The 72,089-nt window shown below is 41.5% G+C and overlaps 2 protein-coding genes, 1 long non-coding RNA gene and 1 pseudogene across 5 annotated transcripts; 2 read left to right on the plus strand and 2 right to left on the minus strand.

Annotated features, from left to right (window-relative positions):
* LOC148920729 (uncharacterized) overlaps nt 1-1,392 on the minus strand; it is a 4,539-nt pseudogene extending 3,147 nt beyond the window's left edge.
* A 19,628-nt stretch (nt 1,393-21,020) lies between these two features.
* LOC148920730 (uncharacterized) lies at nt 21,021-22,655 on the minus strand. Its single transcript, XR_016128514.1, has 2 exons — nt 22,096-22,655; nt 21,021-21,739 (listed from the first exon to the last, which is right to left on the minus strand). It is a non-coding gene; the product is annotated as an uncharacterized LOC148920730 (long non-coding RNA).
* A 1,112-nt stretch (nt 22,656-23,767) lies between these two features.
* On the plus strand, nt 23,768-32,975 carry LOC103330955 (Splicing factor, CC1-like protein). The gene is made up of 13 exons (XM_089044400.1): nt 23,768-24,668; nt 25,518-25,596; nt 27,147-27,203; nt 27,692-27,747; nt 28,577-28,805; nt 29,307-29,393; nt 29,474-29,548; nt 29,731-29,814; nt 30,370-30,434; nt 30,511-30,709; nt 30,790-30,878; nt 32,324-32,438; nt 32,694-32,975. Exons 1-13 carry the CDS (start codon nt 23,917-23,919, stop codon nt 32,727-32,729), a joined length of 1,923 nt encoding a protein of 640 aa, XP_088900526.1. The 5' UTR covers nt 23,768-23,916; the 3' UTR covers nt 32,730-32,975.
* A 3,476-nt stretch (nt 32,976-36,451) lies between these two features.
* Nucleotides 36,452-40,131, plus strand: LOC103330965 (uncharacterized). Of its 3 annotated transcripts, none has more exons than XM_008233580.3 (9): nt 36,452-36,629; nt 36,734-36,859; nt 37,742-37,822; nt 37,920-38,008; nt 38,109-38,183; nt 38,610-38,671; nt 38,785-38,844; nt 39,040-39,213; nt 39,754-40,131. In XM_008233580.3, exons 2-9 carry the CDS (start codon nt 36,734-36,736, stop codon nt 39,837-39,839), a joined length of 753 nt encoding a protein of 250 aa, XP_008231802.2. In that variant the 5' UTR covers nt 36,452-36,629; the 3' UTR covers nt 39,840-40,131. The 3 variants fall into 3 exon arrangements, with proteins under 3 accessions (XP_008231802.2, XP_008231795.2, XP_008231808.2); XM_008233573.3 differs by having other exon boundaries at nt 36,474-36,629; nt 36,729-36,859; XM_008233586.3 differs by having other exon boundaries at nt 36,475-36,629; nt 36,729-36,859; nt 39,763-39,981.
* Nucleotides 40,132-72,089: the final 31,958 nt, after the last annotated feature.

Consider the following 72,089-nt stretch of genomic DNA (forward strand, 5'->3'; position numbering starts at 1 on the left):
AGCTCAAAAAACATAGGCTTGTGCGTCCAATTCATATGTGTAGTAGGTCTGGTCCGACTAACTATTTTCCTGAATGGGTAAAATCCAAACGGTTAAGCTGTTCCAAGATCTAATCACTATACCATTCTCTAGGTCTGAGGCGATGCTCTGTGTTTCCGTTGAACTTTTTATCTTTTTCCCGCCACTTGTGGTCCTATGACAACCATCTTCGATGACCAAGGTAACAAACTTTTCTAGCGTGCCATCCAAAAGTTACATCTTCCTTGCATATAGGACATGCCATATAACCCTTTCTGCTCCACTCAGAAACCATTGCATATGCAGGAAAATCATTCACAGTCCACGTAACTATTACACACAAAGTGAACATCTTCCTACTGAATTTATCGTATGTGCGCACACCGTTTGTCCATAAATCCTTAAGCTTATCAACCAACGGCCTTAAGTAAACATGGATTGACCTGCCAGGATCCTTAGTTATCAAAACAGTCATCATCATGTATTCTTTTTTCATGCATTTCCAAGGCGGCAAATTATATAGGAATACGAAAATCGGCCAAGTATTGTGGTGTTGGTTCAGAATCCCGTACGGATTGAATCTGTTAGTGGCAAGTTCCAATCTAACATTTCAGGGATCAGCAGCAAACTCGGGGAACGTTCGATCGAACTCTTTCCATGCTTCTCCATTTGTAGGATGCCGCATCACATCGTCGTCTACTCGTTTTTCCTTATGTCATCTCATATCTGTGGCAGTATGCGTCGACATATACAATCGCTACAACCTAGGTTTCAGGAGCAGATAATGCAAGACTTTTTGTGGGATCTTAGTCATTCTATTCTGAGATGTCATTTTGAACCTCGACTCATTGCATATAGGGCATGTATCCAATGTTTCATACTCTTTGTAGAATAAAATACAATTGTTTTTGTAAGCGTAAATTTTTTTATCAATCCAAGACCATTCAACATCTTTTGCACGTGTCTATGGTCTTTCGGCAAACAATTATCCGTCGGAAGCATTCTCTTGAAAACCCCCAAAAAGTAATCGAAACACAGGTTCGACATGCGATACTTTATTTTTCCATGCATTAGCTCCACAATGGCCGTGAGAATGGAAAAGCACTCGCACCTTGGATATAACTCTTGGTTGGCATTTTTTAATAGTTTTTCATATTGTTCAAACTTTGCACTATCCATTGGTGTAGGCATGTCATCTTCCCCTTCCTGATTGATGTTTGTTAATGCAAATAGAAAAGCATCATTTATAATATCCATGACTTGTTCATTAGGATCCACAATAGGTTCAACATTGCCCACTCTTGTGGCCTTTGAAGACGAAGCATTGTCTAATTGTTCCTCATGATGATTCCAAGTGCTATATGTCTCAATCATTTAATTCCTTACTAAATGAAATCGAACATTTTCAATTGTGTCCCACAACGTGTTGTTACAGCTCTTACAAGGACACCGGGTTCTAGTTGCACCCGGGTTGCGTGTACGTGCAAAGTCAATAAAATCCTCGATTCCATCTAAGTATTCCTCTACGCATATATTCAGGTTTCGTATCCACCTCTTGCTCATAATTCTTGGAACCACAATCACAATACAACAATCACAACAACTTCATACAAAATCATAATGTCACCTTATGCCTCCGGTAAGGGTCCTATCCCATTCGGGAATGCATAGTCATGTCACGTAATTTACGGCTACATAAGATTAGATTTCGACATGGATGAATTTCGGTAGCATCTCGATACAGTTCTTGAGGTGTACCGTAGGTATAAAATACCTATGTACCACCCGAAAAGCGTACATAGATGACACGAAATCTCCTAGCTGAAACCTAATCCTGTAGCCGTAAACTACGTGGCATGACTATACATTCCAAAACTGTCCAAATAATGGGACAATTCAAGAATTAATTGGACCGCAGTCATGCTTTCACATACATGCACGAAATCCAATTAATCCTAGAATGGGAAACTAAGTTTTACTAAAAATAAAAATAAAAAGTATGAAATTAATTTCAATTACCTTCGTACATCACAACACATTGTTCTACGTCACGTAGAATTTAACAACATAATATAAATATAATTTCACAAAACAATATAAACATAACAAACTATATTTAACATAATGTAAATAATTTTATATTTGTAAAATAAAAAACGAAGAAAATACATTCTCAATCGTTCTCCACCAATCGTTAATCACACATAATATCCCTATAGCCAACGAAATTAATGGCGTTAGTATGAATTTACATTAATACTTTTACACTAACGACAAAAAATACTTACCCAATGAACGTAGCGAATTCCCAGCAGAGGCAAAGGCAAAGGCAGAGGCAATTTGCATTTTTTTTTTTGTAGTTTGCCTCTACAATGGCTGAATCAAGATTATATTTTCACGAAAGATTTTGCGCGACGAAAAGTGATTCGTCGCTCAAATTTTCTAGTGCAAAAGATAACTTTCGTCACGCCAAAACTCATTTTCGTTGCACAAGCGGTCATTTTCGTCTCGCAAAATACCATTTTCGCCGCGCAGGAATGTGTCGACATCCAACTTTACATGATGAGAAAGCGTTTTCGCCCATTTTTGTCCCACAGTGTACGTGTCGACATCCAACTTTACGCGATGAGAAAGCGTTTTCATCTCTAAACATTTCATCGCGCCAATGCTCATTGTTGTCGCGCAAAATACCATTTTCGTCATGCAGGTACTATCGACATCCAACTTTACGTGACGAGAAAGCATTTTCGTCGCTAAACATTTCGTCGCACTAATGCTCATTGTCGTCGCACAAAAGACCATTTTCGTCTCGACATCCAACTTTACATGACGGCATAGACTGTTCGTCGCGCAATGATTTGGCGCCAAATAAAATTGCCCTGCTTATTTCTTCCTAACTTTTACACGACAAACACTTATATGGTCACACTAAATTTTCTTGTGCAATGAAAATTGTCGTCGCACAAGTATTTGGCGCCAAATAAAATAACCCAACTTTTTTTTTTTTTGCTAACTTTACACGACGATAACGTGTATTATCGCGCTAAGTGTTCTTTCGGGACGACAATTTTCATCGCGCAAGGTTAAAAAAATATAAAATAATTATCCGTGCTTGTATGAGCTACGAATGAGTTTTTGCGTTGCGCAAGTGGTTCTTGTGCAATGAATTTTTGTTTGTCAAGCAAATATAGTAGCACAAATCGTAAAACGTAGTAGTGGTTTGTGACTCACCTTTTGATGACGATGAAAGATGAACGCTCGTTACTCGGAAGAAGTCTCATATAAAGCGCACTCCTCAACGACAAAACGCTCAATCAAAGAAGGAGCAGCAAAAGAGAAGCTTGCACCAACACTGTAAGAGCAAAACCAAAATAATGGTGAGAAGAGAGCCAAGAAAGTGGATCACTAATCCAAAAGCCACATATTCCAATTATGCTAGGAGAATACTTTCCCAAAGTGTTATTCGTAAGAAAGCTGATGGAGACAGTTGATATGAAAACTTACTACCAAGTGGATGACATGGATGCCTTGGAAGAAAAATATGAGACTGATGAAGAATAAAAGGTCCCAGTATAAGCAAGAGATTCACCATCGCACTTCAATATTGAGGAAACGATGCAACTTCTTGAAGAAATACGTATAGCATTGGTAACGGCCCTGACGAAACTCAACATTCATCCAAATAAAATAAGGAGGACTGAAAGATTGGAGTCTAAATCTCAAGACTATGTTATTTGTTGCACGACATGTGCTTCCATCACATTCACCGATGATGATCTCTTGTTAGGATCCAAATCACACAACCATTCTCTCTTTGTGTTAGGGTACGTGCGAGAACAAAAACTTAGTCGCATGCTCGTGGATAAAGGTTCAACGGTAAACATCATGCCTAAGTCAACAATGATGAAGTAGGCATCAATATAGATGAATTGTCTCGAAGTTGTCTCATGATTCAAGCCTTCAACCAAGAAGGGAAAGAGCCATGGGCAGGATCAGAATTGAGCTCGTGATAGGTGACTTAAAGTCAGACACCCTATTTCATGTGACTGATGCAAAGACTTCCTACAATCTTCTCTTAGGAAGGTCGTGGGTACACGAAAATAGAATAGTGCCTTCAATTTTACATTAGTGTTTCAAATTTTACAGAGGTGGAGTGAAGAAAATCTTGGGTGACGTCAAACCATTTACTAAAGCTGAGTCTTATTTCGTCGATGCCAAATTCTACATGGATGAAGACATGGTATCTGAAGTTATTCCCATTGAGGTTTACTCAACAAGCAAGGCCATACCAAGAAGAGATGAGCATTCAAAGTGTCTTCCTATTGAAGAGAATGGCAATAAGCAATCAAAAAGCACTTTGTCTGGACAAATGAGATCATCACTAATAGTCACGAAATGTGTTCATCCCTGATCTTCGTTATGTCTCATTATCCCGACGAAAGGAAGGACAATTCCCATTAGAAAAAGAAGTAAAACCAAGAAAGTTAGGGGAAAGTCATATGAAGTTCTTGAAGGAGTCAACAACCATGCCTTTGCCCAAGTTGAGCAATTCAAACATTTCAAAACCTTTGGTACCAGGGTTCGTCATACCATCACAAGATGCAATAAGACATGTATATCTTCAAGTCAAAAGAACTAAAGAAGGTTTTGATTCTAACACTTATAAGCTCATGTCGAAGTCAAGTTAAGATTTCAGCTTGTCTCCTTCGCTGGGAGAGCTTAATCTAGATATCATCGGAGAAAGGACACATGGCCTTAACGAAACCCAAAGAAGTTGAAGCACCAGGGTTACACAATCGACTCAGCTAAAGCATGCCTTGGTTTTACTCCTATAGCACCAATTAAGATCTCTACTAGGAGGAAAGAAAAGAAGGCAGATGTTCAACACATTAGTGTCGAAGTGGTTGAGTAGGAAGAATGACCAAAGTTTATTAAGCGAGCCTCAGTATTTGCCAAGCCTACTCAACGAACCTCGATTTTCAAAAGATATTTTGACATAATAGTCAAAGAGGAATTCGATAAACTCTTGAAAGACTTAGAGGTCCAGGCAAGCTGTCTGAAGAGAAAGACCAACTAAAGTTAAAAGGTGGAGTTCATGTTGAATCGACAGAAGATAATAAAATTCGGAGCTTAATCCCGTCCCATATGAAACGTCACTCAACATTAGACGTAACTTCAGGTGACCAACTCAAAATGAAATGACGAACAATCATACATAGTTGGAAAACTTTGAGTCAGCAAAATAAGGGTGATGATGAAGAAGCAGATGTCCTAGATGTTCATCACGTTACAATTAAAGAGCTCGATGAGGAAGAACCTTTCGAGGATGAGGTTCAAGAAGCCCATCCTACACTAGAAGATGAGGGGCAAGCTACTGTAGCTGAATTAAAAGAACTCAACTTGGGCACAAATGAAGACCCAAGATCTATCTTAGTTAGTGCACTTTTGAAACTTAGCGAAGAGAAATCATATCATCAACTGCTACTTGAGTATAAAGATGTCTTTGCTTAGAAGTACAAGAAGATGCTAGGCCTCGATCCAAAAGTTGTTATCCATCACCTTGCAGTCAAGCCTAAAATGAGTCCAATCAAACAAACTCAACATCACTTCAGCCCAGAGCTTCTAGGTCAGATCGAAGCTGAAGTCGACAAGTTGATCACCACCGGATTTATTTGAGAGGTGAAATACCCAACGTGGATCGCGAACATTATTCCAGTGAAGAAAAATATCACTAGACAAATTCATATTTTTGTTTACTTCCAAGATTTAAACGAGGCTTTCCCGAAGGAATTTATTGTTGCAAGGTAATGCCGAGCTCACAGCTTTATTTATCCGGTGAAGAGCTCACAGCTTTCCGCACTCCGAAAGGAATTTGTTGTTACAAGGTAATGACATTTGGTCTTAAGAATGCATGTGCAACCTATCAGCATGCAATGCAAACGATCTTTGGTGACATGCTTCACAAGAATTTGGAGTGCTACGTTGATGACCTGGTGGTCAAGTCACAAAGAAGAGAAGATCACTTGAAAGACCTAAAAACGGTGTTCAACAGAATGCGAAAGTAACAACTCAAGACAAACCTTTTGAAGTGTGCTTTTGGCATCACGTTAGGAAGCATCGATCCGTCGAAGTAGATCAGTCTAAGATTAAAGCTATTTGAGATATGCTCAAGTCAAGAAATTTACTTGAGTTGAAAAGTTACAAGGACGTCTTGCTTTTATTTGACGATTCATCTCAAACTTAGCAAGGCGGTGTCAATAATTCAGTCGTCTTACGAAAAAGGAGGTCTAGTTCGTTTGGGATGAGGCTTGTCACAATGCCTTTGAAAGCATAAAGAAATACTTATCGAGTTCACCACTGTTATGAGCTCATATTCCCGGCAGGCCACTCAAAAGGTTAAACTGTTGTAGACTTCCTAGCAGATCATCCAATTCCAGCAGACTAGGAGATTTCAAATGATTTACCTAACGAACAAGTCTTCTTCGCTAATGTTTTTCCTGCTTGTATGATGTTCTTTGATGAATCGGCTCATATAGGTAGGGCAAGGGATGGCATAGTCTTCATATCACCCGAGAGGCACGTACTACCCTATTCATTTTGCTTAAGTGAGCTTTGCTTAAACAATGTTGTAGAATACCAAGCTTTGATCATGGGCTTGCAAATGGTCGCAAAGATGAAGATATCAAGCTTAAAAGTGTATGGTGACTCTATATTAGTGATCAACTAGTTATTGACCCATTACGAGGTTAGGAAGGATGATTTAATTCCATACAACCAAATGGCCATGCAATTACTTCAAAATTTGAACTTTGTCCATGTGCCAAGAAAGGATAACCAAATTGCAGATGCCTTAGCCAATATTGCTGCTACATTTGTGTTAACAAAAGATGAAGTAGTGAATCTTCCAGTTTGCCATCTTTAGGTAGTGCCATTTGCACTTAGAGCATCGCAAGAAGGAGTCAACATTATCTCAATGTTGTCCATTGATGTTGATGATTGGAGACAACCTCCAATTTATTATCTTGAGCATGGGAAACTGCCAGACGATTCGAGACATCGATTAGAGGTACGACGTTGAGCACCTCGATTCATTTATTACAAAGAAATTCTCTAACGTCCCTCATTCGAAGGCGTGTTTCTAAGATGCTTAGGAGAAGAAGATGCATCCAAAGCAATTGAGGAGGCTCACTCAAGTATTTGTGGAGCTCATCAATCAGGGACAAAGCTACATTTCCAAATAAATCGGATGGGCTGCTATTGACCGACTATGGTCAAGGATTGCATGGATTATGTGAAGAAATGTCAGGCATGCCAATTCCATGTGAACTTTATACACTAGCTGTCGAAGCCGCTGCATTCCACAATTACTTCTTGGCCAGTTGATGCGTGAGGTCTTTATGTGCTAGGACCAATAGCACCTAAATCTTCTGACGGTCATTCTTACATCCTTGCAGCCATTAACTACTTTTCAAAATGGGCATAAGCTATACCTCTAAAGGAAGTGAAGAAAGAAAACGTAGTGAGCTTTGTTAAAGTAAATATTATTCATCGGTATGGTGTGCAGTGTTACATCATCACAGACAATGGAAAGCGATTATCGAACCTCTTAATGGATAAACTTTGTGAAGATTTTGGTTTCAACCAACACAACTTTTCAATGTACAATGCCCTAGCCAACGGTCTTGCAAAAGCATGCAACAAACTCTTTGCAACCTATTGAAGAAAGTTGTCGGGAGAACCAAGAAAGACTAGCATGAAAGGATAAATGAAGCATTATGGGCTTATTGGATGACATATCGGATGCCTACTCACTTAGGCTACACCATACTCACTTGTGTATGGCGTGGAAGTAGTCTTGCCTCTAGAAAGTCAAATTCCATCATTAAGGATACCCATACAAGAGGGATTACTAATGAAGAAAACGGAAAGTTGCGTTTGCAAGAAGCATTAGATGAAAAGAGACTTGAAGCATAATAACGCTTAGAGTGTTATCAAGCTCGGCTTTTAAATGCTTTGATAAGAAAGTCCGCCCTAGATCTTTTCAGGTAGGAGATCTCGTCCTTCATTACGTAGACATATCATCACAACACACAAAATAGGAAGTAAGTTTACTTCGAAATGGGATGGGGCCTATGCAGTATAAGAAGTATACATAAGTGGCGCTTACAAGATCGTGGCTGAGGACGCTTAAGAGTCGGCCACATCAATGAAAAGTTCTTGAAACAATATTATGCATGAAGTGAATACAAGCTCTTGGCCCGCATGAGCCTAAACTGTGTATGGCACCAACATCAACAACAACAACAAAAACAAAAAGGGAGGCTCGTTGGATTGAAAACCCGAAAGGGGAATCCAAGCAAAATTTAGAGCACAAGAAAGTAAGTTGAGATGAAGACCCGAAAGGGTGGCTCAAGCAAAAGTTAGGACCAAAAGGCCCATTGAAAGGGCAGCTCAAGCAAAAGTTAGGGCACACTAAAAGTAAAAATTAAAAAAAATTCCCTTTGAACTACGTGATGACTTGATCCTTTTTCATCCAGGGTACGTAGACAGCTTGGACAAATAATTCCAAGTTCAGTCACATCAAAATAAAAACAAGGGTTTATCCATCAGTTCGAACAATTTGAAAGAAATAATGAAATAAAAAAAATACTTTCATTTCATTACGAAAGTTAACTAGTAAACATCAATATTTTGACAAGTTCGAAAGGAAATATGAACAAAGCAAAGAAAGTTTACAATAACAAAATTTGCTATTCCCAAGACAACTCTCTAAAGCTGTTACGCAATCTCTCAAAAGAAACTCGCAATGCATCTAAAGCCTCAGCATCGACAATTGATAATGAAGGAGCTCATTTGACTGCAATCTTATCATCTCTCAAGCGAGTAACCTTACCATGATGATGTGAAAGTTGCGCATCACTCTCCGAAAGTGATTCGTTTAGTTGACGTAGTCTTAACTCCAATTGTTCTTGTTCTCTTTTCAACTCCTCCATACGCATGTTGGTAGACTTAATAGACTCAAGTATGAAAAACTAATGAACCTCTTTAGCTTATTGCAGAGCCAAAGCAATAGAAAGTGAACAGTCAACAGCAGCTAAACGATCGCTCTGAACCTTGGGAGATAACTTTTGGGAGTAAGTAGAGTGTGCAAAATAATAGTCAATTGCGGTCACCATAAGTGTGTCGACCATAGCTCATAAAGATGAGACGTCCGCCCCCACATTGTCAAAGGTAGTCAACAACTTGCCAAGCTTATCTTTGAATGAAAGAAGACGCTTTAATGAACCCTTCAAGATTATGGTTTTTATTTGGTTTCCTATAAAGAAAACTACTCTGCGAAGGGTTTGGTCTGCAACACCTAATTTGGGTACTCCACATGAGATTTCAGAGGTAGATACTTGATTAGCCCACTTTGATAAATGTTGTTGCGCAAGCGAGCCTACATTAGTCGATGAATAATGGTTAAGCAAGTAGACTACAAGATTTCTAAACATAGATTGTCACACAGATTTGAATAATACCTCTTAGGTTAACACTTGAACCACTTATCGGGTGCAAAGTATCGTTTACCCTTTCGATAGGCAAAGGATTAAATGGCACAAGCTCGGATACAATAGGAACATCATGTACAACTTCTCCATATTTAAAAAATAAAAAAAAATAAAAAAAATAAAAAGGCTCAAAGTGAAATAAATTGCATATCTTGTCTATTAGAACTAGTTGCTATACAACAGACACATCACAAAAAAATGTGTCATCGAGCGAGTATGCTGTGTCCAAGTCGCAATAAAGAGATCTGACACTTGTCTTCTTATGCCTGAAGTTGACTTCACCATCTTCATTGCTACTTATAAGTCCTTGCTCCAAATTGCGAATTTGTCAACCGAGGGGAATGAAATCTTTATGTGAATTTGCTACACTTTCAGTTTCTCCATTATCATTAGGGACTCGAGTTGGAGGAACATCAACTGGAGGTGGGTGTTGAACTCGAGGCGTGAGAGTAGTAAAACTACCTTCAACTTCTGGATGAGCTCTATGCACTTTACCACGTATGGGTTTGCTATGAACTAAAGTTTCGTTATTGCCTTAAGACTTAAAAGATTTTGGCTAAGATAACAACAACGACTTGCCTACGATTGAGACTATCTTTGACTTTGTTGATTCAAAGTGATACACCTCTGACCACTAAACAACATAATCACAGGCGACTTCAAATTCCCAAATATTGTCCTTAGCAGGTAGGGTTATTGTAGATGCACTGCCAACATTTAAGCATGACTTCCAACGTGAATACATTGATAGCACAGTCCCATTCTGATGTCATTTTTAAGTTCTCCCGACACATGTTATACATAGCAGAACTGTCTATTGAACCGGTGCGTGATATAAGGTTGGATGGCTTGATAGTTTTCCTATCGTAGAGAAAAGTATCTTGAACAAAGGCATATCAAATACGCAAAGTCTTCTTTGGGAATATGATCTTCATCAGTCAGTTGTTTGCACTCTAAAAACCTTGCTAGGCCAAATGATACACCTTGCGCCATTTGACAGGCAACTTTGAAAACCCCTGGTCTGATCAAAGAAACATTGTCCTTAGGAAATACAAATTTGCATAACCAGCAAGCAAGGAAAGTAGCCAAGTATGATCTTTTCATACCTTCATCAATTATACCCAAATCTTCAAAAATCCATTCCTCCTCCTTAGTACATTGCGGTGCCACCACAATGATACCAGACAGATCAAAGTCTTCCTTTGGCTTTTATGACTTGTTCTGTATAGTTTTCCTGGAAGGCTTTTTTGTATTTGAATGGCCCCCAATACCAGTATTTTATCCAAGCAGTCATTCTTACTCTAGATTTTCCTTTAGCATCCCGTAAAATTTTGTGGTATGCTAAGAATAAGTAATAACAAATGTGTGGGAAATAAGGCACGATTTTCTAGTCTTTCTTGTTGAGACTCTCAGTGCTTGGAATAAACTCATCATAAAATCGAAGGAAGACTGCCAATTTCATGAAGATCCCAAAAAGAAATAGACATTTTGTAGACTTGGATTTTTTGAAGTTGCTTAGTTGACAAAACACCTCTTGAGACCAAGACGGGATATGGAGAGAATTGTCCACCTCGGATACCTCGGAAGCTAAGATGGGCACACCTACAAGCAATATGGTTCCTTCGTCCTGGGTATCACTTTCATCCTCAAGGTGAATGACATGAAACAATATTCAGTATCACGTTAATGACTTCATACTTGGAGAATGGAAAAGAAACTAGAACAACCAAGGGGAAGTGCTTACTTGTACAAACTTGGGGATCTTGATAAAGATGGAATGCCACAAGAAGCAATCTTCAGTCATCGTCCACTACGTAAAGCCTAAGCGCTTGAGCAGGTTATCATCAAGTCGGAGAGATGGATCAAACCCAAGGGTATAGGACGTCTACGTTCTTCGAGCATCTTCCCCTCCGTAAGCTACAGCTACTGCTTACACTACAATATCATGATTGGGGCATCTACTTAAGCAAAGGATGGATACTATCTTGGTATGATACAAGGATGAATGGTATCTTAATATGTAACATGGACTCCTTCATTTGTCCCACCATGATCGCCAAAATAAAAATAAATAAATAAATAAATAAATAAAGTAATTTTCAAAGCATTGGAAGCAATCCAAACTATTGAAAATAAATAAATAAATAAATAAAGGAGTAACACTTCAAGCTACACCTCCCACACGTGACAAGCACATATCTACAGTGCACCGTGAAGTGGGGCAATTTGTAGATAAAGAAATTTTGGCAAATTAAATTCCGCTAAATAAGAAAATAATTAAGGTTTGCTGGATTAAATTGCGGGCCCCATGATTCACCCACGTGGTATACGACTTGTCAAAATTGAATTAGTTGTCAAAGGTGACACATTTTGACATCCGACAGAGTGCATCAAACGATTCAAATTAAAGACAAAATTAAAGGGCAGAATCTTGTGTGATTAACTTTACTTTAAATCAAATATTTAATCAAGTCAATTAATTGAAGATAATTTGGTTAAATTGCCAAATTATCATAATTGATTTTAAATCAAATCAAAATCCCACAAATAAAGGTCCTAAAGAAGGAAAGCCATTTAAGTCAAGAATCCTGCAGTAGCCTATAAATAGGAGGCCTCAAATAAGAGGATTTCATACAAAGATTGTAACCCTAAATTTCATTAATGCAAATATTATTTTGCACATGTGTTCTTGTCTCATTTGTCGCAGGATTTTCGTGTTTACATTGACATCAAGGATCATCATTAGACTTTTCTAAAGATTTTGTTATGCAAAATACATAATATTTTAAATTAATATATCTCTACAAGCAAGTTGTTAAATGGGCAATTTATTAAATGGGCCGACTCTAGACGGGCTAGGCTAACACAACTCTTTTAACACTCTAGTTGTGACACTTTTGAGTTGCAACTTTTGAGTGTTTTTTTTCTCTTTCATATTAAATGATTACATCAAGGATCATAATTAGGCTTTTCTTAAGATTTTGTTTTTGCAAAATACATAATATATTAAATTCATCTAATTAGAGTGTAAAGATTTTGAAGTAATGAAACAAAATGTTAAAAAATTAATATATCTCTACAAGGAAGTTTGCTCCACAAATCTCTAATTCGGCCCTTATTTAATTATGTAACCGAGTAAATAATTAAACGTCGCCGAATGGGAATGGCAATACAATCATCCTTCTTGGAGTGTATTCATGCGGCATGCCAACTCTCACTATTTTTGATGACCGTGAAAACAAAGAGAGTGATGTTGTGGTCCTTCTTGGAGTGTATTCATGCGGAATGCCAACTCTTACTATTGTTGATGACCGTGAAAACAAAGAGAGTGATGTTGTGGGCCTTGGTCTGGACTTTGTCAAACAATTCGAGTCGTGTTTACCTTGAAATTATCCAAGCATTAGAAATAGGCTCTAGATGATGTAAGTGGCAAACGTGCCACTACTAGCAATGTAAAAAAATATAATAGACTTGAAAATAAATAAATAGCTAAATAACTTGCACACCAAATAAAAGGGTTAATTGTCGCAAGGAGATAGAGTAGGATGTTGCTGAAATGTCGAATATGAGATAAGACTTCAGGAAGTTGAGGCTAAATTTCTCCATTAAAAAAAGAATTGGATTCAATACGCAACAAAGTTATGATGAATAATATTTTGGCTGAGGCTTTCAGGTCTACATACATGGATCTTATTATTGAATAAGATGTGACTAGAGGTTCCCGAGCACGACTGGATTAAGTAATGTTTGACATGACACATTCAGTATCTTTGGACGGGCCATGACATGGTAATTCGGCCAAATGGTTTGAGGTGCCCTTAATTTTATTCAAAATGCCCTGAGTCAAGGTACTGGTTTATGTCACCCTTAATACTTCATTGGATTGTTGATGTTTCGTACAAGTGGGTGGAAATAACAGCACCAAAAAAGAAAGAGTGCTGTTATTTCCACCCCTCTGTCATATTTCCTCACCTACCTTATCTTCAAAATTTTAAAGACAAATTTACCCTGTTGTAAAATGACTTCTAAGGACTAGTTTTAAAATTTGCCATGTATTCAAGTTTTTTGCAGCTGGATTTAACCATACTTTTTATGTTTGAAAATAAAATTAAAAACTTGAAAAAATAAAGCCCATCAACTTCCCTTCCTCAACAACAAAGCCCATTAGCCAAACTCCCTGTCATCGAAATGTATCAAAAGGTTTTAGACTTCTTGAGCTTTAAACCTATATGTTCTTGGCCTTGCAAGACAAACGGATTCAATCGATCCCTAAAGACCATCAACCCAACTTTTTTAGATACTTCATCTATTTCGTTAAACCCTAGATTGAAAGATAGATGCAGTGTTGACTATGAAAATCATTAGGCATGCTATATGATGATTCTCAAGCCTCCTTTTAATGTTTAAGGTTGTGTTGAGAAATTGTGAGGTGAAGAGATATGAAAGATGAGCACAAAAAAAAATATTAGGTGACTACCATGGCAGGCAATGGGCATCTTCGGATTGCTATAGCCTCATTGATATCCCACCAAGAACTAAAATAACCTTGCAGGTTTTGAAGCAAAACTTAAGGTGCTACGTTTTTGGGACCCCATTTTTATTTTTCGTTTCTGTTTTTCACTGAAAATGCTTTCGGTGCTATGTTTTTGCAAAACGTAGAAATTGACTTCTAAAAATGAATCCAAACTTATGCACAAAAGTTGAGAACAACTTGTTTTCTATGAAAACAAAAACATGAATTCAAGTCGATGGGTCATACTTTGGCTTTGGGGACTTTGGGTGCTAAGAAATGAAGGTGGAGTTTTAGGCGGTGGGTGGGTGGGGGACGGCTGTGGGGTTGTAAGAGCACTTCCAGCAGCCCCTAGGGCTCGGGCTCGGGAGAGCCCAAAACAAGCTTCCAAAGAACAAAGGCTAGCCCGGGCAGGTGTGGGTCCACTTACAGGCTGGCCCAAGGCACGCCAACGGTAAAAATTCAAAATCGTGCGTCGACTTTCGCCAACGGATATGTGCGACGTGGCCTCCTCTCGTCCTTCCGATTACGCCTTGTCATCCAATCCAACGGCCTAGAATTTTTCAAGGCAAAAAATGATGAAAAAAAAATCGTAAATTTTTTTAAAAAAATCCTAAAAAATACAGACTTTTTTTCTATAAATACCAACACCTACTCTTCAGTTTTAACAACAAATTCTCATACATCTTCTCCTTCTCCAACTATTATTCACTTTCTATTCAATATTTTCTTCACTTTTTACTTTAAATTGTTTTCATTTTCAAGTTTAATTTTTCTCTATCATTATGGCTTTTTCTCAAGAAACTGGAGGGGCATGGAGCATCATGGAAGATGTCTTGTTGTGTAAGTGTTAGGTCCAAATTAGTCATGATCCCATATCGGGTAATGAGATGAAATTCAGTCAAATGTGGAAAAAAATTGTTCACGAATTTGTTGAAAGATCGGGTTCCACCCGTACGGAAAGCGTATTGTCAAGTCGGTGGAAACTTTTCAACAAAGAGTTGGGGAAATGGAGAGATGCCCTCACAAAAGCGATGAATAACCATGCAAGTGGGGAAAATCTAAGCGATGAGGTAAATTATTTGTAATTTTCATTTTATTAATTTTAATGTCCTATTAATTTTAATTTTAATGTTTCTTGCAATTGGTATATTTTGTTAATATTTCTTGTATTTCCATATGTATTTAAATGTTTCTTGCAATTTTTATATTTTGTTATTATTTCTTGTATTTTTAATATTTATTTAAATGGTTGTTGCATTCTCTATATTTTGTTAATATTTCTTGTATTTCCATATTTATTTGAATGTTTCTTGCAATTTTTATATATATTTTTTATTTCTTGTATTTCTAATATTTATTTGAATGTTTCTTGCATTCTCTACATTTTGTTAATATTTCTTGGATTTTCATTGATATGTTTATCTTTTTTGCATTACCAATATTTTTTTTAAGTTCCTTGCTTATTCAATTTTTTTTATATAGATTGTGCAAGCTCAAATGTGGTATGGTGCCACTGGACAAGGGAAAAAAAAAATTTCAACCATACCCAATGTTGGGAGGTGGTGAAGCATTATAAGAGATTTAGCATTATTCCAACGGCTCCAACGGTGTTGTTAAACGAGACGTCACTCCATGATTCACAAGCTTCGGATTCGCCTATGGAATCCCCTATGAGTGAAGACTCACCCATTGAAAAGGAGTCGAGGCCTACTGGGAGGAAGGCGGTGAAGGCAAAGCGAGGAATTAATTCTATGAGTAATACCTCTAAATTTTTGGAGGAAATTGCAACGCAAAGCGCCTTGAGAATTGAAATAGACAAGAAAGTCCAAGAAGATGATATGGTAATGGCAATAGAATTTGCTAAAGAAAGGGAGTATATACGCAAAGAAAGGGAGTATCAACGCAAAGAAAACGAAGAAAAGAAGGATCGGGAAACCATGGCCATGGATACAAGCCACATGTCTCCTGAAACAAAACAATATTGGAAGCTAGAGCGAAAGGCTATTATGAGACGAAGACTTTTTCGTGATGATGGACCTAGCAATAAGGATTGGTTAAATGATGAAAATCATTAAGTTAGTTTGCTTGCCTTTTCATTTCATTGTATTTTAATGTTTTGTTTTCAAAATTAGTTGGAATTCATGTATTTTATTTTATTAGTAGTATTGGTTTTCTTTGAGTTACCAAAGAAACTATTAAATAAAATTCTTTTTTATTCAAAACATTCAATGCATAAAAAAACTAACCACAACCAAAGCATTAAAAATATAAAAACAAACAAACCACAACCAAAGCATAAAAAAACCAAACATAACTAAACATAAAACATAAACATTAAATATTAAAAATGTTCTTCAATTCACTTCATTCACCGTCATTGCCTTTCATCGCCCATAAATGCTCCATTAAGTCAACTTGACGGCGTTCATGAATATACGAAGATTGCATCTCTGTATATCGATCAATCATACGGTTCATGAAAAGATCATCTCTAACTAACGGTTCATGCTCTACTGGTCCTCCATTTGGCCCTACTGGTTTTTCATAAATTCGAGTCAAGGCCGTGTTCATAGGATCGGGTTCGTACACCTCTTCAGCTTCATAATCATACTCATCCTCCACAATCATGTTATGAAGGATGATGCATGTCATCATTATGCTCCTCAACACCTCCTCATCATACATACGCGCCGCACCCCTAATGATAGCCCACCGAGCTTGGAGGATACCAAAGCACATCTCCACATCCTTTCTGTAACCTTCTTGATATGTAGCAAATAATTTTTGCTTCTGGGTTTGGGGATGCGGAAGTGATTTCACAAATGTTGTCCACCTCGGGTAGATCCTGTCAGCTAGATAATACCCAGTTTGGTAGACGGTATTATTGACTTCATATGTGATTTTTGGGGCTTCTCCTCTCAAAACATCATTGAACACCGGGGATTGAACCAGGACGTTCAAGTCATTTTGAGATCCAGCAACTCCGAAAAAGGCGTGCCAAACCCATGTATCGAAACCTGCAACGGCTTCAAGGATGATGCTTTTTTGGCCTTTCCGATTTCCGTACTCACCCTGTGATGCAGTGAGTTTAGCAAATACATACATGGACCATTGGGATCACGTTCGTGTATGAGGAAAGTCTTAATAACCTATATCAAATAAATGTCTCTTCGTATGTGGGAGTTATCTAGGTTCATGAATAAAGTTATGGAGAGTCTTTTCATCTTTGTGAGTTATGAGGAGTTATCTCATCTTGATTGAGAGGCATCTATAAATAATGCATGAAATTGTAAGAAAGGGAATTGATGTTTGTTATTAAATGAAGATTGAGATTTTTCTCTCATCTCTTTACTCTTTTCCTGGGTATTCTCAGAATTAACATATTAGAGTTTAGTTCCGGGCATTCTTAGAATCAACGGAGTTAAATTTGCTTGAAATTATATATTTTGTTATTGTTCATGCATCACCCTGCCAAGCAGTTAGGCAATTCTTCCATTGTTAGTGCATGCGATCGATGCTACCAATCATTCTGAAATCCTCTCCGTTCGGCTTTCTGCGAAGTCGTTGCGAGTCCACAGGCGTGGGTCGTGCGCAGGTAGTCCACAGTGTCTGAGTTTATTGCATCACAAAATCTAACCAAACTCTCCAAGGCAGTGAACTTTCTCATCCGGGCAATCTCATGCACTTGATCAACAGATGCACCATACGCCAACATTCGTATAACAGCTGTGAACTTTTGTTCGGGAAGCAGTCCCAAAACACCAGCACAATTTCTCTTTTGAACAAATTATTCATCATAATTGCAAATATCATGCATGATTTTATTGAACAAATGTTGTTGCATTCTATACCTCCCTCGAAAATGAACATCAGAGTACAGAGATGTTGGGATAAAATAATCTTCCATAAGATTCTTATCCCGAGAATGCCTATGTCTGTCAACATTTGGGGTACGGCCTTCATGTGAACCACGACTGCTCTGGTTTTCTTCATCAAGCATGGCCACAGCCATGACAAGTTGCTGATCTAGATCTCTCTGTGCTCTTTTGCTTGCAGCTCGTCTACGCCTTCTTTCTCTTATTTCTCGCTCTTGACTCTCCAAAACCTCCTCCATGTCTGACATTGTGAATGGAAGATGAAATATGAAATCTAAAATCTAAGAAATGAAATTTTTGAGAAGATGTAGTGTGAGAGGTTTGTGAGCTGAGCCTTTGTTTTATAGAAAAATTTAGGTCGATAGACATGACACGTGGCGCAAATTGATAGGGTGAAAATCTTATCCGAAATTTGAAATTCAAATGAAATGTATCTGAAATGTGAAATTCAAATGAAATTTATCTGAAATTTGAAATTCAGGATGACACGTGGCGCAATTTTATAGGGTGAAAATCTTATCCGAAATTTGAAACTCGGATGAAATTTATCTGAAATTGAAATTCAGATGAAATTTATTTGAAATTTAAATTCAAATGAAAAGTTGAAATTCAAATGAAATTTATCTGAAATTTGAAAAAAAAAATTATCTGAAATTTGAAACCAAAAATCTTATCTGAAAATCTTATTCGAATATTTTATCAGAAAATCTCATCCGAAAATATTGTCCAAATTAATTGTTTAGGTAAACAAATTTGTGAAAAAAAACAAAAAATTGAATAGTACCCTCTTGCCATGGCAATTGCTGGAAGTGCAACTTACTTTTTGCAGGGCAGACACTATTCTCGTGAATAGTGTCACCCTAGCCCCTTGCCATGGCAACATTCTCACTACTGGAAGTGCTCTAAGAGCAACTCCACCCATATTGCCCTTAGCCATGGCAGGGGGGAGCTAGGGCAGCCACTATTCACGTGAATAGTGGTTGCCCTTGCAAAATCAGAATTTTGTGTTTCCACCCATTGCCCTAGCTAAGGGCAATTACTATTCATTTTTTTGTTTTATTCACAATTTTATTTACCTTAATAATTAATGTGGATAATATTTTCGGATAAGATTTACGGGTTCCTACGTGTCAAGACTATTCATAATCGGATAAAATTTCGGGATAAGATTTTTTGGTTCAAATTTCGGATGAATTTCAAAATTCAAATTTCAGATAAATTTTTGGGTTCAAATTTCGAATGAATTTCAAAATTCAAATTTCGGATGAATTTCAAAAATCAAATTTCAGATACATTTGGGTTCAAATTTCGGATGAATTTCAAAATTCAAATTTCAGATAAAATTGGGTTCAAATTTCGGATGAATTTCAAATTTCAGATAAGATTTTCATCCAATGAAATCAAGCCACGTGGCATCTTTATCTTGCCAAATTTTTCTATAAAACCAAAGGCTCACCTCATACCTCTCACACCACATCTTTCAATATTTTCATTTCTTAGAGTTTAGCATTCATACTCCATTCATTCTCAATGGAAGAATATAGGAGATGCTTGGAGAGGCATGAGAGAGAAAGAAAGGAGAGAAACCGTAGAGCCGATGAAATGAATGAGTTGCAGAGGCAAGTTGATGAACAAGTTCTCATAGCAGTGGCAATGGAAGAGGAAGAGAACCAAGGTCGCCGCCGTGGTTCACAAGTCGGCCGTCGCCGGAATGTGGACAGACATAGGCATTCTCGGGGTAAGAATCTTTTGGAAGATTATTTTATCCCAACTGCTTTGTACAATGATGTTGATTTTCGAAGGCGATTTAGAATGCAACCCCACTTGTTCAATAAAATCATGCATGATATTTGCAATTATGATGCATATTTTGTTCAAAAGTGTGATGCTACTGGGGTTTTGGGCCTTCTGCCGGAGCAAAAGCTTACAGCTGTTATACGCATGTTGGCGTATGGAGCATCTGCTGATCAGGTGGATGAGGTTGCCCGAATGGGGAAGTCCACTACGTTGGAGGCTTTGGTAAGATTTTGTGATGCGTTGAAAACTCACACTAGGGACTACCTGCGTAGACCTAATCCTGGACCTCCAACGGCTTCTACAAAAAGCCGAAGCTCGAGGATTTCGGGAATGATTGGTAGCATCGACTGCATGCATTGGCAATGGAAGAATTGCCCAACTGCCTGGCAAGGTGATTACGGAAATAGGAAAGGCACAAAAGTATCATCACTGAAGCCGTTCTGGCTTCGACACATGGGTTTGGCATGCTTTCTTTGGAGTTGCCGGAAACCAAAATGACCTCAACGTCCTGGGTCAATCTCCGGTCTTCAACGATGTTTTGAGCGGCCAAGGCCCCAATATTACCTATGAAGTCAACAATACAGTCTACCAGACGGGGTATTATCTAGCTGACGGTATCTACCCAAGGTGGACCACATTTGTCAAATCCATTTCGAATCCCCGATCCCATAAGCAAAAATTATTTGCTACTTATCAAGAAGGATACAGGAAAGATGTCGAAAGGTGTTTTGGCATCCTTCAAGCTCGATGGTTGATTATTCGAGGTGCGGCTCGTTTGTTTGATCAGGAGATCCTCCGGAGCATTATGATGACTTGCATCATCCTCCATAATATGATTGTGGAGGATGAGTACGATTATGATGCTGGAGAGGTCTATGAACCGGATCCAATAAACACGGCCTTGACCCGGATTTATGAAAGGCCCATGGGGCCAAATGGAGAACCGTTTGAGCTGGAACCGTTGGTGAGAGACGATCGTATGATGACCCGGATGATAGATCGATATACAGAGATGCAATCTTCCTATATTCATGAAAGCCGTCAACTTGACTTGATAGAGCATTTATGGACGGTGAAAGGGAATGAAGATGAATGATGGAGCATAGATGCTTTGGTTATGTTTTAGGCCTTATGTTTTGGTTGTGTTGTTTAGTATTGCTTATGGTTTGGTTGTGTTGTTTTTTTATTTATTATTGTGCCTTGTTTCTAGTTTTTGTTTTGATTTGAATTATGTTGTGTTTGATGTATGGAATATGTTGAATAAAATTGTCTTTTATTAAAAGCTTTGTTTATTAAATAAAGAAATCCAATACAAGTCATTAAGAATTACTACTACTAAAATAAAAAACATGAAGTACACCAACTTTAATAGAAAACAAGAAAATTAAAAATACATAAAAGGTATGCCAACTAATTTAATGGTTTTGATCATTTAACCAATCCGTGTTGCTAGGCCCATCATCCTGGAAAAGTCTTCTTCTCATAACATCCCTTCGTTCTAGCTTCCAATATTGTTTTGTATCAGGGGACATATGGCTTGTATCCATCGCCATAGTTTCCCGATCCGTCTTCTCCATATCTTTTTTGCGCAAATACTCCTTTTCTCGTGCACACTCGGCTTGAATTGCCACCTCCATTTCTTGGCGTTTTTGCTCCAATTCAAGTCTTATGCCGTTTTGCCTTGCAATTTCCTCCAAAAACTTTGAATTATGATTGCTTGAATTACCCGTTTTCTTTGCCTTCGCACCCTTTCGGCCAATGGGCCTCGGTTCCTTTTGGATGGGTGAGTCTTCACTCATAGGGGAATCGAGAGGTGAATCCGATGTCGTTGCATCACGGAGAGGCGTCTCGTTTAACACAACGTCGGGACCCGTTGGAATAATATTGAAGCGTTTACAGTGTTTCACCACCTCCCAACATTCATGATGGGTGAATTTTTTTTTGCCACCCCCGGTTGCACCGAACCACATCTGTGCTTGAATGAGCTATTTAACAAAAAAATGGAAATGCAATAACTATTTAAGATATATTGGATATGCAAGTAACAAAATAAAAATAATGGAAATGCAATTAACCTTACAAATAAATTGGAAGTGCAAGAAATATGAAGAAACAATTGGAAATGCAATAAATATTAACAACATATTGAAAATGCAAGAAATATTAACAAAATATTTCAAATGCAATAAATATTAACAACATATTGAAAATGCAAGAAATATTAACAAAATATTTGAAATGCAAGAAATATTAACAAAATATTGACAATGCAATAAATATTAACAACATATATATATAAGGACATTAAACTTAATGATTACGAAAATTACAAAATACTTACTTCGTTAGTACGATTTTCCCCACTTCTATACAAATTCATCGCTTTTGCCAAGGCATCTCTCCATTTTGCCATCTCTTTGTTGAGAAGTTTCCACCTACTCGACAATGCCATTTCCGTACGAGTGGAGTCCGGAATTTTTTCGCAAAAATCGGCATGAATTTTTTTCCACATATGGAAAAATTTCATCTCATTGCCTGACAAGGGACAATGACAAACTCGGAGCCAAACCTCACACAAAGAAACATCTTCCATGGTGCTCCACGCCCCTCCGGTTTCAATAGAAGAAGCCATAAAAATAATAACTAAAATTACAAGGTGAAAGAGATGAAAATGTTGAGTGAAGAGTGAAGAAAATGTTGAGTGAAGAGTGAAAAATATGTTGAGTAATTGTAGAAGTAGAATAAAATGTATGAGAATTGGTGTTGAAAGTGAAGGGTATTTATAGGTATTTATAGGAAAAAAAATCAGAATTTTTTAGGATTTTTTAGTATTTTTTTAAAAAAAATTTGATTTTTTTTCATAATTTTATTGTCCAAAAATCGCCAGCCGTTGGATTAAAATTTGGAATCAAATCGGAGAGGGACTGCCACGTGGCTTCCACCGTTGTGGTGACGTCGACGTCGGCGCGGTTCAAATTTTTACCGTTGGCGCATGCATTGCGCACCAACGTTAAAAAAATTGAATAACGCGCGGACGACGGACGTCGTCATGACGCGTCACCTCCACCGAGTTTTGGACCAGGGCGAAGTTGCCTTGGGCCCGCCGGGTTGGTGGGTCCCACACTTCCCCGGGCACTGGAACCATTTTTTGGCTTTTTCCCCCTCCTCGGGTGGGCTGCATGGTTGGACTTGCTATAAGGGAGGGAGTGTTAGAGAGTGTGGGTTGAGGAGGCGGGTGAGGATGTGATTTAGAGAATGGGGTTTTTGGTTGGTGAGAGAGAGGGGGTTTTAAATATAAAGCCTTTGTTTTTTTATTTGAATTTTTAACGTTTAACCTTTTTAATTAATTAGAATGTTCATGAAAGATTTATCTGTATTTTTGTTTTTTTTCCCTATTCCATAATTCCATGACAAACAACTCACATAGATTATATGATGCATTTTTATTAAAGTTATACATTCTTTGTCTAGGGTTTTTTTATAACATATATTAGCAAAAATACACTTGAAAAATAGCTCACATATTATTATTCTAAAATCGTACTACTAGATATCTTTCACTTTTTTTATTTTTTTATTTTTTTCAATTAATTTACCAGATGCATTCTCGAATTCTGAAAATGCAAATTCGTTTTCATTCTCTAAAAATATTCTTAGAAAATATCATCCAAAAACATTACCAGACGGGCTCTAAAATTTTTTCCAGGAAAATCAGGACTGCTTTAATTAATAATTAAATGGTATTTTATGAATAATGGTGGTTGGAAAGATAAGATAGTGTTTTTTTAAATTTACATGGTAAATGAGAAAATAAAGTGAGTGAGGAAATGGGAGGGGAAAGAAGTAGCCGCACTCAAAGAAATAGATAAATAGAATTTTAACCTCGTCTTTTGCGCTTTTCTTATTATTTTTCTTGATGGATTTTCTCCCACGGGCTTTTGGCCTTCGTATATGCGCAAATTACATCCGGCCCTACATCCCAGCTTAGTAGAGAAACACAGGAAACAACCAAAGTTCTTTCCCATTTGCTGAAACTCTTCAAAACCCTAGAACTATAAAATTTCCGAATACACAGCGTTTTATTGCTCCCTCTTTCTGGTAAACCTAGGGTTTCGACAAACCCTAGCTCAGAGAACCTTGGCAAGCAATTCTGAAGCCAGCGATGGACTTCGACGAGTACGATTATCTGGAGAAGACTGTACAGGAGAACGACGAGCGGGACTCGAAGAAGAAAACGAAGAAGGACGGAACCGAGAAGAGTTACAGAAAAAGAGAGGTTGACGACGACGTTTCGGTCGGTGCCGAAGATGAGGATAGGAAGAGCAGTAAGAGGTCGAAGGGCGAGTACGAGAATGGCCGCGATAAGGATAGGCACCACAGAAGTGGTAGAGAGAGGGAGAGAGAGGGCGAAAGGGACAAGGACCGAGATCGTGATCGCGAGCGGGAAAGAGACAGAGACAGGAGTAGTAGAGACAAGGACAAGGACAAGGACAAGGAGAGAGAAAGAGAGAGGAGGGAGAGAGATAAGGAGAGGGAAAGAGAGAGGAGAGATAGAAGAGAAAGGGAGGAGAGAGAGAGGAGAGAGAAGGAGGAGAAAGAGAGGTCTAGGAGGAGTGTGAGTCGATCCGAACGTGAAGAGAAAGATAGGCCTCGCAGAAGTAGTGACCGTGAAGAGAAAGAGAGGCCTCGCAGAAGTAGTGACCGCGAAGAGAAAGAAAGGCCTCCCAGAAGTAGCGACCGCGAAGAGAAAGAGAGGCCTCGCAGAAGTATCGACCGCGAAGAGAAGGAGAGGTCTCGCAGAAGTATCGACCGCGAAGAGAAGGAGAGGTCTCGCAGAAGTAGGAGCCGCTCTGATCGTGATAGGGAGAGGGAAATTAGAGAAAGGGAACGAGAAATTGAGTTGAGAGAGAGCAGGTAATATTAGTATTGATAATATGATTGTTTGCTTCAATTGGGTTGTTTTGTGATGTTAGGTTCTCATACTTTATCTGGTTTGCTCTTCTTAATGCCCGTGTTGGTACTTGCATAAGTATTTTGTATGGTAATGTGGATAGTTTTGTGGGAACTACACGCATTATTTGTCTCGCACCTTCAAACATTTTTTACTTAAGCAACCGCTGTTCACTCGGAGTAGTTACAATGATGTTTTTTTTTTCAATTTTACTTTTAGATTAGGAAATTAATAGTTAAGAATGAATCGAGCTTTGGCCCCAGGATTGTTTGCCAGAACTTTTCTTTACCAGGGCATTATAGTTTTTGGCTGGTTACTCTCTGTTTTAAAAGGAATTTATGATTAGATTTGACATATATCATGTTTTGCTGTGTTAGGTATTGCAACTCTCTCTTGTAGACCAAGATTTTGTCCTTCTCTTCTTCAACTGTTAATTATTACTTGCTGCGAGGAGTATTGAATTTTTTTTTTGTTTTGGAGAACGTATTGAACTGTTAAAATTTGGAGAAAGTATTAAATTTCAACTGATATACAGATATTCCGTCATCTTAGTAGCTGTGATTTCCTGTCAAGGTTCTTGCTAATAGTTAGAGACGTATTACAGTTAACAATATAATAATATGTTCATTACAGAAAGGGGTTCTTTTGCATGCCAACAAGTACATGGATTATATTAAGGAAGGGTTCTTGCCCTTTTTAATGCACCATAATGCCTAGGTTATGAAAAGTAATCCTTAAACATTTCATTTGAAAATGATAATTATGTTATAGTTTCAAATTATTAACTGTGTCAAATGACATTCAAATGCCAGGAGGTTTAAAGACAAAAAAGAAGCGGTGGAGCCTGAAGCTGATCCAGAAAGGGATCAGAGAACTGTTTTTGCTTACCAGGTATGTGGCTTGTGCCTTTGCTCTTCAAGAAATTTATTTTAATTTTATTTGCAATCAAGTCTTAATCCTGATTCTTTTTTAAGGGGTTCTTGGTTTTCTTAGAAATTTTAGGGCCCGTCTGGTAACGTTTTCGGAGAATGTTTTCTGAGAATATTTTCAGAGAATGAAAACAAGAAAACAAATTTGCATTTTTAGGAAATAAAAATGCGTCTGGTAGATAATTAGAAAACATGTTTAGAAAACAAAAACAATGAAAACGTGTCTGGTAGTACAATTGTTTTTCATGTGTATTTTTACTAATTTCAGTTCTACTTTTTTTAAAATTCTGATATTTTTAGAGGCCAAAATTATTATAAACAATGAAAATATGTCTGGTAGTACAAATTGAGAATAATATTATGTGAATTATTTTTCAAGGGTATTTTTGCTAATTTCTGTTTTGAAAAAATATTTTTAAAAATGTATAATTTAACAAATGAAAAATTCTATTGTTTTTTAAAAGATAAAACTATCTTTTTTCTGCTTTCTTTTTTCTTTTTTCTTTTCTCCTTTTTCTCCTTTTCCTTCTTTCTTTCTTCCTCTATTCTTCCTCTTTCCTTCCCAGACCCGTTCCTTTTTGTTTCCTTCTTCCTCTTCTCTACTTTCTCTCTTCTTCTTCCTTCCCTCTTTTTCACTCACTCCTCCTTCCTTCCATTACATGAATCCCATCAACCCATCTCTCCGGTTCCACTAATTAATGGTTGTGGTGGTTAGATTGGGTGGTGATGGTGGTTGAGCTGGGTATGTGGTGGCTGGTTTCTCTCATCTCTCCCTCTGCAACTCTCTCTCTCTCTTTTTTCCCTTTCCCTTCTTCTCCCTCTTTCTGATTCTTTCTCTTCTTCTTCTTCTTCTTCTTCTTCCCCTTTTTTTTTTCTTTTCTTCTTCCTCTCTGTCTTTTTTTTCTTAGTTGCAGATTTGTGTGATTATGAGTTTTTTTTTTCTAGAAGTTTTGGGGCTGATTATGGTTGGAAGGAGGAGATTTGATTGTTTTGGATATAATTTGATTGGATTGTTTGCTCAAGTGACGGAGGAGAGTTGGCTTTGATTTGGAGAGACTGAAAACAAAAACGCCGAAAACGAAAACGACTTTCTGGCGTTTTCAACATTTACTCATACTTTCATTTTCATTCTCAGAAAACAATTTCAGCTTGTTTCTCAAAACAACCCACCGAACACGTTTTCACGTGAAAACAGAAAACAAAAACAGAAAATGGCCCTTGAAAATGATACCGAACGGGCCCTTAGTTTTGATTACAGATTAATGCTATTTAGTAAATGTTGTTAAGGGATCAGTCAGACTCACAATAAAATAGTCAGAATGATATGAGAAAATTGAGAGTTTATTTCAAATGTTAGGATTTTTAAAGTCAAGTTGATGTTTACAGATATAAAATTTGAGCTGATAAATGCAGAATGATTGTTGATATGGGAACGCAATGAACCTAACCAAATTCTTTCCCTTTTGCAATTTCTCTGACTATTCTTTGGTTGGTTTAATCTGGTGATGACAGATGCCACTGAAGGCAACCGAGAGAGATGTTTATGAATTTTTCTCAAAAGCGGGCAAGGTTGGTTGAAATTCATTCATTCTTTTAGATTATTAGATAATTTTTTTCCCTTTTGACGAAGGTTATGTTATATTATATATAACCAGGTTTGCTACCTTTATTTTCTCATTTTGTGATATCTGAATTAGGATTCTAATCTTTTAATCCTAATACCTGATAATAATTACAATGTTGTTGCATGAGACACTCCTTCACACATTATGGTTGCATGTTATTGAGATTCATTTGCTTCCTGTTGCAGTACATGCTCCTCTGCCTTCAGTTACGAGTAATATAATGACTTTCTATTGTCTCAACATTCTGTATATGTGGGGTGAGTGAAAATATGCAAATGAGTTATGCGGTCACGTTGTGAACACCCCAAACTAGGTGCTTTATCACGTAGTGTCAATATCTAAAATATCTCTCTATAAGCCACTTTTCTTTCAATACATGAATTTCTATTTGGTCTTACATTTTTGTTATTGTTTCTTTCTTCCCACTTTCAGGTGAGGGATGTACGACTGATCATGGACAGGAATTCTAGACGGTCAAAAGGAGTTGGGTATGTGCATTTATATGAAACTATATTATAGTCATGTGTGTGTACTTTGTAGGATAGTTTGCATATCATCCTTTTAGAATCAAGTTTAACAGTATTCTTAAATGGACTAGCAATGCGATAATGATGAGGGATGGTGGGAATACCTTGCAATCATGTTTAATCAATTCATGCTGCGTACTCAAGGTAGACGACAAAAACCTAATTTTTATCGTTTCCCGCTTTCTTCCTCTTCGTGTTTCCTGCTATAAGGGCACCGTTCTGCATCCCAGTGCACCTTTTCAAATTCTTCATTTAATGGTCCTCCCATTCTGTTGTGGAAATTGGTAATGACTTAGTGGAGTTTATTTATGATAGCAGATTTTCTGAATGGTAAAATTTTAAGTGGGTGGCGCGAGTGGACAGTTTTATCTCGATTTCCTTTGGTTCTGGTATTTCATAAGTTCAAAGTGTGGTTGACATCTTAGTGCTCTTTCCAGTCCTAGTTAAGGCTTATTTGGAAGTTCACTGTTAATTTTCATGATTTGGTTTTCATTATCAAACTTTAGCTCATATGACTGCTTTTTTATTTTCCCATGTGCCCTATCCTATTAGTGTTTTCTTGTAGATCTGTTTTTAATGTAGTACTCATGTTTTTGTTTTATTGTGATGAGCTAACATTATCTTTTATATGAGTCATCAGATTCATCAAAAGAAATTCAGCTTGAGCTCTCTGCCCTAGAGTTTTTGTTTCCCTACATCTCTTTGATATATGCTTTGTAAGTTTTTATTGCAATACTTAAGGTCTTGTATGTTCCATCAAACTTACTGTGTAGGGCCGTTGATACTGCAGGTATATTGAGTTTTATGATGCAATGTCTGTGCCAATGGCTATAGCTCTCTCTGGCCAACTACTTCTAGGACAACCTGTAATGGTAAAACCTTCAGAGGCTGAAAAGAATCTTGTTCAGTCCAACACATCTGGTGGGGCCGTAGGTGTTGCAGGACCATATGGTGCAGTTGATAGGAAACTGTATGTAGGGAACTTACATTTTAACATGACTGAGACTCACCTTAGAGAGGTATTGCTACTTGGTTTGTCATCTATGTTTAGTTTTCTAAATATATGTTTACTTTTATGTGTAAACAACATAAGCAACTGTCTGGCAAGAGGACATTTCCCTATATGGACACTTATATATGCATGTGCTCTCTGTGTAGGATGTCCTGTCTTTCTTAAAGGCAGGATGTGTTGAGAAAACCTCACATCTTTTCAATTTTCTTCAACTTTGGTCCCATTTATTATCGACAGTGTTGATTATTTAGGGCATATAATGGTCCCTTAGAGTTTCAATTTTAGGTTTTAAATTGAAGCTAAAATTGAAGCGACTAATCGATCCGAGACTAGAAACCTTAAGTTTATGCTCTAAGTAATGAATCTACACTATGAAACAATCAACCATGTCAATAAATGGGACTACTATAAACTAGGAGTTGTTAACGGTATTTTTTATCTTCAACTCTCTAATAAAATTAGGAGTTCTTTCCTGACAATATTTTTTTTATTTATGTTGAATGCTCAGATTTTTGAACCATTTGGTCCAGTGGAACTCGTGCAACTTCCCCTTGATCTTGAGACAGGACAGTGCAAGGGGTTTGGCTTTGTTCAAGTCAGTGATTACTTCCCATTTTCTGTTTAGAAGATTTTTATGTTGGTTGGTACTTATTTATTTGTTCATTATGTTTATAGTTTGCTCATCTAGAACATGCAAAGGCAGCTCAAAGTTTGAATGGAAAGTTGGAGATTGCTGGTCGAACCATCAAGGTTGGTTTGCATTTTTTATTGTAGATTTGTAGGGAAGTTGGATATTACAAGTTTCTAGAGGGAAATGATAGCTTTAATATTTGTGATTTCTTGTCAGTATATCTGGTTATACCTTCATAACGACTTTTTTTTTTCTTTTGTGGAGATCCCATGTTAACACAGTTATTGGACACTGTATGTAGGTTTCATCTGTTACGGATCATGTTGGATCACAAGAGACTGGAGCAAAATCTGCAGACTTTGATGATGATGATGGGGGTGGTTTGGTGGGTTTCAATCTTTTCATTATGTTATTGAATGTTAGTACTTTCATGTATATTTTAAGCACTAATATTGATGTTAATGGAATAACCGAAGGTTGACAAATATAAGTATCAACAAAATATCAGTTTTCAGACTAAATGATGGAAATTTTAAATGAAGTATTCTGAAAGAGCATAAAATACTTCCAGTAATTGTTAAAAATAAGGGAACGTCAAAAAATATTGATATTTAATACTAAGCATGTGTATATATTATATATCAAGGGATTGACCTATGCAGTTTAGTAAATCATACTTTTGGATGCTCGGCTTCCCTTAAAGCAGATTAAAGGAACTTATAAATGACATGGAAAGGGGAAAAGGAAAGGCTTTTTCCATCCTCCTGGATTGCAGAATTACAACAAAACAGATGTTATCATGGAAGGATGGAGAATCCTGGAACAGTGAATTTCAATTGTGGGAGCCATAAGTTGCCTGTTCTTGAAGTGTATAATATGAATGAATAATTCAATTTCTACAAATGTGACTTCCTCTGATGTGAAGCGTCTTTCTTTGCAGTCTTTAAATGCCCAATCGAGAGCATTGCTAATGCAGAAGCTGGATCGCACTGGTATTGCCACAAGGTTTGTCTTCATTATTCTTCACTGATTTCAGATAATTATGTCATGATCTTGTTTCTGATTGTTTCTCTTTTGGCAGTATTGCGGGGTCTCTTGGAGTTCCAGTGCTGAATGGGTCAGCACCAAATCAACGAGCTGGTACTTTGCCGATCAATGGCCAAGCGGCAGTCTCTGCTCCAATTCTTCCGGCTACAGTTATGCCGTTTGCAGTCACCGAACCCATTGGAAACCCCAGTGAATGTCTACTATTAAAGAATATGTTTGATCCAGCCACTGAGGTCTGTGCTCTTTAGTAAAGATTGTTCTGCTTTCCTTCGAAGAAAAAAAATTTGTTTTGAAATTTAATATTATATTGCAGAGGGAGCCAGATTTTGATATAGACATTAAAGATGATGTTGAAGAAGAATGCTCGAAATGTGGCCGGGTGAAGCATATATACGTGGACAAGTAAGTGCATAAATATATATACATACTGGTTATGAAAATATATTATAAATATCTTGTTTGTGTGACAGTATTGGAAGATGTCGTTTGTATTAATGAAAATATCTTACAAATTTGGGCATGGCACAGATTGGTTTTGGAGGTAGGTTGAGGCCCAAGCTTCCAACCAACCAGACCTTACCGGTTTGGGAAAATTGGAAACTGAAACTGACTGAAGAAGTTTCAACCAAGCTACCCCAACCCGATTCAATAAGGGTTGGGTTGTTCAGTTTCTGGGTTGTGCTTGAGCGTGGAAGCATTGAAAAAACAACATAACCCACAAGAAGACTACAGCACTTGAAATAGAGAGAAACCAGAAACAACTTGTTTTGATTTAAAGCAGGGAAAAAAAGAGAGGCTGTTAGAGAGAGGGAGAGAGACCATAAGACGGGGTGTGCAAAGGAAAAATAAGAAGCATGAAAGCACATACTGAACAAAAACAATCTCCCATTGGACATAAAATCAAGCATGCAGTGCATATAGAGTTTGTTATTCTCAACAGTAAAAATTAAAAAAAAATCCTAAATCACCTCAATAGATAAAGCACAGCAGATAATGAAAATCAATAGGGGTCTTTGAATGACTGGTGAGACTTGATGGGATGGAAGACTTAGAGAAGAGAAACTAGTAGGGATGGGCAATGGGGTACCTACTAGGGGGTGGTGGTGGTGGTTGGTACCCATTGCCCATCCCTAGAAATCAGAGGGGTTGGCAGCTGGGGATGGGAAATAAGGATTAGGGTCAACAATAAGAGCATGTATTGGGTGTTAGATGTGCTGGCTGGGTTGGTTTAAAACACTTGTGACCTGGCCACTACACCAAAGTAATCTGGGGAGATTGAAAATATTTTAAACATTTAAGGGTGGTTCAAGGACCAACCTGTATCTCCTGCTTCGGTTGGACAGGTGTGTCTGGTTCATTAGAAATTCACCTGCCTCAATACAAATTGATAAGATGAGCTTACATATTGCACTAGTCAAAACCTTTAGTTGGCACGTTTGCATGTTGCATCTGATAATGTAATTGTTACTTTTGTCACTTTATTAGCCTTGAGGGAGGCCCCTTTTAAAATCCTTTGGTGTGTTTATAGTACTTTCTAAGCATAAACCATAGAGCGAAAGGAGGATTGGATAGCTCCTCAAAACCCTTATGACAGAGAACTCGAACATAAGTTTAGTTACGTTGAGTAATGAAATATTTTAATATTTTCCTGGTTAAGAAACAAAGGTTTTGTTAGAATGCTCTCCATTTTCCGATATTATTTCAGTTTGATGATGTGGACAACTGCTTAGAGTACACAGGCTATTCTTGCAAGCATGCGTCTGCATACATGTTTGATATGGGAGAGGAGGATGTGGATTTCAAAATTTGAGAAGTTCTTTTCCATCCTTTGTTTTGTTTAAATGCAGAAACACTGCTGGTTTTGTGTATTTGCGGTTTGAAACTGTGGAAGCAGCAGCTGCAGCGCAACAATCTATGCATTTGAGATGGTTTGCAGGCAGGCAGATTTCAGCCCTGTTCATGGTAATCTACCTTGCCCCTGACGGAAGTTTATTTTTCCATTTCTGATGTCAAATATGCTTTTGGTAATTCTTGCATGGGTCTAAAATAATATAGTACTAAAGACCTTATGGACACACCTAGAACTGAACTCCCTGGTGGATTTTGAATCCATAGGTTTTACAAGATGCATTGACTTTACCTTTTGGAGTTCCTTCTTGTATCTGTTTAATTAAATGAATTATATCGTTTCTCATTGACATTTGGTCTGTGCTGCAGCAACCGCAAGTGTACGAGGCCAGGTTTGGAGCGTAGAATGGAGTCAAAGTGTCTTTGTGGAGGTGTTTTTAGTTTACAGCTAGTCATTTCTTTGTCCTCTTTTTATTTTTATTTTTTTGGGTCAATTTCTTTGTCCTTTTAGGATACAAAATTTCCTAGTTTTGATCCTTACACATGTATGATTACATCGAATGCATGATACTCGCTTGGTGGAAGAAGTGTGTAATTTTGTACTCCAACCGTCTGTTTTATATCATTAACTAATATTAAGAGTTTAATTTATCTGTGCTGGTGTTTTGAATCTTACGAACTCCCTGTTATTTTCACCTTTGTGAATGGCGTTGTCAAACAATATGCGTAGTGCCGGAGACACCAACCGGCTGAACTTCTAACTAACAGCCCGCCCACTTCCATCCACTTCCATAGAACAGTACTGTGGCAACGTAGACCTTAGTGGTCATATTGGATCCTTGGGAACATGTTCATAAGATACCAACTAGGGGTGGGAAAAGCAGAAGGCCAACTCAACAAAACGAATTACCGATCTAGTTTTTGAAACCCATCTGCAAGTCTAATCTCATCCTCACGTGTCTTACTTTCCCTCATTCTTGCCTAACTTCATCTCTCTCTCTCTCTCTCTCTCTCTCCTTTGCTCTTCGCCCTTCTTTTTCTCGTCTGTGTATTATATCTCTCTCATGGCCTCTTCCTTGACATGTAACCTTCGATCGACATGGAAGATGACAAAATCAAGGACCTCATTGCCAATACAACATGATCTTTCTCATCTTTGTGCTACTGTTGCTCTTCTAACTCTGTCTTGATAAATACTATCTTCGAACAATTTTAAGGGGTACGCTGGTGAAATCCATGTGTGAAACTCAGGTGTATCTTTTCCTGAGGTTGAGATAAAAGCTTATGGCCTATTTTAGCTTCGGAGAAAATTATATGATGGTGCTCTAAATACGAGTGTCTATATTCTACTATGTGTATGCTGGCTAAATATATGTTATGATGTGGAGTACCTAGGTCGATGACTTTAATGCCTGGTTGGGGACTGACTCTTAACTGGAAAAAGAACTGTTTGGATGACGGACTGGAGTGCTTATTTTTTCACTCTAGTCTAATCATGTTTATCGTATTTTGTAACTAATTTCTAATGTTATTGTTAAAAGCTTAAGTTGGGTTATCACGAGACTAATTTCCTCTTAGGTGAGTACAAGCGATAGTCTAAACTACAAGGAGATGAGGTCTACCCCTAGGCCCGTTTGGTTCACGGAACGGATTTGAGGGGAAATCACTTTCCATGTTGATTCATCATGCCAAGCCTAATAACATCTTGATTCATCAAAGCAAACTCTCATGCCAAGCTTGTGCAACATCAATACACCATCTCCAACTCTTCGTCTAGCTACCGGAAACATTAGCACAAAACACGCAGCCGCTAGAAGAATAACGAAGTACTCCCCTAGGACTTACTTATCCCTCGGGATGCTTTGGGCCTAGTTCTTGCTAACTCAAAAAAAAAAAAGGGACAACGAATGCTTGATTTACCACTCTATGGCAGTCCAAGAATCAAAAAGCCCAAACAAGCCTTCCAATGGAAAAGGACCCCAACATACCCATATGAAATCAAATAAGAAAAAGAATGCATTTAATGCTATATTGTAATTCTAGGTAGGGGTGGCAATTTACACGACCGATACGACTCGAAACCAGCACGAGAAATTAGCGGGTTCAACCGCCACGATAAAAAAACAAGTCAATTTCGGATCAACTCGTTTTGACCCGTTTAATAAACGGGTGGGTTTCGGATCAACCCGCTAATCCGCTATAATACCTGTCTAACCCGTTTATTAAACGGGTCGTGTCAACCCGTGTACAACCCTCTAACCCGCTGAAAAAATGAAGAGAAATGGAGACTTCAACACACACACACAAGGGGTTTCAAACCCCTACCACCCTCATTTCTCTCAAGAGTCTTATCCACCATGCAACAAATAACTTTGTCATTTTATGTATGCCTTTTGATATTTATAATGTTTCTTTTTCTTTTGTATTTTCCTTTCTTTTCCATCTCTCTCTTCTCCTCTTTATTTTTTTTTATTTCTTTTCCTTCTTTCTTCTTTCTCCTCTCTCTTTTCCTTTCCTCTTCTCTCCTTTTTTTTTCTTTCTTGTCCTTCACTTTAGTTTTCTCTCATCTCTCATTTTTCTTTCTTTCTTTCCTTCAATCTTCTCTCTCTCTCTCTCTCTCTATTTTTTTTCCTTTTTTTTCCTTCTCTCTTCTCTCCTCTCTCTATCTTTTTTTTTCTTTCTTTTCCTTATATTTTCTCTACTGTCTCTGTTTTTTTTAATTTAAATTTTTTCAATTGTGAGTTTCATAACATGCATGTTATTATTTATGAACCCGTTACACGACTCGAAACCCGCACGATAAAAGACGACCCGAACCCGACACGACACGTTTATTAAATGAGTTAGGTTCAGATTGAGCATTCTTGACACGTTTATTATCCTGACACGACAAGACCCATTGCCAGCCCTAATTCTAGGGGACAATATAGTCATGAAAAATGTGTACTTAATATTGGCTCATTTTCCCAAACTTTCCTTTGAAGAGGAAAACAAAACCCAAGTGGGAAGGAGGGCTTCACTTCCCCCCGCCCCCCTACTTTTCCATGTGTAAAACAACGATTTTCTATGTCTGGACTACCAAATAAAGAAAAGTAATTGATTTCTTATCCCCAAGCCTCCTTTCATATGAACCAAACGGGGCCTATAATGTAAGGGATTCAATAACCCTCAAAGTACCGTTGGGTAACTAATTTGCCAAACAACCACAATGTACTATTTTAAGGGTAAAATATTTTAAGGGTAAAATACAAACTTTTTAAATAAATTAACTTAAAACTAATTAACAGTTAACAACCCAGTCCACTACTTTTTTCTTTTTATCTTCGCACGTGCCAAGTATCTAGTTTTTGTAAATAAAAAAAATTAATAAAAGAAGAGGAGTTTGTTACACTCACATGAGTATTCGAATATAAGACATTTTTTCACTAAGCTAGGTTGGCAACAGGGACGGACCTGCGTTGTGTACAAACTGGGCTATAGCCCAGTCGAGTATTTTTCTTTTGTTATTGTTAGTATAAAACACATATACTAAATAAGTTGCAATATGAGTTGTGAGTTGTCAACTAATGTTAATTTTAAGCATATATAATCCATTGTTGCTGACATTGTTTGTGTAAAATTGGACTTTTAAATAAATAAAATAAAAATGATATGTCCTTAAATTAAATTTATATAATATTATGATTAATTCCATAAGTCTCCCTATAAAATTTAGCTGGATCTAAAATTTAGCCCAACTCATTTTAAAATCTCAGGTCCGTCCTTGGTTGGCAAGAGAGTCTAGTTTTTATTTCTGAAAGAAGTAAGAACATCTGCTTGCCATTTGGGAGCTCCAAATTGTGATCGTTGGACTTGGTCTAAAATAGGAATTAGCGGTCTTGGTGGCGATAAGAGTGCGACCGGAAAAGCCTTCTCTCTCTCTCTCTCTCTCTCTCTCTGTGAGAAATCATCTGATCCATTAGTTATCTGATTTAAAATTAGGCTTTTATTATATAAAAAGTCCCTCATAAAAAATAAAAAAATTATATAAAAAATCCCTCATTTAAAAAAAAAACAATTATATAAAAGGTCAATCCAAAACCGCAAAAAAAAAAAAAAAAAAACCGAGGCTTTTGGAACGTAATTTCAAATCTGGAGCACAAGGCTTTCGAAAGCCGAACATACAAACCCCAAACGCAGAGAACCCCAAAAAAACAAAAAACAAAAAAAAAACCTAAACCACACACAAAACGCAGTGGTTGCTTTTGCTTTGCCGAGCCACAGCTTGTTGCAGATTCTTCCCTCCCAGCGCTCTTCTGTAAAACGGTAACACCTACCCCTAATTCATATCTTCTCTCACTGTATTTCTCTTGCTCATGCCGTTTCATTAGGGTTTGTTTGTTGTTTGGTTGTTTGGGTGCGCAGAGCAGATGGATAAGTTCCAGAGGGTGGAGAAGCCCAAGGCCGAGGCTGCGCCTATAAACGAGAATGAGATTCGCATAACCGCTCAAGGCAGAATGAGGAACTATATTACTTACGCCACCACTCTCCTTCAGGTTCCTCCTCTTTTTCCTCACTGCTATGCCAACCACAAACATGCCCTTTTTATTATTTTTGTTTCCTCATTTGTTTTGTTCATATTGCACAACACTTTGTGTGTTTGTAGAAAAAAAAAACCTCTACCCTCGAATGAAAATGACTATTATGTTGGAGTATGTAATTCTTTTTTCTGCGTGAACTTTCCAAATTGTTTATTTCTTTTAGTTCTGCGGGTCTCTCATGGTTTTGAATTGTACCAACAACAACCAAAAAAAAAAAGAGAGAGAGAGAGAGAGAGAAAAAAAAAGTCTTGCGTTTTTTGGGTTACGGGAAATGGAGTGTCAAGATGACATTTAAACGATCTTTGGGGACTGGAAGTCTAACAAAGAAGGATGAAATGAATATGAACTATTTTGTGGGTGGAAACATTAAAATTGATGCTAACATTTATGATTTATATCCAGCAAACATGACAACGGGGTTTGTATTATGTCTGACAAGTTCTAACCTCAATTTGCCTAAAAACTACCACTTGTTTCCGATATCCATGTTTAACTTTAATCCTACACATTTGTGGGCGTAGATTGGTTAAGTTTTTATTTGGTTGCGAACATACTCTTCCCTCACTTCTCGTCCAAGTATTGTCACTGAAGCTTAGATCCCATCATACACAAGAAGTCTTAAACTGCTGTTTCTCTTAAGGCACTTTAGTTTTTGTTCTCTTAGTTTAATTTGCAGTAGTTCTATATACATATTAGTTACTTTTTTGCTTTGGGGTTTCACAATTGAGGTAGAAGTTGCAACTTCAACTGCCTCCCATTGCGTCTGTCTTTGGTTCGTATTTTTCCACATTAATCCCTTTTTTCAGCTCTACCTTAAAATACTTGTATCTTCTGTAGGAGAAAGGGTCTGATGAAATTATTCTCAAGGCAATGGGCAGAGCTATCAATAAAACTGTGATGATTGCTGAACTAATAAAGGTGAGAAATTTTTTCCATGTGGCACATACATGTGCTTCATGTGTGCATGAGCATTTGTGTCTATACTTATTTGCTGATAAAGCTCTTCTTCTTCCAGAGAAGGATTGTTGGTCTCCATCAGAATACTTCTATTGGATCAACTGATATTACTGACGTGTATGAGCCCCTGGAAGAAGGCCTGGATCGGTATGAAACCATATACTCTTCTATGTTTCTAAGTGTATGCTGATGTGAATTTTTTTCCCCCGCTTGATATTGATTTGAGTGGTTGTGTCTTCTGCTGCAGTGTAGAGAGTACTCGGCATGTTTCAATGATCACTATTACTTTGTCGAAGACGGAGCTTCATACATCCTCTACAGGGTAAGTCATTTAGATTTCTGTTTGGATGCTATGGATGGTGTATTTATGTTGTATCGTGAGTGTCCCATTCTGGTCATAAGTGATCTGGTTTCTTACTTTTTTAAATTTGGTAACTTTTATTATGTCACTTGAATCATACGTAAGGTCCAATGTATCCTGAGGAATAATATTACTGGTGATTGGTGCCTAGAATTCCAATTATATCAAGCCAGCTAGAGCCTGGAGATGCACAAACATTGTGTTTTTATGTGATAAAATTCATGGTGTTTGTGTAAGTATGTGGTTTGATAGATTGTGTCTGGATCCAGGACAAAAATACATTGGATTTTTTTTTTTTAATTCTGTGTGATTAAGCTATATCTTGAATCCCTATATGGTTTTTAGATCATCCCTAATTTTCTTTTATTTACTGGAAATGGAATACAGATACCAACCCCCTCTTCCGGCTGACCAAGTGAAGCCATTGAATGATTTTGAGGATAATGGAGGTGATAGATGTGTTATTGTTTATGTCTGTGAAGTTACTTCTGTGATATAACAACTTCAATATATTGGTTCATGATGTGTCTTCCATATAATGATTTGATTTCATGAAAATCAGAGGGTTCGCCTAGATTCCGAGGCAGGATTCGTGGTGGCCGAGGACGAGCTAGGGATAGAGGTATTGCTCTCTGCTCTAAAATTATTTATCTATTTTTGTCATGAGTGTCTTCATAAGCTCTGAAATGGAGTTGGAAATTCCCCCTTTTAAATAAATGACATCTCATTACCCGTGATGATTTCCTGATGTCCTTCGTTACAAGTGGCTTAAGTTGCTCATGGGGTTTTTCTTTGGTTCATGGTACTGTGAGTGCAGGAAACTACAATGGAGTTGGGGATTATAATGGAGATGGTTGGGATGGTGGGCGTGGTTATGGTGGCAGAGGTAGAGGCCGTGGAAGAGGTGGTTCTTTTAGGGGACGAGGAAGAGGTTATGGTCAGTCGGGTGGATACTATGACTATGTTGAAGGTGCACCTGCCCAAGGTCGCGGTAAGTTCTTGAGTAGTGATTTCTATGCTCTATTGTTATGTGCATTTTATTTCCTCTACTGCAATTGCACTTTATTTTTGGACTCACTGCAAGTGCACTTAATTCTTTGGCTTGCAGTAGTAAATGGAAATCTTTTATTTTTTTGGTCGAAATAAGTGAAAATCGTTGCAGGTAAATCTGTTAGTGGCTGTATATTTTTCTCCATGTAACTAATAATGTAGTTTATCGATATAATTTATAGCTTTTTTCTTTTTGGTTTTTGTTTTGCCCAGTTATAAGGACATTATATTTTTCGATCTGTCAAGTTAATTTTTTAGTTTTTTCATTTCTTTCTCTCTTTCCTGGCCAACATGCTTTTATTATTGTTAATATCCTTGAACAGAATTTCTCCCCGGCAAAAAGTATAGAAAGTGGAAACTTTTGCACCGTCATTATTCTTAGCTATTATTTTCAGCTGTATTCTTTGCTACTCATCTGTGGACTGTTGGAATTCCTGTTAAGTTGTTCAATCAATTATCTGATAGTAGATGTCCTTTGAAGGTCTCGCAGGGCGCGGTCGAGGCAGAGGAAGAGGCCGTGGTCGTGGTCGTAATACCAGATTTGAAGGACAAGCACCCGCTGCTTGAGCAGATGTTTACAAGATATGTGTGTGGACTTGAAAAAAAGAATGATATATGGGATGCCTGCTCTGCTTATGTCGTCGTGAAGTTTGCTGATATATCTATGGGCACTGTCTTTCCTTTGAAGCTTTATAAGTGTTGCAACCGTGATGCTTGAAATTTTGTTTTGTAGGTCGTGAGGTAGGAACACTTTGGTAGTTTTTGCTGATTAAGGTTTTTTATACACCTTACAAAAGTTGTAAAATGCTTTTTCATTTTTCATAGAAATAATAGAGCAGTACATTCTTTTATTCTTAAATGAATATTGCATGCTAACTCTAACAGAGCATCACAATCTTGTATTTGTTTCAAACTAATTCCAACAAGGCATCATCATATTTTTTTTTGGTATGTGAAACATATGATGCATGTATGCTGGGAGCTTATTGATTCATTACCACAAGCTGGAGGTTTCAGCTTTGATACCCAGCCATGAATCTGAGGTCAATTCAACTATCTCAAGCCTTTGTTTAAACCCTAAATTGTTGTAGTCATGGATTGGAGATCAAAGTGAGGCTTGTGTTCGAAAACCACCATTATGAAAATCCTTAGAAAGGATCACTTTTTTTTTGTTTTTTTGGTCCAAGGATCACTTTCGAAACGGCATATTTCGAAAATTCTTAGAAATGATCACTTCCAAAACCACATACCAAACGCAAATTTGGGCCTCTTATTTTCGAAAACCACCCTTTTCTAAAACTCTCTGCTTCAACTATAAAATTGACTTGAAAACTGAGTTCCTATGCACAAAAAAGCTTTAGTTGATCTCCTTCTCTAATTACATAATAAGTTTTGTGTTCTATAGATAAAACGAAGGTTTATCAGAAGCGTGAAGGGCCAACATGAAGAAGAAGATTGTGGTAGTACAGTACTACTTGCGTTCACTCTCTTATTCTCATAAAAATTTGCCACCAAATTTTGTTGAATTTGCACAGCAAATCTAGAGTGAACGTTTATGTTTTGACATTAGTCATTAACTCAGTGAATAATAGTTCTTACTCGATACGGACTGCATGTTAAGAGATCATAAAGACTTGGTATATGTGTACCTTCACTTCGAATTCGTGACAATTTCTTTTACTCCATAAATGACAAATTTGTCTTCATGCATCCTTTGCATTTTGACGTACTGATTCACGTGATGTGATAAGTTACACAAATTTTTATGACTCATATACTTTATTTTTGGAAATTTGGAAATTAGTATGTTCTAAACTTGTCATAAGTGTCGCATGTGTTGTGATCTTAGAAGAAAGAGTTTCATCAGAAATCTTGTTAGGGATATATTTTTTGTTCTCTTATCACTTGGAAACCAAATAGTGGAAAAGTTATTTTATGTATAATGACAACTAGTTCGATTGAATTTAATTTTGATTATTAAATTACTTTGACGTTCTATTGAGTGTTTTTGGTTTTTATGAAGTTTTGGGGTTGAGTTTGTTTTAAGAGATTGATGACAGTTTTGTAATATGTAATAAATTAAAGGGCGGTTATCTAGTGAGAACACTTATGTGATAACCTTATATAAGAACACCGTTGGATTTAATCCAATGGTTTTGCAAAAAGCAATTGTAAGTGAAATAGTTGTACTAGAATCAAACCCTCAACTTGTTCTCTCTCCTCTCTCCTCCAAAACATTTTCAAGAAATTTTTCATTCCCGTGCAGGGCGCCATTTTTTCCCGCATTAACTGTTGTCCCTTGAAAGTAGAAATTTTTACCCAAAAATTATATTAAAAAACTGAAAGCAATCAGATTTACCCATCCCACCTTACCATTCCAGTGGACTTTTCATTCTCCATGAACAACATCCCTCTTTTCTCATCTATCTTTCCATCTACCGCTCATTTCCTTGTTTCCATTTCTATACGAAGCATCGCTCCTCTCCCCTTCAGAAATATTTCTACCATGAAAACTGTCATGAGTGGCTACCAATCTGGACCTATCGCTTTCCTTTTTGGGAAAAGGGTATTGGGTGTGCGGGTATGTGAACAATTTGGTGTTTGTTTGGGGGTGGTAGAAACCCACCTAATCCGGGCACGGGATATTGGATGGGCACGAGGAGAATACGGTCGGGCTGAACAGCTCTCTAAGATCGCAGCTGGGTTTTGTTCGAAAAGGGGCTGGAGGCGAGGTTGCGGCCAAGGTTTTTTCGCTGGGCATGACCCGAAAAAGTTGGGCATACAAGATGCGGCCGGACAGCTCGAATGGAGTTGGAAATAGCGGCCGGGCGTGATGAATATGCGGCCGGGTGTGATGAATAGGCAGCTGGGCACGATTTGGTGTGACCGGAGAAGAAGAATTGCGGCTGGGCTAGTGCATATGGATTGTTACATGTTGGGCACGGCCAGGATTGGAGGAGTTCGTAGCCGGGCAGGATTGGAAGACTACGGCCGGGCGTGATGAATATGCGGCCGGGTGTGATGAATAGGCAGCTGGACACAATTTAGTGCGGCCGGATGAATATGCGGTTGGGCATAAAAGGGATGAATGCGGCCGCCAACTTATTGACCTAATATATATATATATTAATATTGTATATCACAATGGATGGCTTCACTTTATAAGCCCATCCGCATGGGCTAGGCATTTCAACCAAGCTGTCTTGATTCATTCTCCCATTATGCATATATTGGTATATATATATAAATATATATACATAATTATTTGTATGCATATACAAATATATGTAAACCAAGGAAACTGTTGGGCACGACCAGCTTTCAAAATTGAAGCCCTTCCCATCCTATTCTAGATTTTCGGAGGATAATGTGCACGTGACGGAGGGCCTCACAAGGAAAGAAATCAAGGGAGTTTTTATAGTAACTCCGAGTGTTCCAAAACAAGGAAGAATCAAGCATGTCAGAATATCAACGCAATCTCACGGATTTAGGAGGGCTTCGAAAGGAAAGATTTTAAAGAAGAGTTGACATTTGGCCATTCAATGGCTAGCCCATGGGCTGACGAGTGCCCTATATAAACCTTGCTCCATGAAGACATCAGACACACAACATCAGACAAACAAACCTATCTTTCGTCTCGCACTTTTCTTTTCCTAGACTTAGGATTTTATTTTTCAAGTACCTAGTGTAGTGAGTTCTTCGTTTTGCTAGTGTAAGTTTATATTTTCCTTGTCGTTTAAATTCTTGTTTCAGTTTATATTTCTTGTCGTTTCAATTCAAGTTTATTTCAATTCCTTTACATTTAATTGTTATTGCACTTCGATTAAATTTAATTTCAAGTTTATTTCCTTTTCGTTCTTATTGTTCTTATTGCTTTTATTTCGTTCTCGCTTTATTTATCGCTTTGATTTATTTTATTGCGTTTCAATTCTTGTCTTTACGTTTATACGCATATTTAGTTTAATTGCATTATTTTTACATAAACCATAAAAATCACAAAAACATCCGTACGAAACCTAACCATTCTCGAGCCCGAGAAAGTGAAAGAATCTAGGCCAAGAAGAGGTTCCTTGCTTGGTCGATCAATCGTTTGCTCAGAAGTTAGAAGCGCAACACATCCATCTATTCTCATTCCATTCAAGCCCAATTTCGGGGCTTGGTGGTGGCACGCCCCGCATCCAAAAGAAGAAGGACCAAAAGTTCCTTCCGTCGGCCGCGGCCGAAAAGAGGGTAACATAATTTGGCACGCCCAGGTGGGACCACTAGGTTTTGTATGGTCGTAAACACTAGGAGGAATCCTAGAAGAGATCAAGAATTTGAAGAGTCTAGACTTCGGTCGGAATCAGAGACAAGCATGGCTGGTTCACTCCCTTTGAATACTCAGCCACAAAATGTTCCGGCCACTCAAGAGCAAACGGCCCCGGCCGAAACACGGCCGTTGGCCACGATCACGTGGTGGTTGAGGATATTACGGAAGTCGCCGGGGGACCAATATTGAGGCCGAATCCGGCCACTTCATTGGAACTCCAACAACTCATGCGTGTCATGGAGACAATGGCCCAAACGATGGCCACTCAAAGTGCTCAGATCAACGAGAGATTTGATCGATGGTTAGGCCAGCAAAATGGCCAAAATGGAAACCAAGGGGCGCCTATTGGAGCACCAGCGGTTGGGCCACAAGTGGAGGCCCAACCAAATGGTTTTGGAGTAAATCTGCCCCAACTTAATCCACGGTGGGGGCAACCAAGCCCCAGTGGTTAATATTCCGCCGATGGGCAACAACCCATATGCGGCGGTCAACCAATTTCAAGTGTTCCCGCCATATAATCAATTCCGCCCACAAGCTCACCAAGCGGCTGGGGCCAATTTCGCTGGGCCTCATATCAACCAATTCGGAGTTGGTGGTTGGAATAACCCCGGCGGGAATGCTAACAACCCATTGCTAGGGAATCAAGCAATCGACCGAGGTGCGGTCGAACAAATGATTCAAGATATGGTGCCCCATGCTAGGAGGATTGGTAGGCCAGTCTACCGAAGGCCATATCCGGAGCATTTTGATCAAGAGGAATTTCGAGGGGCTTCAAGGTTCGGATTTCGCACTATTTCCGGAGATGGGCTTCAGTCGACCGTTGAGCACATTGGCCGATTCACGGCCAAATGCGCGGAGATTGGGCATCGCGAGGCCTTGAAACTAAGGCTATTTCCGAGTACCCTTACGGGGGCAGCTTTTTCATGGTATGTTAAGCTTCCACAAAATTCCGTCCCGAATTGGCAAGTTATGGAGCAAGTCTTCCACGAGCAATTTTATCGACCGGAGCCGGAAGTCTCAATGGCCGACTTGGCAAAGATAAGTCAGAAGCCAAGTGAGTCGGTCCAAGAATATTTGGGGCGGTTTAGAGAAGCAAGGGCTAGGTGTACGGTCAATATGCCGGAGCACGAGTTTGCAAAATTGGCCCAAGGAGGATTGTTGCTTGACCTCCGAAAGAAATTCGAAGGAATTGAGTTCCGCGACATTTATGATCTCTTACTTCGGGTGGATCGATACGAAGCCCTTCTAAAGGAGGACCAACAAAAGGGCGGCCGGCACCCCGGCCGACATTTTATAGGGATTCAACCAAACCTTCCGGGTCTAGGACCACGGCGGTCCACGCTGTAGACATTGGAGATGTAGACTCAGAAGAAAGAGGTGATGAAGTTTACTTAGAGGAGGAAGAACAGTCGGCCGAGGTAAACTTGGCGAGATTGTGGCCAAAGGGCCATATGTGTGCAAGGCTTTGTCTAAAGCCTCTAAGGATCAAAGGCCGACCACGGCCCAAATGTCCAAGTTTAGTGGAACCTCCCAAAAGGCGGTCGTGACTAAGTCCTACACATTTGATATTTCTAAAGCCGAACAAATTTTCGACCAACTTTTGAAAGAAAAGATCATAAAATTATCTAATGATCATGATATTCCGTCGGCTAACGAACTTAGAAATAAAACTTATTGCAAGTTTCACAATGTGTGGTCTCATACGACTAACAATTGTTTGGTTTTTCGGAATGCCGTGCAGGATCTCATCGATCGGAAGATCTTGAAGTTTCCGGAGAAAGCTACAATGGGCGTCGACCAGAATCCTTTCCCAAATGCTCAAGTCAACATGGTGAATGCTAACTTCCCAGAGGCCAGACCAACCTAGGCCTAGGTTGGACTTGGGTGGCTCAGCAAGGGCTGCGGCAGAAAGAAGGGCAAGGAAAATTCCGGCGGATCCTAAGGTGAAGGGCAAGGCTAAAATGTACCCTGAGGTGGCCAAGGTTCCCGAGACAAAAGTTTTGACCAAGGAAGAACCTCCAAAGGCCATTGTGCTATGTAGTCGATGCCAATGTGAGGTGACTCTCGAAGTGGTTTCGCCAAAGCCCAAGGGGCCAACCAATGAACCCATTAAGGGGCTGATTAAGGAGCAAACCAAGGATCAAGTCCAAGTGGGCAGATCTAGGAGTTTTGAAAAGAAGATGATAACAAGTCCGGCCGAGAATTACGGCCCACATAGCCCAAGGGGCGAAATGGAAGTAAGGTCGAACAAACGGCCATTGCATGAGTACCAAGATAGGTATGAGAGGCCGAGATATCAGCCGAAGAGGAGAAATCAACATGCCCCTTTAAGATATGAAGACATTGATTCGCCCGATTCAAGCCAAAACCGAAGCATGTGGATTTCGGTGGGAGAAGGCAAAAGTCCGAGATGTGGCATATGTATCAAGACCCCGCCCCGCGGACGGTAGTGGTGTCCCAACTTTCAAGGTGCCAAACACAAAGGTGGGCCAATGGTATAGAAGCAGGGGCCCAAAACTCCCGCCTGTACCTTTGAGCAAGACTCAAACAAGAAGGGCTCAAAGGCAATATGCCACCACTTGCAAGGCAGAATTAGATTGGGCGGATAAAAGGCAAGCTCAACTTGACCGATTGGTCGAGCTTCGCGAAAAACTTCGATTGGAGGAGTTGGAGTTGGCCAAGGCCGATGCCGTCGCTTCTTTGGAGGCAGCCGCGGCCGAGGAGATGAAAATACGTCGAGAATGGGTGAATGGCGAGTTGTGGTAACGGCCCCAGAAGAGCCAATCTCGGAATTGGAGGCCCATTTGACTGGGGCTTTCGAGGCAAATAACTCTAAAGTGGAAGCTAGTGAACCGACTAAGAGGAGAGGAGATAAACTTCTCAAGGTTCAAAAGGCAAGGGAGGCTCCACCAAAAGCCAAGCCTCTGGTCGCCAAGGCCCCGGCCATGACCAAAGTGGCTCAACCCACCAAGGTTGAGAGTAAAGAAGAAAATGACCAAAACATGGTCCAAGAAGTTGGGGATGTGCCCCATAAAATAGTAAGCGAGCCTAGGGCGGAAGAAGACCAAGTTATGGTCGACGCTGAAATTAATGTGGTAGAAGAAGAGGCCGAGCACACGGCCGAGGAAGAAGCTAAGGAGCCATTGGAAAATCTCGAAGGTTCGGCGGCCGAAGACGAAGAGATATATGGGGAAGATGAGGAGTATGTGGACGACGAATACTTAGAGGATCTGTCGGAGGAAGCTATGGAACACTTAGAGAAAGAACGGAATGAAGAGATGGCCAAGTTTGAGAATGAGCTAAAAGCGGGCAAGGTCAAAGTAAAGTTTGGAGACTTTGATGAGGTAAATGCCATGGTTGTTACACTCCCATTATTTTTCGAAGCTCGGCCGGATCAACCTAATTTTATGGACGGAGATGTGTTCGATGAGGTTGAGTCCATGGTCCAAATGGAAGGGGCTAAACAAATTGGGATGGCCCAAGAAACTCCAAAGGAAGGGAATGCCCAACCTTGCATCATGGTGCCCGAAAAGGAGGAAAAAGTGCCCGAGAAGGTGTGCTATGACATGCCCACCAAGAAAATGTCCTCCCACCTTAAGCCCTTGTATGTGGGAGCTCATTTCGATGGAGTTCCGGTGAGTAAAGTCCTTGTGGATATGGGGGCTACGGTCAACATCCTACCAGCCTCAATCATGAGGAAATTAAAGAAAGGGTCAGATGAGTTAATCCCGACCGAGACAACAGTCAGTGGGTTCGTGGGAGACACCACGACTTCAAAGGGGATTCTCCCACTCCAAGTTAGAGTGGGGCAAAAAGTTAGAATGACTGCCTTCTTTGTGGTGGAGACAACGGCCCATTTCAATGCTTTGTTGGGCCGAGATTGGATCCATGGAAGCATGTGCGTGCCCTCTTCACTTCATCAATTTTTACAATTTTGGCACGAGGATGGAAGTGTAGAGATTGTTCAGGCCGATGTACGGCCCTTCATGGCCTCCGCCAATGCGGTAGAGGCAAAGTTTTATGAAGATGACATTGGGCCCCTTTATTTTACGGGGTCAGATAAGAACGGCCGACCTACGGGAGTCTCGGCCCAAAAGTTGATAGACTTGGGGGCACATGATGCCCAAGCGGATGGAGAGCGTCCCACTATAGCTGATTTTTTCTCCCTCAATGAGTGATACAAACATCGAGGAAGAGAAGAAGGCCGCGGTGGAAGACACTTTGAGACGGCTATATGGTTTTTGGGCCGAAAGAGCGGCCGAGCATGGGTCCACCGCCAACTTGGTGGAATTTCTTCATGAAGGCCCGGAGGATGATGCACTTGAGCTTGAAGAAGTAGAATTGGCACCAAGCGAGATGAATGATTCGAGGGCGGAAGTCCAAGATCCTTTGTTAGAAATCAACTTGGGGACGGAAGACAACCATCGTCCGATCTACATAAGTGGTCTAATGGAGCCAGAACTTCGGGCCAAAATGGAAGAGCTTTTGAGAGAGTTCAAGGATTGCTTCGCTTGCAGGATTACACCGAGATGCCCGGATTGAGTCGTGACTTAGTCGAGCATCGCTTACCAATGGTGGAAGATTTCAAGCCCTTCAAGCAGCCGCCCGCCGGATGTCGGCAGAAGTAGAATTACAGGTTAAGGAAGAAATTGTAAGGCTTGTAAAAGCCAAATTTATTAGGCCAGCTAGATATGTAGAATGGCTTTCAAATATTGTACCTGTAAAGAAAAAAACGGGAGCAATAAGAATATGTGTTGATTTTCGCAATCTTAATCTTGCAACTCCCAAAGATGAATATCCCATGCCCATGGCCGACCTCTTAGTCGATGGGGCGGCCAAGCATGAAATTTTATCATTCATGGATGGGCACTCCGGCTATAACCAAATTTTTATAGCCGAGGAGGATGTCCACAAGACAGCCTTCAGGTGCCCCGGATCCATTGGAACTTTTGAGTATGTGGTGATGCCCTTCGGCCTGAAAAATGCCGGGGCTACATATCAGCGGGCAATGAACGCTATTTTCCATGACATGATCGGTCGAAATTTAGAAGTTTACATCGACGATGTTGTTATAAAATCGGAGTCTAGACTAGGCCACTTGGATGACCTCCGGTCGGCCTTTGAAAGAATGCGGCGGCATCAATTGAAAATGAACCCAAAAAAGTGTGCTTTTGGGGTATCCGCCGGAAATTTCTTAGGATTCTTGGTGCACCAAAGGGGGATTGAGATTGATAAAAATAAGGCGAAGGCTATCATTGATGCGCCCCCTCCAAAAAACAAGAAAGGAGTGCAAAGTTTATTGGGCCAAATTAACTTCCTTCGAAGGTTTATAGCCAACTCTGCAGGGAAAGTTGAGCCTTTCTCATCTTTGCTAAAGCTCAAAGATGAAGAGAAATTTCGGTGGGAAGAGATTCACCAAAGAGCATTTGACGCCATTAAAGAATATTTGGCCAAGCCTCCGGTGCTCATTCCACCAAAGCATGGCCGACCCTTGAAACTATATATTTCGGCCACGGAAAACTATATCGGAAGTTTACTAGCCCAAGACAATGATGAGAAAGAGCAAGCGGTATACTACCTCAGCCGAATTCTAACGGCCACCGAGAGGAAATATTCTCCGGTGGAGAAACTTTGCTTGGCCCTGTATTTTACTGCGACCAAGTTAAGGCATTACATGTTGCCCTCCGTGGTGCATATAATCGCCAAGACTGATTTGATCAAATATATGCTCACTCGCCCAATCATTAGAGGGCGAATAGGAAAATGGACAATGGCATTGGCGGAATTCACTTTCCGATATGTGCCCCAGCAGGCCGTTAAGGGGCAAGCTTTGGCCGATTTCTTGGCGGCCCACCCTTGTGTTGAAATGGAGGAGATGGATTTCCTCGAGGTGGGCACATTGAGTTTATTTCCATGGCGCCTTTATTTTGACGGGTCTCGAACATTTAACATGGGCGGGGCAGGTGTCATCATTGAAACGCCCAATGGATTCCGAACTCGTTATTCTTTTCAATTGGACTTTGATTGTACCAACAATCAGGCCGAATACGAGGCCCTGATCATAGGGTTGGAAATTTTGAAAGAGCTTGGGGTAAAAAGTGTGGCGGTCATGGGAGACTCAATGTTGGTCTTAAAACAATTGTCTGGCGACTACAAGGTGACTAGCCAAGCTTTGCTTGGATATCATGCGTTGGCCAGCCAATTGATGGAAGATTTCGATGATGTGAGACTCGCCCACTTACCGAGAGAATATAACACTCAGGCCAACGCCATGGCCCAATTAGCATCCGGAGTGGAGATCTCCGAAGGGCTCTCTGAGGAGCTTTTTAAAGTTGAGAAGAGGTCTCTCCCCTCCATCTTTGAAAGAGGGGTTCCAGCAGAAGTTATGGTGTTAACCATAGCACCGGAGGATTGGAGGCACGACATTATGCAGTATTTGAAAAATCCAAATGGGTCATATAGCCAACAAATTCGGCGGAGGGCTCAATATTATGTGATCAGGGATGAAGTATTGTTTCGCATAGGTTCCGATGACTTGCTCATGAAATATTTGGGCAAAAAGGAACAACTCGTAGCAATGACCGAGGTCCACGAGGGGATATGCGGTGCTCATCAAGCTGGCATCAAGATGAGATGGCTTTTAAGAAGGCACGGTTATTATTGGCCGACTATCCTCAAAGATTGCATTGAATATGCCAAGGGTTGCAAAGACTGTCAAAGGCATGGGCCGATCCAACATGTCCCGGCCGGACCAATGAATCCCATTGTCAAGGCTTGGCCTTTCAAAGGTTGGGCAATGGATGTGATTGGCCAAATATACCCAAAGTCATCTAAGGGCCATAAGTATATATTAGTGGCCACCGATTTTTTCACAAAGTGGGTGGAGGCCGTCCCACTCAAGCAAGTTACTCAAGTTGAGGTGATAGAATTCATTGAGAAGAATATCATCCATCGATTTGGCTTGCCCGAGTCCATCATGACTGACCGAGGAACGGCGTTCATGGGCGAGGCTGTTCAAGCCGCCGCGAGAAATTGGGGAATTAGGATGGTCCAATCCACCCCATACAATCCCCAATCAAATGGCCAAGCGGAGGCTAGTAATAAGGTGATAAAAGGGATTTTGGAAAAAATGATTGATAAAAATCCCAAGGAATGACACTCTCTTCTTTCCAACTCTCTATGGGCGTATAGAACTTTGAAAAGGTCTGCCACGCAAACAACGCCATTCACCCTCACCTATGGCCATGACGCCGTCTTGCCACTTGAGATTTCGGTTAAGTCCTTAAGAGTGGTTCGCCATGCCGAATGGAGTGAGGACGAATACGGGCAAGCCATGGCACAAGAGTTAGATGACCTTGACGAGGTCAGATTGGGCGCTTTAGATAGATTGAAGTCCCAAAAAGAGGCCGTGGCTCGAGCATACGATAAGAAGACCAAGGCCAAGAGTTTTGGGGTCGGAGATTTAGTATGGAAGACCATTCTTCCGGTGGGATCAAAGGATCCAAAATTTGGCAAGTGGTCTCCAACTTGGGAAGGCCCATTTCTCGTCCACCAAGTGTTAGAAAAGAGGGTAACATAATGGGAGAATGAATCAAGACAGCTTGGTTGAAATGCCTGGCCCATGCGGATGGGCTTATAAAGTGAAGCCATCCATTGTGATATACAATATTAATATATATATATATATATTAGGTCAATAAGTTGGCGGCCGCATTCATCCCTTTTATGCCCAGCCGCATATTCATCCGGCCGCACTAAATTGTGTCCAGCTGCCTATTCATCACACCCGGCCGCATATTCATCACGCCCGGCCGTAGTCTTCCAATCCTGCCCGGCTACGAACTCCTCCAATCCTGGCCGTGCCCAATAGAACAATCCATATGCACTAGCCCAGCCATAATTCTTTTCTCCGGTCACACCAAATCGTGCCCACTGCCTATTCATCACACCCGCCGCATATTCATCACGCCCGCCGCTATTTCCAACTCCATTCGAGCTGTCAGCCGCATCTTGTATGCCCAACTTTTTCGGTCATGCCCAAAAAACCTTAGGCCGCAACCTCGCCTCCAGCCCTTTTCGAACAAAACCCAGTGCGATCTTAGAGAGCGTCACCCGACCGTATTCTCCTCTTCGGCTGATATCTCGGCCTCTCATACCTATCTTGGTACTCATGCAATGGCCGTTTGTTCGACCTTACTTCCATTTCGCCCCTTGGGCTATGTGGGCCGTAATTCTCGGCCGGACTTGTTATCATCTTCTTTTCAAAACTCCTAGATCTGCCCACTTGGACTTGATCCTTGGTTTGCTCCTTAATCAGCCCCTTAATGGGTTCATTGGTTGGCCCCTTGGGCTTTGGCGAAACCACTTCGAGAGTCACCTCACATTGGCATCGACTACATAGCACAATGGCCTTTGGAGGTTCTTCCTTGGTCAAAACTTTTGTCTCGGGAACCTTGGCCACCTCAGGGTACATTTTAGCCTTGCCCTTCACCTTAGGATCCGCCGGAATTTTCCTTGCCCTTCTTTACTGCCGCAGCCCTTGCTGAGCCACCCAAGTCCAACCTAGGCCTAGGTTGGTCTGCAGCCTCTGGAAGTTAGCATTCACCATGTTGACTTGAGCATTTGGGAAAGGATTCTGGTCGACGCCCATTGTAGCTTTCTCCGGAAACTTCAAGATCTTCCGATCGATGAGATCCTGCACGGCATTCCGAAAAACCAAACAATTGTTAGTCGTATGAGACCACACATTGTGAAACTTGCAATAAGTTTTATTTCTAAGTTCGTTAGCCGACGGAATATCATGATCATTAGATAATTTTATGATCTTTTCTTTCAAAAGTTGGTCGAAAATTTGTTCGGCTTTAGAAATATCAAATGTGTAGGACTTAGTCACGACCGCCTTTTGGGAGGTTCCACTAAACTTGGACATTTGGGCCGTGGTCGGCCTTTGATCCTTAGAGGCTTTAGACAAAGCCTTGCACACATATGGCCCTTTGGCCACAATCTCGGCCAAGTTTACCTCGGCCGACTGTTCTTCCTCCTCTAAGTAAACTTCATCACCTCTTTCTTCTGAGTCTATATCTCCAATGTCTACAGCGTGGACCGCCGTGGTCCTAGACCCGGAAGGTTTGGTTGAATCCTATAAAATGTCGGCCGGGTGCCGCCGCTTTTGTTGCTCCTCCTTTAGAAGGGCTTCGTATCGATCCACCCGAAGTAAGAGATCATAAATGTCGCGGAACTCAATTCCTTCGAATTTCTTTCGGAGGTCAAGCAACAATCCTCCTTGGGCCAATTTTGCAAACTCGTGCTCCGGCATATTGACCGTACACCTAGCCCTTGCTTCTCTAAACCGCCCAAATATTCTTGGACCGACTCACTTGGCTTCTGACTTATCTTTGCCAAGTCGGCCATTGAGACTTCCGGCTCCGGTCGATAAAATTGCTCGTGGAAGACTTGCTCCATAACTTGCCAATTCGGGACGGAATTTTGTGGAAGCTTAACATACCATGAAAAAGCTGCCCCCGTAAGGGTACTCGGAAATAGCCTTAGTTTCAAGGCCTCGAGATGCCCAATCTCCGCGCATTGGGCCGTGAATCGGCCAATGTGCTCAACGGTCGATCAAGCCCATCTCCAAAATAGTGCGAAATCCGAACCTTGAAGCCCCTCGGAAATTCCTCTTGATCAAAATGCTCCGGATATGGCCTTCGGTAGACTGGCCTACCAATCCTCCTAGCATGGGGCACCATATCTTGAATCATTTGTTCGACCGCACCTCGGTCGATTGCTTGATTCCCTAGCAATGGGTTGTTAGCATTCCCGCGGGGTTATTCCAACCACCAACTCCGAATTGGTTGATATGAGGCCCAGCGAAATTGGCCCCAGCCGCTTGGTGAGCTTGTGGGCGAAATTGATTATATGGCGGGAACACTTGAAATTGGTTGACCGCCGCATATGGGTTGTTGCCCATCGGCGAATATTAACCACTCAGGGGCTTGGTTGCCCCCACTGGTGGATTAAGTTAGGGCAGATTTACTCCAAAACCATTTGGTTGGGCCTCCACTTGTGGCCCAACCGCTGGTGCTCCAATAGGCGCCCCTTGGTTTCCATTTTGGCCATTTTGCTGGCCTAACCATCGATCAAATCTCTCGTTGATCTGAGCACTTTGAGTGGCCATCGTTTGGGCCATTGTCTCCATGACACGCATGAGTTGTTGGAGTTCCAATGAAGTGGCCGGATTCGGCCTCAATCTGGTCCCGCGACTTTCGTAATATCCTCAACCACCACGTGATCGTGGCCAACGGCCGTGTTTGGCCGGGGCCATTTTGCTCTTAGTGGCGGAACATTTTGTGGCTGAGTATTCAAAGGGAGTGAACCAGCCATGCTTGTCTCTGATTCCGACCGAAGTCTAGACTCTTCAAATTCTTGATCTCTTCTAGGATTCCTCCTAGTGTTTACGACCATACAAAACCTAGTGGTCCCAGGCGTGCCAAATTATGTTACCCTCTTTTCGGCCGGGCGGCCGACGGAAGGAACTTTTGGTCCTTCTTCTTTTGGATGCGGGGCGTGCCACCACCAAGCCCCGAAATTGGGCTTGAATGGAATGAGAATAGATGGATGTGTTGCGCTTCTAACTTCTGAGCAAACGATTGATCGACCAAGCAAGGAACCTCTTCTTGGCCTAGATTCTTTCACTTTCTCGGGCTCGAGAATGGTTAGGTTTCATACGGATGTTTTTGTGATTTTTATGGTTTATGTAAAAATAATGCAATTAAACTAAATATGCGTATAAACGTAAAGACAAGAATTGAAACACAACATCAGACAAACAAACCTATCTTTCGTCTCGCACTTTTCTTTTCCTAGACTTAGGATTTTATTTTTCAAGTACCTAGTGTAGTGAGTTCTTCGTTTTGCTAGTGTAAGTTTATATTTTCCTTGTCGTTTAAATTCTTGTTTCGGTTTATATTTCTTGTCGTTTCACTTCAAGTTTATTTCAATTCCTTTACATTTAATTGTTATCGCACTTCGATTAAATTTAATTTCAAGTTTATTTCCTTTTCGTTCTTATTGTTCTTATTGCTTTTATTTCGTTCTCGCTTTATTTATCGCTTTGATTTATTTTATTGCGTTTCAATTCTTGTCTTTACGTTTATACGCATATTTAGTTTAATTGCATTATTTTTACATAAACCATAAAAATCACAAAAACATCCGTACGAAACCTAACCATTCTCGAGCCCGAGAAAGTGAAAGAATCTAGGCCAAGAAGAGGTTCCTTGCTTGGTCGATCAATCGTTTGCTCAGAAGTTAGAAGCGCAACACATCCATCTATTCTCATTCCATTCAAGCCCAATTTCGGGGCTTGGTGGTGGCACGCCCCGCATCCAAAAGAAGAAGGACCAAAAGTTCCTTAGGAATTTAGGAAGACACCAATTAAATTGGAGGGACTTTTGAACTTCCTATCCGTTAAAAACCCTAGATATTACAAATATTCAAGAGGTCCCTTTCATTTTCACATAAGCACTTCCACCATAGCTATAGGCTTTTAGAAGGTTTTCTCAAAACCCATATCCTCTTCATCTTCACATTCATCATTTCACACACCAAATCCACCCGAATCAACATCAAACTTGAAATTTGCAAGTTTCTAGGTACGTTATACTAATTCTTGGTTGATTTTGGTATGATTTTGATGCATCTATAGCCTTCAAAAGTTTAGACTTGAAACTTTGAATATGTGAATAGTGCCATGATGTTCTTCGTGTTCTTGATTCGAATCTTGTTTGCTTCACTATATTTTTCTTTGATTCGATTTTACACCATGTTTGTAGGATGGAATCCATTCCAAGTGATAGTGGCCAATTTTTTGAAGATATGAAGGTGGCCATGGAAAAAGACTTGGGCAAGCAAGTATTTGCTTATTTTCTCAATGCCTTTCCCAACTCCGCCCAATATATTCTTGGCCCATTTTTCTCTGCCTATCCGGAGGAGGTGGCCAAAGTGTGGGTGACGCAACCAAGAAGTGGCCCAACTTATTTTTCAAACTTCACATGGGCATCCGTTTGGGAGAGCACCAAGCCATTTAAAGGTTGGCCGACGGGAACCCCCCTCAAATCGGATCCCACCGCAACAAAAGAGGCCCCATCAAAGAAAGCATCATCCGCCACCGGGAAGCCCGACCACTCAAGCTCGGCGGATGGCAAGTTTGATTGGTATCATTGGTTCAAGGCATTGGAACCAAAATTGAAGGGCCATTGGAAGAAAATTGGGATTTATGATACATTGCTCCTATGTGCGGGAAGCCCATTTCCTTGCGACGATCTCTCATCATTGCGGCCCTATGCTTTTGGTCTTCCTCCACCAATTGCATGAGGCTCCGTTTTGGGATGATGACGCCCAACTTGCTAGACTTGGCCGCTATTGCCGGCCTTCGCCCTCATGGAGAGGATTTCTCGGCCGCCAACCTTCGGATGGCAAAGTGGGCTTAGATTTTCACAAGTCAAACAAGAACTCCGGGAGCTGGGTGAAGACATATCTTGGCCATGGCGGAGATCCCACCGACCCTCCTTCCATCAACGGAGTATCCTACACTGAGCATGTGGCTTTCCTTGTGATGTGGTTGTGCAAGTTCTTGGCATGCCCAAAATCCGGCGGGATCACAAAGGAATTTCAAGCCTTGGCGGAGGTACTTGCGGATGGCCATCAAGTGGCCATGGGCCCAATCTTTCTTGCCTATCTTTATAGAGGGCTCCGTGTGGTAACCACTAAACCCATGGATTATCATGCTTCTGGCCCTATATGGATTTTTCAATTATGGCTCCAGTTATATTTTCCGGAGTTAAGTCCCACCACCGTTTGCCCAAACGATAAAGCACTTTTGGGTCCGCCTTTGCTCAACGCCCCACGGCGGAAGCATTTTGTGGAGGATTGCTTCCGCTTTTTCTATGAGTGCCAGGAGAGGACTAGGGAGCATCTCTCCATTTGCCTTGATCACCGTTTCCCGGATTATCTAGCCCTGGATCTTTCCTCATATCCCACGGCGGAGACGAAAGATGAGAGACATAATATGTGGGAGAGCATCCTCATCAGCCGAGATCTTCCGTATGGCCTAATGGTGAACAAAGGAAGCAACTATCATTGTGGTGGTGAGCTTTATTATCCCACCGCCGCCGGCTACCAGCTTGGTTTTATACAGAGCATCCCTATACCACCCATGGATTCCATCAACCTGCTCTCCCCTTGGCGGGTGGAATTTAAAGATGCAAAAGAAGTCACCACCTTGATGGATTTCAACCAAGACTTGGTGAAATCTTTCAGTATTCCGATTAGAGACCCTCGGTTTGGTGACTCTAACATCTTTATCTATTGGTGGAAAGAAATGTCGGCCGGTTGGTTTTCTCAACCATGCTCCGAGATTGAGGATAGGATCCTTAAGCATTGCCCATGCTCATTGGCCTTTCAACAAGAGAAAGAGAAAAATCTCAAATTTCAGAAATTAGAAAGTTTTGGGTTTCAATTTGCTTACCTCTACACCAATTCCGAAGCTAAACAAATCGGGGGGCAATGTTTGGGGGTGGTAGAAACCCACCTAATCCGGGCACGGGATATTGGATGGGCACGAGGAGAATACGGTTGGGCTGAACACTCTCTAAGATCGCACTGGTTTTGTTCGAAAAGGGGCTGAGACTGAGGTTGTGGCCAAGGTTTTTCGCTGGGCATGACCGAAAAAGTTGGGCATACAAGATGCGGCCGGACAGCTCGAATGGAGTTGGAAATAGCGGCCGGGCGTGATGAATATGCGGCCGGGTGTGATGAATAGGCAGCTGGGCACGATTTGGTGTGACCGGAGAAGAAGAATTGCGGCTGGGCTAGTGCATATGGATTGTTCTGTTGGGCACGGCCGGGATTGGAGGAGTTCGTAGCCGGGCAGGATTGGAAGACTACGGCCGGGCGTGATGAATATGCGGCCGGGTGTGATGAATAGGCAGCTGGACACAATTTAGTGCGGCCGGATGAATATGCGGCTGGGCATAAAAGGGATGAATTCGGCCGCCAACTTATTGACCTAATATATATATTAATATTGTATATCACAATGGATGGCTTCACTTTATAAGCCCATCCGCATGGGCTAGGCATTTCAACCAAGCTGTCTTGATTCATTCTCCCATTATGCATATATTGGTATATATATATAAATATATATACATAATTATTTGTATGCATATACAAATATATGTAAACCAAGGAAACTGTTGGGCACGACCAGCTTTCAAAATTGAAGCCCTTCCCATCCTATTCTAGATTTTTGGGGGATAATGTGCACGTGACGGAGGGCCTCACAAGGAAAGAAATCAAGGGAGTTTTTATAGTAACTCCGAGTGTTCCAAAACAAGGAAGAATCAAGCATGTCAGAATACCAACGCAATCTCACGGATTTAGGAGGGCTTCGAAAGGAAAGATTTTAAAGAAGAGTTGACATTTGGCCATTCAATGGCTAGCCCATGGGCTGACGAGTGCCCTATATAAACCTTGCTCCATGAAGACATCAGACACACAACATCAGACAAACAAACCTATCTTTCGTCTCGCACTTTTCTTTTCCTAGACTTAGGATTTTATTTTTTAAGTACCTAGTGTAGTGAGTTCTTCGTTTTGCTAGTGTAAGTTTATATTTTCCTTGTCTTTTAAATTCTTGTTTCAGTTTATATTTCTTGTCGTTTCAATTCAAGTTTATTTCAATTCCTTTACATTTAATTGTTATCGCACTTCGATTAAATTTAATTTCAAGTTTATTTCCTTTTCGTTCTTATTGTTCTTATTGCTTTTATTTCGTTCTCGCTTTATTTATCGCTTTGATTTATTTTATTGCATTTCAATTCTTGTCTTTACGTTTATACGCATATTTAGTTTAATTGCATTATTTTTACATAAACCATAAAAATCACAAAAACATCCGTACGAAACCTAACCATTCTCGAGCCCGAGAAAGTGAAAGAATCTAGGCCAAGAAGAGGTTCCTTGCTTGGTCGATCAATCGTTTGCTTAGAAGTTAGAAGCGCAACACATCCATCTATTCTCATTCCATTCAAGCCCAATTTCGGGCTTGGTGGTGACACGCCCCGCATCCAAAAGAAGAAGGACCAAAAGTTCCTTCCGTCGTCCGCCCCGGCCGAAAAGAGGGTAACAGTGTTGTAGGTGTAGTTTTGAGGGGTTTTATTTAGAAGACAGGGCTAATTTGTTTTCTGTTTTTTATTTATGGCTTCGTAGATTCAAGCCTCTTCCCACTCATTATCCATCCCTTTTGGTTTGTATTGATCTTTCTCAAGTCTCTTAATTTTATTTTTTATTTTAGTCATGGTAAGGCCTCTAGATCTGAGAGACTGTTTACCTGTATGCAGGGCCGTCCCTGAGATTTTGAGGGTCTTGTGCAAAACTTAAATTGGGGCTTTACATCTAATATGAAAATAAAATAAATAAAAATTTGCCATAACTTAATGTCATAAACAATTTTTTTATAACTAAAAGTCACCATGAATAAATATGTAATGACAATTAGAAATCAAATTCATAAAAATTTAAATGTTTCTATTTGATAAAATTAAATGTTTGGTACAAAAATAAACTCATTGTGCCCCTACAAGGTCCCTTGCTGCTTCCAATAAGCAATCTGTGTTTAATAGGAAAAAAATTTGGCAATCACAAATTAAAGAGTAGTTGCACACAAATTCCTGAAATTTGAATCTGACTATTTGATTTTGAGTGGTCTTTATGAATTTAGGAATTAAGGTTTTCTCTTTTTGGTGTTGAAATTTCTGAAATTGAAAGAATAACAAAAATTGTCAAAGGATTGGAAAAAGAACCAAAGAGAGATTGATAAATGATGATGATTACTTACCAAAAAAATCAAAGTTTAAGAGAAAGAAGAAGCCATGAAGTTTTTTTTATTTAAATTTTATATTTTAAGAACGATTGATACGTAAGAAGTAGAAAGTGTTTGGGGGATATATGCACTCCTCCTGTGGTTAGCTTTTTTTCTTTTTCAGGACTCCACGTGGTTAGCTTCGTTAAATGAAGAAGCACTGGAGCCAACTCCATCGAGACGCCTTTCTGCGAATGTCTAGCACGCTATAGTATATATACAATTCCTACAATATTAATATATATGATATAGAGAATTTTTTCGGGTGGCGCCACTTGCACCACCCTGGGCCGCCTGTATGCATCACCTATACAGAATTTCAAGGAACTGATTAAGCTGTATACATTGATCTGCTTTGTCTCTTGGCTCATTATGCATTAGGCGACTATAATAGTAAGAGACTTTCTACCCCACCTGGAATATGAGTTGTTCTGTTTCTTTATTTGACATGAAATTATTTGTATTTTATCAAGTAGATATCATAAATTACGATGCTTAATTTTTTGGATATTTGAGTTTTTACAGTTTTCTAGAGTCTGTAAACTATCAAGGATTCTTCTGTGGACTTCGATGAGTCGCCGCCAGATGAGTTCGATTTAGTGAATCCGTACAAGGACCCGGTGTCGATGCTGGATATGAGGGAGCACATAGTGCGAGAGAAGTGGATCAACATCGAGAAGGCCAAGATCATTAGAGAGAAGCTCCACTAGTGCTACCGCATCGAGGGCGTCAACCACCTCCAGTATCGCCACCTCGTCCACCAGTACCTCGAGTCCACTCGCAGCATCAATAAGAGCATCTCCACCCACAAGGGCTAAGTCTAAGGCAAGGGCAAGTAAGGGCTGCCACTATTCAAGTGAATAGTGTCAGCCTTTGCATTTGTGATTCCACCCATGAGGGCAAAGTCTAGGGCAAGTCTAAGGCAATTACTATTCATTGTACTTTATTTCCTAATTTTTTATACTTTAAACCATTAATTTTGATAATATTTTATAATTAAATTTTCGGATAAGATTTTCACCCTCTAAAATTGTGCCACGTGTCCCATGTCAGATACGATTTTCACATATTGAAAAAAAAAATTATAATCCCAGATTTCAGATAAAATTTTCACCCTCTAAAATTGTGCCACGTGTCCAATGTCAGATAAGATTTTTAGATATTTTAAAAAAATTATAATCTCAGATTTCAGATAAGATTTTCACCCTCTAAAATTGTGCCACGTGTCCCATGTCAGATAAGATTTTCAGATATTTAAAAAAATTATAATCTCAGATTTTAGATAAGATTTTCATCCTCTAAAATTGTGCCACGTGTCATCTCTATCTTCTAAATCCCTCTATAAAACTACACCATCAACTCATACCTCTCACACCATCTCTTATCTATTCCTTCATTTCTCAGATTTTAGAAAACACATTCTACTCTCAATGTCAAACTTGTCGAGGGTGTTGGAGAGGCAACAGAAACAAAGGGAAGAAATCCGGCTTAGACGTGCTCAAGAAGATCGGACGCCGATGAAGAAGAGGAACAAATGCTTGCGAGCGGTGTGTATGATGGATCAATCAAGGCAACACCGTCATCGTCGTGTTCCGAATGTCGATGCACGAGGAGTCTCGGTAAGAATCTCATGGAGGATTATTTTATCCCAAATTCGTTATATCTTGCTTCTAAGTTTCGAGAAAGATATAGAATGCAGCCACATTTGTTCCAAAAAATCATGCATGATATTTGTAATTACGACACATACTTCATTCAAAAGCATGATCTTGTTAGAGCTGTGGGTCTTATCCGGAGCAAAACTTATAGCTGCTTTGCGTATGCTTGCTTATGTGGCATCTGCAGAGTAGGTGGATGAGATTGCAAGGATGGAAAAATCTACTATCCTAGAGTGCTTGGTGAGATTCTGTGATGCTGTGGAAAATTTGTACACGAGGGAGTACCTTCGCAAACCCACGCCAAGAGACCTGCAACGGCTTCTACAAAAAGGCGAGGCTCGAGGTTTCAGGAATGGTTGGAAGCATCGATTGCATGCACTTGGCAGAGAAGAACTGTCCTCTTGCTTGGCAAGGAGAGTATGGAATCGGAAGGGCCAAAAAGTATAATTTTGGAGGCCGTAGCTTCATTCGACCGCTGGGTTTGGCATGCCTTCTTCGGGTTGCGGATCTCGTAATGACCTCAATGTCCTTGGTCAATCCCGGTGTTCGACGAGGTATTGCAAGGTCATTCCCCAGTCATGTACCAAATCAACAATACCGTTTACTGCAGTGCGTACTACCTTGCCGACGGAATTTATCCTAGGTGGACGACATTCATGAAAACAATTCCGAATCCCCAATCCGAGAAGGAAAGAAACTTTGCTTCCTTTCAAGAAGGTTACAGGAAAGACGTGGAGAGGTGTTTCGGTATCTTGCAAGCTCGTTGGGCAATTATTAGAGGTGCTGCTCGGATGCTAGATGAGGAGGTGCTACGGAGTATTATGATGACTTGTGTTTATACCAAAATGAACAGCTAATGAACATCGGACACGTGGACCAAGCTTGAGCTATGGGAGCCTTTGGCATCTAGCTTCGGCATCGTATCTACCGATCGCTCTATTAGGGCAACCTTACCTCTTGGGACACGCGGCAGTCCCACAATCGATGTCCACAGTCCCACATCGAAACTCTAAGCAAAATGCACACCTCCCAAGGCCTATAAAAGAGGACTACTATCCCAGCTTGGAGGTAAGAAATCAGAACTCACGGCATGTCGCCTTATTGATCTGTAGTTCAAACTTAAGCATCGGAGAGCCTTCGCCGGTACCACACCGGTGTTCCTAGGGCTTACCGAGCGCTTGCTATCTTACGGTATAACACCTACCGAGGCCATATCATACCAAGGAAAACATATCACTAAGTTGTGCGGAAAAGTACAGTAACCATTTTTTTGCGTCAACTTTTTCTGCGCTCTGTCAGGAAACGATAACAATCAACCTACAATTCCTAAAAACTTATGGGAACCATTTCGACCACGATTCCTTATCGATGATGGATTACCGTGCGGTGTGTCAAGTGGAGCAAGCCCTACTGCACCCTAGCACCCCTTCGTAATCCTCCAGGCTTCAGACCACGGCCGGGAGCTTCGCTCAAATGACCTCCATGCGGAGGGAAATGGCTAAGCTCCAAGAGCATAACAATCTCCTCTCATCCAAAGTAGACGAACACAGCGGTTGCTTAACCAAGAGGGAAACACAAAGCATTCAGCACCGAAGTCTTCCTGCAGTCCGCAAACCCCTGGGCGTAAGAGGGAAAGAGGGGGCAAAGGCAACGCTGCGCTTTCCAAACAGCGGTGGTCGGCTCACCCACAGACCAGCCTCATGTGTCTTGAAGAAGGTGTACACCGATTGTCGCCATCGGATCAACGACAAGAAGGATGCCGAGCGACGCATATAGGACGCCAATCGTGGTTAATGCCCACGCAGGAGACTCGCAGGATGGAGGTCCTAGGAGATAAATCGCCCTTAGGAAGGTCCAGGGTTTGATTCGAATTTAACTGACGATGAGTACGCCCCACCAAGGGCACGAATCAAACTACCCTTCGGAAACTCCCGGAGTATTCAAGGCAAAATCACTAAGTCCGAGGAGAACTTCCAAGACTTCAGATTTCTTAGGAGGTCCCAAGCCGAGACCCGCTATCCGTATACTTTTCCGAGAGAATCCAAAAGATGGAAGATGACCAAACTCGTCTCGTGGAGTTCCCGATTGGGAAAACTTGCCATGGCCCTTCACCGAGTGCATCAAGAAGTCCAGACAGGATAGGAGGTGCAGCCGCTATCGTATACCATTTTATACCTACTGAGGACCTTGACGATCTTCACTCCTTCCAATCGACAGCTTGGGTGCAAGGAGTCTCAAATGACGAGGACAATGCTGTTGTTCCCATCATCCTCAAAGCCGCCTGAATCGGTTTTACCGCCTTGAGCCGTGTGATGAGACTCTTTTGACGAATCAAGCGATTTTCCTCAATCACTTCATGATCCGATAGATCGCTTGTACTCTGCCCGATGATCGTACGATTTGGCAGAGGGAAGACGAACCTCTACGGAGTATGCGGCGCTTGATCCACGAATACTCGAGGTGTCCCGAACGGACGATAGGGCAGCCTACTGGCGCTTCAAGAGTGGCCTTCGGTCCTCTCATTTTCGTTACTGCGTGTGAGTAATCGCGCACATATGACGAGTTGATGAAGCAGCGGCGCTTCATGCGAAGGCGAATATTTCAACTCCAAACCCGGCCTTCGGCTCGGAAGGAGGAATCAACAACCAAGAGTTATCCGGTGAATCGACGATTCTTCCAAGGCATAAACGGAAAGATGACCGCGATAGTCGTCGTGGAAATTCAAAAAGGGCGCTGAAATACGGTCGTAACGACCACCGCGGCGCCACTACCAATCACGATCGCGCCGTGAAGTCTTCACCTGCTGAACACAACATACGAGACCGCTCGATGAACGAGCATGACCAAATCCCAAAGCCAACTAACCGAAGCCCAATCGGCAGGGATAATCGACATCGCAAATTCGCGATACCACCGCAGAATAAACCACAACACCAAGACCGATCACCGAGGAAAATCGCTGAGCGCCTAATTTGGGAAGGAAAGTCGATCATTACATCGCCAGCCACCACAGTACCAAGACAACGCGAATCGGCAGATCAACATGATCAACACCATCATCGGAGGCCCTACCGCGGGACCTCTCCAACCGCTCAACGAAACAAGATGTGCGTGCCGCCACTACCTCCGTGTCTTCAAGATAGAGGACGATCGTGCCGCAAGGTCCCGAAGGTGGGGTGGGAGCCCATCACATTCTGTGAAGAAGAAGAGGAAGGGATCATTTACCCCACGATGACCCAATGATCATTCGGGCGAGATCGCCGACTACGATGTAGGTCGGTGCTAATCGACACCCGAGTTCGTGAACGTAATTTTGCCGATGCTTCGGGGGGAATTGCCGGCGCGATGGTCAATCGCAAATAACGCCTCCTCGCTTTTTCGGGATCTCGGTCCACCAATGGCAGATTGTCGATGCTTACGCCTTCGTCGCCGCCTCAGAAAACAATGACATACGACCAATTCCTCATTGTCGATTGCCCAACGGCATACAACGCGTCATCGTTAGGCGGGCGACACTCACCAGGTCAAAGCCCACTTATCCCCTGTGTTGCGCGATGAAGTTCCTTACACGCAACGCACGGGTCATCGGTGACTACGGCAACAAGACGGACGTGCTATGCCACCCTTAAGTCGTAACTTGTAAGCGCCAATGGAAGCCATGATTGTACAAGGACTACCGAACGTAACGGGCCCATAGACGACCCTGTGGAGGAAACGCGGCGCCGATGGCACACCTTTGCGAAAATCGCACCAACCTAGATCCCGACCTCCAAGACGCTCATCGACTTACGGAACAGCGGAGGTCTTCGCTGTCTTATGACGATATGCCCGCATATCACGTGACGCCATCAGCCACAAGCTCAAGATTCCACCTCTCACAAACCGCTCATACGATATCAACGGTACGAGGCGATGCGCGCGCCGGTTGATAAGCTCAAAGCCATCGGCTTTATCGAGAAGTTACGTGACTCGGCCCGCTTGCCAACTCGCATGGTTCGGAAGGCCAAAGGAGGATGGCGATGTGTCAAGACTATACCGACTGAATAAGGCTTGTCCGGCGATGCTTCCCCTTCAGAGAATCGACCGGCTCGTCGATGCTACCGGACACGAGCCGCTTCACCATGGACGCCTATTCGATACAACCAGATCTTTATGGACCCGCCAATAGAGAACATCGACATTCATCGCCGATCGCGTTTGTATCACATAACGCCATGCCCTTCGGCAAAAACGCGGAGCAACTTATCAACGGCTCGTCAACCGGATTTTTACTAAGCACATCGGCGGCATTATGGAGGTATATGTCCGAAGACATGTTGGTGAAAAGCCAACGGCAGGGGGCATCTGGAAAACCTAGCCCTCATGTTGGTATACTAAAGGACTACCGAATGAAATGGTCGAACCCAACGGCGCGCCTTGATGTATCTTCCAAGAATTTTCGGATTCATGATCAGCCAACGGGAATCGAGGCTAATCCCGAGAAAATCGAGCCATAAAAAGACATGGAAACGCCAAGACACGTATGGACATTCAAAGCCTTACGGACGTGTCGCTGCTCGACACGCTTCATCTCCAAGGCCACCGACAAGTCGCGTGCCGTTCTTCAAAGTTTTGAAAGGGGGCAAACATCATATCGCATGGACTCCCGAATGCGACTGGGCATTTCAAAACTTGAAGAACTACATGAGCCGTGCACCGTTATCGAAACCGCTCCGGGAAGTACTACTCCTATACCTTCGATGCATCCGACACCGCCGCTTAGCTCAATATTGATACGGAAGCTTGGAGAAGGCGAACTACCGATTTTCTATGTCGCCAGGGACTCGCAATGCTAGCATCGCCCTAGTTGTCTCGGCGCCAAGGCTTCGCCATACTTCCAGCGCACGAGATCATCGCTCGACAAACCAGCCCCTTGGCAGGTACTCCAAAGCCGAAACGCGTCGGGCTGATTGGTCAAATGGGCAATCGAGTTGGGAGAATTTGACATACTGCAAGCCAAGGCCTGCAGAAAAGGTCAGGCCGTCGCCGACTTCATCTCCGAGCTCACACCTCCGCACTATCGAAACACCCTTCCGAGGGCTATCCCATCTTGCACTGAGAGAATACATGCCGAGCGCTTTGACATTTCCGTTCCTCTCGGATTCTCATGTGGATAGCTTGGCAAACCAAGAGGTGTGGCGCCGCTTAGTGTTAACCACCGGATGGTGGCAAACTCGAATATGCCCTAAGATTTAACTTCAGGACCTCTAATAACGAGGTAGAGTATGAGGCTTTCTTGGCGGCCTTCGCCAGCCAAGAGCATGAGCGCCGGGCGATCGGCATTCATAGTGACTCACTCATCGTGAATCAAATAACGGCGACTTCGCGAAAGGACGCCTCTATGTCCGGCCTACCCATCGGCAGCCACCAACCTGCGAATTTCAGGCCTACGAGATACGGCGAGATCCCCGTGTCGAAAACAACACGCCAATGCGCTCTCGCGTTAGCTTGCAATAAATGACAAGATCGGAAGAATGGTACGGTAGAGATATTATCCCAACCGAGCACGATAATCGTGAGGTATGTACTGCGACGGCACGAAGACACATGGATGTCTCCAATCTATGCTTTCGATAAGCGGAACCCTTCCTACCGATAAGTCCCAAGCTCGAAGCTCCGCTACGATCGGCAAGATACATACATCAACGACGCCTGATAAGCGGGTACACCACGCCGTATCTAAAATGCCCGACCGAGAGCAGGGGATTACATCCTTCAGAGGTCCACAATGAGTCTGCGGTGACCATTTAGGGTCCCGATTGCTCGCGCACAAAGTCTTCCGACAAGGGTACTTCGCCGACTTTGCACCAAGATGCGAGCATGTTGGTCAAGAAGTGTGACAATGCCAACGGTTCGCAACGTCCGCTCACATTCCCGCCGAGCCACTCTCACCGATTGAAAGCCCATGGCCATTCGCCCAATGGGGCTAGACCTAATTGGTCCGATGCCGAAGGCAAGGGTCGTCAAATACGCTGTGGTTGCCGTGGACTACTTCACCAAATGGGTAGAGGCCAAAGCCTTAGCAACAATAACGGCAATGTAATTGAAGATTTTGTCGATGAACATTTGCCGCCGCTTCAAAGATCCCTTACGCCATCGTGACGGATAACAGGCAGTGCTTTGATTCGAAGTCTTCGAGAGTTCTCGCATTTGCCTCAAGATCAACCTATTCTTTGCTTCGCCACCACCCCAATCGAATGGCCAGTCGAAGCAATGAATAAAATCTTCAAGAAGCTGCTAAACGACAACTTGACAAAGCCAAAGGAGCTTGGCGAGAAGCTCCTGCAGGCGTTATGGGCCATCCGCACATCCTATCAACGACAACCGGGAAACACTGCTTCTATGGCTTTCACTGAAGCGTAGTCCCGATAAATCGAGAGCCTTCCTACTGAACGGAAGCTTTCAAACCGAAGCGACGAAGAGGCGCCGCTTGAGCCTCGACTTGCTCAAGAACGTCGAGCACAAGCCAACCTTCGAACGAAGCCTACAAGCACGGCTTTCTATTACGAGTCCAGGGTCGATCCCGCTTTTTCGAATCGGAGACTAGGTCATGCGAAAAGTCTCCGCGACTAAGAATCCTACGGAAGGAACCCTGGACCTTCCCGGGAAAGACCTTATGAAATCATCGGCACCGATCGGGGACTTATCGACTCGTAGACTCCAACGGAAAGGTCCTCGGTCATCCTTGGAATGTAGAGCATTTGAAATATTATTTTAAATGAAGTCACCTAGCCTACGGCAGGGTTAGAATAGAGTCCTGAAAGCCTTCTCGCATTTCATATTCACATCTTCGGCAGCGAAGCACCCTCAGCCTACGGCAGGTTTTTAATTATAAAACGACTCAGATGTATCTTTGCCTTCGGCAGTTTATCAATGAAAGGGCCTTCGGCTCATATATTCATAACCTTTGGTGTACCTTTAAGCTCTTTTTCATTTTTTTTAAAAATACGGTAAAGACCCTCGGTACGCATTAAACTACGCGCTTTTGGCATCACTATTAGCCTACCGACTGAAGGACAACTTAAGGATCATCTTAATTACCTACTGATCCAAGGGTTAAGTTTGAGCTTTGATTAGCCTTCGGCAAGTACGACTGTTGTTCTCCAACTTCCTACTAGTTGAAATTTCGCTTGGAAGACAACTCTATTGGCCAATGGCCGGTAAACCTTCTATCTAGCCCTCGGCATTTATGAAGAGATTTTCCTAAGTGTCTTACCGATTGCAAATTAACTTGGACCCTCAAGTTCGAAAATAAAAAAAGGAGAAGCTTTCAATTAAAAAGATGCCCACGACATCAAGGTTACATTAAGGAATGCCCACGGCATCAAAGTTACATTACAGGTTACATTTAACAAAAACTTAAACTAGATCAAACGGGCAATCTCCTCCTCGGTATCACGGGCAACGGGATCTCCCGGGACGTCCTCCACCGTAATCCTCTATCATCTCCAAGAGCTCAACCAGCTTTAGTTGAAAATGAGAAGAAGCTTTTGGAGAGATTATCATTGCAAAGCGTCACGAAGCTTTACGTCGAGCGGCGACCTGCCGCCCGATAGCAATGTCATTGCCTTTGCAAGCGATCTCGCCGGGATCCGCCAACCTTCTTCTGTGGCATCCTCTCCTCGTACTCTCGATCATTTCTTGGTTATGCCTTCGGGGAAGAGGGGAGGGGTCGGCAATGAAGTTGAGGTTGAGCTTTTTCTCTGGTTGTACCGCGTTTGAGCGGTAGACCAGATCCTCCATCTCCATGCCGACTTCCTTGTCAAGCAAGGTAGAAAATTCCGAAGACCGAAGCCCATATCGCTTCCTAGACGGCAGCCTTAATCTCGAAGTCCTTACCCGCTTTGACTCCTCAAGGCCACAGATCGCTACCTTCGACTCGAGCCTTCCTTGCCGTTATTGCCGCCGACTCCAAGGCTGCGACATCTCACCGAGCCGCTTTTCTAGCGTTAATGGCTAGCTTGACGATCGCGACCACATCTCCATGGAGGCCTGAAGAGAAAAGAAGGATGTTAGATTCAAGGATCGAAGCACGGTAGGAAAGGTGAGAATTGTAAGTTACTTACGAGGCTTGAGTCGGAAGGCACGCCAGCCTCCTCCCAAGGAGCTTCTTGAGGTCCTCGATTCGAGCTCCATTTGTGAACCGAGGATGATGTGGTTCACAAACTGACTATCTTTGAAGGCGAGCTAGAGTGACGGCCGGGAGTCGCCTCGTCCATCCTCGGCAGCAAAAATGGCTGAGCAGGCTCGCATGGCGCCCACGCTTTGGAGCAGGATCGCCTCAGACGATCGTGATCGGCCTATTGCCGGCAGCTTTAGATGAGGTACCCTCGGCGGGAATACCTCGCCAGAGAGAAGGACCGGCGGCAAGGCCGAGCGTCGGCCCGATTCAGCATGCATCCGACGACGACGCTGCTCGTTGAGTTAGGTCATCGAGGTCAACCCCTCCCGATGACGCAGTGTTCCCCGTTAGGGCGGGCGCCGCCTTTTCTTCCTCGCATGCCGAGCATGAGGCGCCGCTTGAGGACTCATTCATCCTCTTCGCCGGTAGTCCTCCTCTTTCGGTCAAATCAAGAATCTGCGGATATCGATTTATGAGCTTTGATGAGATTGGGGTGAAGAGAAACGCAGATAAACCCTCTCCACGGCAGGGGACCTTCACCTCACCCTATCGATCCGACAGATCTTCGCTTGTGAAGCGCTGCGCTTCAATTTACATGCACAAAAAAACGGAATTAATATTTCCGAAGGAAGGCACACTCTAAGAGCCCTACCGAGGCGGTAGGATGGCCTCACCGCAATTTGGAACGTGGTGGGAATGTGGAAACGGACGGGATGTCCCGAGAGGCACCTCTCGATCCGGACAAAAGCACGCCGTTCTCCACGCTCGAGGTTGCACGGCTGAAAAATGGCCACGCCGGTAGCCTTGCAGCTTCGCTCAACCAACCCCGTGATCGGCGGACCGACCGTAATCTTTATGCTGGATGGGAGAAGCTGCCGTCTGAAGGCTCTCCTCACCACCATGCCAAGGTGTGACCACACCCATTAGCGCTACCCAAGTTGGGGTTGGCGGCGGGAGCATAGCCTACTCGCGCCGGGATCCTTTGAAGCGAGGCTGCACAGAAGAGCCTCACTCCTTGTAGAAGTGCGTCCCAGTGAAAAGGCGACTTTTCTTTGGGCGACTTAAAGATTCTATAGGAGTTGGGATCCTCATCATACAGACACAGTATGAGGTATTCAAAGACGGAACCTCGCGATCTCCTCTCGGTGATCCTATTGAGCTCTAAATAATCTGCAGCCAAGACGATCTCTGGAATCCCCATCGCACCACAGGGATTCTGGGAGAGACTACGAAACCCTGGGCCGAATGGACGGTTCGGCGGTGACTTCACGGCCGGAAGTGGAGGCCTCGATTGGCGACTTAGTGCTCGCCTCCTGGCGAGGCTTGACTAATGTGGCGATCGCTGCTATAAATAATGAACAGCGGCAGGAGCGATCTATCAACCCCTTTCCGATACCATGCGAACGAGCGGGTGGGCTTCACCGAGTATCTCAACATCGGTATCACTTTCGCCCCAAAGATCGCCCCTACCGCTTCACCGTCGAGTCAAAGAGACTATCGATGACCCTTCATCAACGCCGCGGGGCTCGCGTTCGAGAATGACTCGCCATCGGACATCTACAAAAACAGGAAAAGGAAAACTAAGGTTCTCTGCGGATGCTATCCTATGTCGTCCTACACTCCTACCTATGGCGACTAGACTACCGAATGGAACCCTATGGTCACCTAGTTCAAACCAAGGAATGAAGTAACTCAAGATAAACAAGGGAGTAAGTCGGTTACCGAACGGTACCTTAGATCGAGTTCGATAGGAAACACGAACTACGCTACCGATCGTCCTAGTCAAAATGCTTTTCTTGCCGATCGTCCTAGTCGGAAATCGCTTCTCTTGCCGATCGTCTGCTTGCCGAAATTGCCTTGAATGCGGAAGCTCTCATCGGAAATCGCTTCAAACAAAGCTCTCGCTTCGCAAAGTGCAAGTGATTTCACCGGGGTCATCTCTATTTATAGGAGAGAAGTCATAGCGGTACACCTCGAAAAGCCAAACGGCGCATTAATGCACCGCGCACCATGATGACTCGCCACGTGTAAGCTCATCCTATGAGGGACTGATGGCATGCGAGGCACGCGGAAGAAGAGGCGCACAGCGTCCTTTCACTCGTCGCTTGACGCGACCTTCCAATTTCGACGCCACTCCGAGCGAACAAAGACGAAAGAGCCAAAATTGAGTCCCTTCACTGTGGATTACCGAACGGTAGGGCAGACAGCGTTCCTTCCGAGGACAACTTCAAATCCTTCCGAGAATTCTCGCAAGAGGACTTGGGGGACTCATGTTTATACCAAAATGAACAGCCAATGAACATCGGACACGTGGACCAAGCTGGAGCTATGGGAGCCTTGGCATCTAGCTTCGGCATCGTATCTCCGTTGGCTCTATTAGGGCAACCTTACCTCCTGGGACACGTGGCAGTCCCACAATTGATGTCCACAGTCTCCACATCGAAACTCTAAGCAAAATGCACACCTCCCAAGGCCTATAAAAGAGACAACTATCCCGGCTTGGAGGTAAGAAAGCAGAACTCACGGCATGCTACCTATTGATCTGTAGTTCAAACTTACTAAATCCGTACTTACTTAAGCATCGGAGAGCCTTCGGCCGGTACCACATCGGTACCCTAGGCTTACTGAAAGCTTGCTATCTTACAGGTATAACACCCTACCGAGGCCATATCATACCGAAGGAAAACATATCACTAAGTTGCTCGGGAAAAAGTACAGAACCATTTTTCTGCGTCAACACTTGCATCATCCTCCACAACATGATTGT

The sequence above is a fragment of the Prunus mume genome, linkage group LG1 (assembly GCF_029339155.1).
Source record: "Prunus mume cultivar Tortuosa linkage group LG1, ASM2933915v1, whole genome shotgun sequence".
Classification (NCBI taxonomy): Eukaryota; Viridiplantae; Streptophyta; class Magnoliopsida; order Rosales; family Rosaceae; genus Prunus; species Prunus mume.

What these genes read in the sequence shown, in the direction of transcription:
- LOC103330955 (XM_089044400.1), top strand. Translation starts at nt 23,917, where the DNA reads ATGGACTTCGACGAGTACGATTATCTGGAGAAGACTGTACAGGAGAAC. An exon ending in AGGGGTTTGGCTTTGTTCAA is followed by an intron (nt 29,394 to 29,473) that starts GTCAGTGATTAC and finishes TTATGTTTATAG; the next exon opens with TTTGCTCATCTAGAACATGC. An exon ending in TTGCTGGTCGAACCATCAAG is followed by an intron (nt 29,549 to 29,730) that starts GTTGGTTTGCAT and finishes CACTGTATGTAG; the next exon opens with GTTTCATCTGTTACGGATCA.
- LOC103330965 (XM_008233580.3), top strand. Translation starts at nt 36,734, where the DNA reads ATGGATAAGTTCCAGAGGGTGGAGAAGCCCAAGGCCGAGGCTGCGCCT. An exon ending in ACGCCACCACTCTCCTTCAG is followed by an intron (nt 36,860 to 37,741) that starts GTTCCTCCTCTT and finishes TATCTTCTGTAG; the next exon opens with GAGAAAGGGTCTGATGAAAT. An exon ending in AGGACGAGCTAGGGATAGAG is followed by an intron (nt 38,845 to 39,039) that starts GTATTGCTCTCT and finishes CTGTGAGTGCAG; the next exon opens with GAAACTACAATGGAGTTGGG.